This window comes from Anolis sagrei, chromosome 1 (assembly GCF_037176765.1).
Source record: "Anolis sagrei isolate rAnoSag1 chromosome 1, rAnoSag1.mat, whole genome shotgun sequence".
NCBI classification, from domain to species: domain Eukaryota; kingdom Metazoa; phylum Chordata; class Lepidosauria; order Squamata; family Dactyloidae; genus Anolis; species Anolis sagrei.
This window is the reverse complement of record NC_090021.1, coordinates 268,055,651-268,127,739: the sequence shown is the minus strand read 5'-3', so window position 1 is coordinate 268,127,739 and position 72,089 is coordinate 268,055,651. Positions and strand designations below refer to the sequence as shown.

The 72,089-nt window shown below is 41.1% G+C and overlaps 1 protein-coding gene across 1 annotated transcript; it reads left to right on the top strand.

The window, feature by feature from the left end:
• Nucleotides 1-45,007: 45,007 nt before the first annotated feature.
• LMO2 (LIM domain only 2) lies at nt 45,008-62,190 on the top strand. Its single transcript, XM_060765047.2, has 3 exons — nt 45,008-45,608; nt 57,049-57,264; nt 61,124-62,190. The coding sequence occupies exons 1-3, from the start codon at nt 45,568-45,570 to the stop codon at nt 61,341-61,343; spliced, it is 477 nt and encodes a 158-aa protein (XP_060621030.1). The 5' UTR covers nt 45,008-45,567; the 3' UTR covers nt 61,344-62,190.
• Nucleotides 62,191-72,089: the final 9,899 nt, after the last annotated feature.

Sequence of the window (72,089 nt, the reverse complement as noted above, 5' to 3'; positions counted from 1 at the left end):
AGGCTTGTGATGTGGGGGTGTAGTCCTCCAAGGTCATTTCAGGGCCAATGGTACCACCAAACCCCAGATAAATAGGGGGTCCCGTAATTTCAGCAGGGCTCCTCCCATCCTCACAACACACCCAATTCATTTCCCCCCATTTTTACTGTTTTGCACACAAAACAAATTAAGCCAAAGCTTATTGACTGCACCTGGGGTGTAGTAAGTTGACCAGTAGGTAAAATAAAAACTTTTCTAAAGTCCCTCAGTGCCAAGGTGAATCTTGCAGTTCCCCAAGACAAAATTTTGACACGTTCTTGATTATTTTCACTTCATGGGAATGTCTGAAGAATACAAGTCCAACATACTATTATGTGTTACAAGATTTTTGCTCTTTCATCTCTTCTCCCAACCATCTGATGAGTCTGCAAGAGATGTCAAGCTTTGGGGATTTGTAGAACTATACCAAAAAGGCTAAGATGTGTTTTTGACATTTTTGGCTTGATTGTGTGGGGAAAATAATCTTTATCAAGGTGGAGCCAGTTCATGTTCTGTCCATGAAGATGTGGATAAGCTGTGCTCTGAGGGAAAGAGATAATTCCAACTTCTGGTTCTATGTGGCTGATGAGCTGGGTTCCGCCCTTACAAACTTGTTTCTCATAGTCTTTTATTTTTCACTGTGACAGTTTGTGCTGCTTTCACTGTTGTTAGTTAATTATATTAAAATGATCACAAAATACTTCTCCAGAAGGAAATACATCCATCATCTAAAATCTAAAAATGTAGGCCGCACAAAAATGTCACAATGGATCAGACACAGAAAAAAATAACAAAGCCATCATTCTTTTTAAAATTCTTGTTCACCTTTACTAAAATGTGTTGGCAAAGAGGAGCACAATCAAATAGCTCTCTGCTATTTGTTATATGTACTATTTATCCAGTGATGATAAGACTTTGTCAAAGACTTTTTCAGACTGTATTTTGTAAAAACTTTCTTCTCACAGGCATAGGATGGTCAGCCTCTGCTTGTTTACATTTAAGGAAGTATGCCCTATCAACAAAGAGATACACAAAAACACAAACCTCCGGGACATCTTGTCATTGATCTTAAAATAGCCAATGTGGAGGAAAGAAAGTTCAAAGGGAAATGTTGCCAGACTTTTGGAGCTGAGGAGAGCCAGCACCTATGTCTTATCCTATCACCCTTCCCTACTAAAAGGGGCCCAAAGCAACCCAATGACTTCCCACAATTGCTTTTAGCTGATCACATGCAATTATCTTCATATTGCCTCCTTCATTTTGTATAACAGTGAAAGCAATGGAAGGTTACAAATCAAGTCTGACTGATGGTATGGGGCTACCAGACTGCTGACTGGAGGCCTCTGATGGAATCTACATGACATAACAAAATATAGCCATTGCACAAAAACCTCAGTATATTCTGAAGCTTCTTGAATTGCTATTTTTCTTCCTCTTTTTGCTGTATCGCAATTTGTTTTTAACAATCTTGACAGCTGATCTAGAAATATAATGTGTTCAAGAGCAGTAAATGAAATAAAATAGCTAGCAGGGCCAAGGCATGGTAACATGAGGTCTATTGATGAGAATTAAGGGAGGGGGAGAGCGAGACTGAGAGAGAAGAAACCAGATAGGTGGTTACTGAGGAAACTGGAATTAGAGAATAGTCCCAACTGCAAGTGCTCTACTATTCTGGGCAAACAGCTAATCGATTACACCAGCTAATGAAGACAGTTTGGAAAAGTTACTTTTTGGCACATCAGGGAGAAAAGTGTGGATATCATTGAAAGAAAAAAATGCCTTATGGTGCCTTAAAGTGTAACAGGTTTATTGTGACATAAACTTTTAACATCTGATGAAATAAATTCTAGTCCACAAATGTTTATGCCACAATAAAAGTGTTAAGTCTCTAAGGTAAGATCAAACTTGCCCCTGGGTTTGCTGCAATTATCAGAGTCATCTCTGCAGGATATTCTGGCCCTGAAATATTGGTTACAATGTTAAAGGAGAAAACTTTTCCCCAAGACAGAACATTTCCACATATTCTACCCTCAGTCTGAAGTCCAGAATTCAACCACCTCAAATAATAATACTCTATGCTGAGTTAGAGATTGTGGCACCAGACACAATAATCTTGGATAGCAAAAGCAAAGCATCAGTTGCTGTTTCAGATGGAACTACATATTGTGGTTTGTCAAGAACATGAACTTGACCATGCAAGAAGTAATGTGCAAACAAAACAGTGACTCATATACCATTAAATCACGATGAAACAAGATTATATATGCCTGCCCCATACATGTATGTTGTCATAAGTAATCCTAGGTCAATGCTCCATTCAACCTGGTATCTTAAACCACATTGATGAGATATTGTATTGTATATGCAGCATCATTAGATACTTTAAGCGACTATAGGCCCTTATTATACCACTACGATCCTACTTGAACTGCCATAGTTGCATCATATAGATTCAAATTTCCACTTAAACATTAAGAAGAACTTCCTAACTGCAAGAGCTGGTCAGCAATGGAACACTTTGCCCTGGAGTGTGGTGGAGGCTCCTTTCTTTGGAGGCTTTTAAGCAGAGGCTGGATGGCCATCTGTCAGGGTACTTTGAATGCGATTGTCCTGCTTCTTGTCAGGGGGTTGGACTGAATGGTCCACGATGTCTCTTCCAACTCTATGATTCTATTATAAGTTCATTAGCTGTACCCGCCACACGATGCTGTGGCCAACCTTCCCTCTTTCTCTCCTTCTTTCCCTCCTTCCTTCATTCCCTCTTTCCTTCCTTCCCGTCTTTCCTTCTCTTCTTCCTTTCTATCTCTTTCCTTCCTTCCCCCTTTTCCTTTCTCTTCTGCTGTCTCTCTTTTCTTCCCTCTTTCTCTACATCTTCCCCTCCTTCATCTAACCCCGCCCATGCCACCTCCAAGCCCCGCCCCGCCAACTCCAAGCCCCGCAGCACCCCTTCCTACCCTGTCAAAACCATCCCTCCTCCCCCTCCTTTCATCAAGGAGGGGGAGGAGGGATGGTTTTGACAGGGCGGGCTTCGAGGCGGCGTGGGCGGGGTAAGATGAAGGAGGGGGAGGAGGGATGGTTTTGACAGGGCGGGAAGGGGTGCTGTGGGGCTTGGAGTAGGCGGGGCGGGGCTTGGAGGCAGTGTGGGTGGGGTTAGATGAAAGAGGGGGAGGAGGGATGGTTTTGACAGGGCGGGCTTGGAGGTGGGTGGGCGGGGTAAGATGAAGGAGGGGAGGACGGATGGTTTTGACAGGGCAGGAAGGGGCAGGGTGGGGTTTGGACTGGGTGGGGCTTCCTTGGAGGCAGCGTGTTGTGGCGTGATCGTGTGGGGCGGGCAGGGGGAGGGAGGGGCTGGGTGTGGGGTGATCGTACGGGGCGGGGTGACGGAGGATGGGGGCGTGGCTTGTGCAGAGGGAGCGTTGGCCAGCAGGCCATGTGCGCGCGCCAGGGAACTTGCGGCTGGGTGCGATTGCACATGCTCAGTTGTTTTGTCCTTTTGTGAGTGTGTTGTTGTGTTGTTTTTTATTTTGATTCGATTTGTTTGTACCTTGTGGGTTGTGGTAGGTGCATGGGAATTTTGGTTAATTTTCGTTTGGGGGGGTTGAGTTTTGCGGTCCCGTTGGACGCCCCTTACAGATTTATATATATAGATTGCAGTTTGTTTAGAAACTGGAGCTCTCTGGCTGAGAACTCTAAATAGCTCTTTCTAGATTACAGGATTCCATAAGATGGTACCATAGCAATTAAAAATGGAATAATGATGCCATTATTGTGGAGTTGGAAGGGCTTCATCATTCAATCTCAAACCTATTAAGTTCTTCCTGGAAGTATGGTGGAGTCTCGTTCTCTGGAAGTTTTTAAACAGAGGCTAGGTAGCTATCTGTCAGAAGTGTTTTGATTGTGTGTTCCTGCTTGGCAGGGGATTGGACTAGATGGCTTTTATGGTCTCTTCTGTTATTCTAAATGTCATTTTCATATTACAGTATCTTAAGGGTATGAAATGAGAAATATGTATAGAAATGGCCCAAAATGTCTAGTGTTGAGAAAGAAGGGGAGGCAAACACAAAAGAACAATTGGTTTTTGTGAAAATATGTGTTTTTTTCATTTTGTAAAAAAAATGAATGAGAAGAAAATTGACCCAAAGGATGACATGAGTATTTAATTTCCTCTTTTGATGATGAATAGGAAATAACTTGAACAGTAATAAGAAATCCAGATACTAAAAGCCTAGGATATGGGGCTGGATGTTAGCACATTGGAAAATAAATTAGCCCAGAGAATGAAGGATATGGTGACATGGAAATGCAAGAGAGACTATAAAGCAAATAGAAGACTTGAATATATGCTTAAGATTTGTAAGACTGCATTTGAAGAATGTAAATTAGGCCTTAGAAAACTGGGAGCAGTTTGAAACAAAACAGTGACTCTCAGCATTTTTTTCTGTGATCGGAAATCTCAGTGCTAGTTTATGCACCATGCTTAGGTGCCCAGTTTGAAACATATGAGGAATTTGGAATATAGTAGAAATTAGTCACTTCCCACAGCTGTATAGAAGATCAGGACTTTCTGCACAAGGGCCAGTCCACAGCCTGACATTGTTCTTTTAAAAATTATTCATTAGTGTGTAAATAATTCCCATTTCTGTTTCTCACTACAGGGATGAAGGCAAGAGGTTGGTGTTTTGTTGCATACATATTTCCTTTGGCTATTTTATGAAGAGAGAAAATCTTAGAATGTATAAGAGAATGGTAGAAAAGCAGGGAAATCCATATATATATATTCATGTGTAAGTCTAGAATTCTTAGTTTAAAAAACTACCCCACAAAACCTGGATCAACTTATCCATGGGTCAATTTAAGTATTGTGCCTAAGTTCCTTTAAAACAACAACAACAATCCGCTTCTCTGAACAAAGTGGCAAAAGACAAGAGCTTTGTCCTGGTCCAGGAGAACCTAAAAGAAGCACCAGCCCCTCTACTATCTCTGCTGCAGCACTACTTCTGGCCTTTTAAAATGCCCAGATGAGAAAATGGCAGGGACCAAGGCACTTTCCCTTTATTGTGGAACGACTCTTGACTTATCCACAGGTCATATCAAAATCCATAATTTTGGCCCCAAGACCTACCTTTGACTTATATATGAGATCAACATATGCACAAGTATATACTAAGCATGTACATTCAGGCCAAAAGATATGCCATCTTTGTTTGACGCCTCATTTTGTTTACCAGAAAGTTACCCGAAAGGGGTGGGGTGTTTTCCATTTCATTCAGCAAAGATTCGGCTCACTAGCTACAATGGGAAACTTTAAAGGTTGAATCCTCAGCCATTTTAAGGTCTATCTGCATGAAACCTACCCAGTTGTAGACCCCATTTGCAACTGCAGGCCTGCCAAATTTCAAAACAATTAATCAATCTACTGATTTTTAAGAATTATTTTAAGTTTTAACCATAACATTTGGAAATCGTAGTTGCTGGTTGTGTCCATTCTCAGCCAATTAGAGCATGGACACCACCAGTCTTATACTGAAGAAAGAAAACTTCAACTTCCATCATGCTCTGAGAGGAACTTTCAATGGCCACCCTATGCTAGTGCCACTAGGAAAGCGAGTTCTAAGAGCCCTCTCTGGAGGAGGTTATTTTCCAAGAAAAAATGGAGGAGGCTTCTTCTGCTGGGGAGAGAAAAAGACACTCCAGATCCCCCTGCCTCAGGTATTTTGTGGACTTAACTCTTTCATAAAATATCACCTCTCTGAATCTATTTTGCTGGTCTTTTAGTTTCTCTCTTCCCCTTTCAGTTTTTGGAAATTAAATGAAAATGACCCTCCGAAAACTACAAATGTTTTTGTTAACAGTGGTTTGGGCCCAAGTCTAGGATATACAATAGAGAAGGTATTTACTCATTACACCAATTTATTTATTTATTTACTGTATTTGTATACCGCCTTTCTCAGCCAATTGGTGACTCAAGGCGGTTTCCAACAAATCAGTATACATAAAACATAATATAGATAAAAACAACATTAAACAGTATAAATGAACTGCATTGTTTTTGAGATGTAGTTTCCTTACAGCCTTTAGTGTGTAAACCTTTAAATTACTCCCCCAAGAAAATTAGGAGTGAAACAACATATGATTTTAAAAGACCCGTCTCTGTAAGACTCCAAGATACTTGCCTCATCATTTCAGAATAACTGTCAGTTGACATCCAAAATACACAACCTCTATGGATTTTTCCTAATGGGAAATTCCATAGTGTTCCCTAAAGACGAATGAGTATTGATTCCTGGCATTTCTCACCTCACCCTTGTGTCCTTCTGGATTAGGAAAGCATCAATTTCCCATCTCCACAGGTACTACCTGACTACTGTGCTTTTTAACCTTGGACTCTTTTCTGATTTAAGACTTCTGCCTCTCTGTCAATTTTTCACTTTCAGCTCCTGATGCTTCAAAAATATAATTCTGCTTTGCTTTTCCAATTAAATTTATCATATACACCCCATCTTCCACTCCTGACAGCGACCAACAGGGCCAACTCATATTGTTTGCATGTAGGTTTGCAGCCAGCTTTAGAACAGATATGTATATATAATCAATTCTTTTGCTCTCTTCCTAATTTCTTCCCCCTTTCCTTCTCCCTGACCTTCATATATATTAGAAATTTCACTGTCCCTTTTATAAGGAGCATTTATTTCATGCACAGAATATACAATGGCCCCCTAAATGCATGAGCTCGTTGGACACAGTTTCATTTATATGCAAAGTGCTTTGAATACCATCGCAATGCATATAGAAGTGTTCTCTCTAGGCTTCCAGCACAATTCTATGGCCAACTTCCACAAATGTTTCTGCTAGAGGTTTACCATAGAATTGCATTGGAGGCCTGGAGAGAACATTTAAAACAATATCGTCACAATTAATCATCTAAACCTCAAGCGTAATCTGAGCCATTCCAATAAACATTGAACATCATTCCATATCTATCTCTTGCACCAGTTCTCCAAAGGCTTGGTCACAGAGCCACATTTTCACTCGCTTATGGAAGGTCAGGAGGGAGGGGGGCTGATCTAATATCCCTGGGCAGGGAATTCCACGGCCGTGGGGTCACCACTGAGAAGGTTCTGTCTCTCATCCCCACCAATCATGTCTGCGAAGGAGGCGGGAATGAGAGCAGGGCCTCCCGGATGATTTTGGCTTGTTGCCCTTGGAAAACTATATATCCCTAAATATAAATCCATTTTTTATTAGGGGTGGGGGTAGTGAACAAGAAAGCAGGGCCGGAATAGCACTCTCGGCTAACCCTCTCAGCTCAGTAGGAATGAGGCCTCTTGGCTTCTCAAGAGAAAGTTTCAAGTGTTATCAGAGCATTGCAGGCAACAAATTTTCATTGGCACCTGTGAGAGGGAATGGTGTTTATTGCCAAGCAAGAAAGAGTAGAACCCAGAACAAATTAGCTTGTAAATTGTAACTAGGCAGGAAAGGAAGCAAAAAGATGGGTGTGCTGGATTTTGTTCATTTACTGGAAACTGTAACATTCTTATAGACATGACAGTGTGACAAATTTTGACCTTGGTACAAAACTTATTTTTAATAAGGTAGTTGGGTTTTTTTGTTGTTGTTGTTTCTGACACATTCAAAGGTAATGACCAAATAGCTAAGCTTAACTTTCTGCCAATGTGATTGTGTTTCCGCCGGCTATAAATTTAGAGGAAGACTCTACATTCTTTACAGCTACCTTCTGTTTCAGTTTTACAGGCAGAGTGCTGAAAACTAGAAAACATTAAGTAAGTTTAAGATTAAAGCCAGCACAGAGATAAATTCCAACTTTTTCATCATAATGATGTGGCAGTTCTGTCTCAGAGGCTGCAGGCAGGTAATCAAATATTTTAACACATGTCAGCATTTAAGGGGGGGGGGGGCACTAAGAAAGAATAAAACTAAAACGTAAAAAATATTCTGAGCTAAAGGACGCTATACTTAAAATGCCAGCCTAAACCAAAATGATGTAATAATCATAACAACAATCACACACCTGCCGTGGGATAAGAACTTCATGCAGTATATAGTCCTTACTAACCTACAAAATTCACTGTGTGACCTTGTACCAGTCACTTCTCTCTCGGCCTGAACTACTTTAAAGAACTGTTATGAGGATAAAGTAGAGGCAAAAAGAGCATTGTGTACACTGATCTTAATGGAGAAAACGGGGAACAGAAATGTATGTAACTATATAAATATATTAAGGTATATACATATAAATAAATGTACTGTAACTATTTAAAATATCATAGCTAACAAGTCAAATAATAGATCAGTCTTAACACTTACCCCTCATACATGAATTAGGAAAAAGTGTTTATCTGAAAAATAGAAAGAGATGTAAAGAGACGGGCTTTAGCATAACAGCTGCAGTAAATCTTGCCAACTGAAAGTTTGACAGTTTGAAGCCCAGGTCAGGGTGAGCTTCTGGACTTTAGCCCAGCTTCTACTTACCAAGCAATTAGAAAACAAATGTGGGTAGATAAATAGGTATCACTTTTAAAAACAGAGAGGTATTAAGGCACCCATAAAGAAATGCCAGAAAATGCTGGCAGTTCAATCAAGGAAGTTATGAACAAAGCTCTTCATCAGGGAAGATGGAGCAATAGCACCCCCTGTGGCCAGAACCAAGCACAACCTTCAAGATGCTGAAGATGGGAAAGCCTATATACCTAGCTATCTATGTACAGTTTCTGTCTTGTCAGTGTATAACAGCATTCAATGTTTGCTGTATATGTTTGTGATCTGTCCTGAGTCCCCTTTGGGGTGAGAAGGGCGGAATATAAATACTGTAAATAAATAAATGTGTGCATTCATCCTTAATATTATATTTATTAAACACACACACAAACATTTGATTACAGATTACAAACTACACCTGGAATTTCGTGATGGTAGAAGTTGCTTGTGATTTCACAAATCTTGTCAGCATGTGTACTATACAAGTGGATTCAAGTTGTAAGCAAAAATAATGAAAATAAATAAATAATACACATGCTTGTTTAGAAAACTGCAAAAAAAATGCCAGTAAATGAAAAATATTTCTCTATAAAGAATTGGTGCACCTTGAGCTGAACCTAAAGTAGGCCCATTGAATCCACTACTAAATACTTGTTCAATACTGATGTTGAATGTCATGAATTCCATGGATCTCCTCTAGTAGATAGTACCAAACAGATGCAAGCCATCTACTAAACCAAAATGCTACACTTGCTGCTGGTTCTTTAGCAAAGCAGCTGCTTGAGGAATGTCCTCACATCTTACATGCCCCAGTAGGGCCTTATTCTGAACACATGAACTCATCTGAACAAACAAGTAAAGCAAATTCTTCCTTAAACCTATCAGTGTGAGGTTTCCAATCTCTCAAAGCTTATTAAAACTTAGGCAGGCTAAGTAAATATTGGCACTGACGGGATGTATGTTAACATCCCATCTTTCTCATTATCCAAGTGTCATGCCTGGGCAAATTGCCTACTTTTGCTAACTTTAATCAAAAACCTCTTTTCAAAAAAAAAAAGGAAAAGAAAAGGAAGAAAAATAGCAACTTTGCTGTTCATATGTTACCCAATCTGATTGTAATGTTTCTGTAATCTTTTGTGCAAATGTCACTTCCTATCATGGTATCAAATGAAGAAGGGCAGATCTGCTTGATACTGATTGTGTGAACCTGCTTAAAAATAAATGCCTTTCTTTTAGGACCATAGCAAGTTGACTTACATGGAGTCAAACTATTGGTCCTTCTAGGTCAGTATTATCTCTACTGGATTGCAGTATATTGCAAAGTTTTAGGCAAAGGCCTTTCCTAGCCCTTGCTGGAAATGTTAAAGATTGAATCTGGGACCTTCTGTATGCAAAGCAAATGCTACTCCAATGAGATTGCTTTGTTCAGATGAGTTAACAGCACATTGCAATATTAAAACATTCACTTCCCCTTCAACGATGATGGCCACATCCCAATTATTCCTGTGATTTGTAGTTAAGAGATGGGCATACCAAGTGCTCCATTAGTGCATTTTAGAGCCTCACCAAACTACAAATCCTAGAATTCAAGAACAATCCCTGTGAGGATGGCAAGATACTCCACTTAGGCAGGAAAAAAAATGAAATGCAAAGATACAGAATGGGGGAAACCTGGTTCGGTAACTGTACGTGTGAAAAAGATATTGGAGTCCTCATGGACAACAAGTTAAACATAAGCCAACAATGTCATGTGGCAGCAAAAAGAGCCAATGGGATTTTGGCCTGCATAAATAGGAGTATAGTGTCTAGATCCAGGGAAGACATGCTACCTCTCTATTCTGCCTTGGTCAGACCACCCCGGTGGCGCAGTGGGTTAAACCCCTATGCCAGCAGGACTGAAGACCGACAGGTCGCAGGTTCGAATCCGGGGAGAGGCGGATGAGCTCCCTCTATCAGCTCCAGCTCTTGATGTGGGGACATGAGAGAAGCCTCCCACAAGGATGACAAAAACATCAAATCATCCAGGCATCCCCTGGGCAACTTCCTTGCAGACGGCCAATTCTCTCACACCAGAAGCGACTTGCTACTGACACGACAAAAAAAACCCCAAAAAACTTGGAATACTGTGTCCAATTCTGGGCACTGCAATTGAAGGGAGATGTTGATAGGCTGGAATGTGTCCCAAGGAGGGTGACTAAAATGTTCAAGGGTCTGGAGGACAAGCCATTTGAGGAGCGGCTCAAAGAGCTGGGCATGTTTAGCCTGCAGAAGAGAAGGCTGAGAGGAGACATGATGAAGGCCATGTATAAATATGTGAGGGGAAATCATAGGGAGGAGGGAGAAAACTTGTTTTTTGTTGTCCTGGAGACTAGGACGTGGAACAATGGCTTCAAACTACAAGAAAAGAGATTCTACTTGAACATGAGGAAGAACTTCCTGACTATGAGAAATGTTCAGCAGTTGAACTCTCTGCCCCGAGTGTGGTGGAGGCTCCTTCTTTGGAGGCTTTTAAACAGAGGCTGGATGGCCATCTGTAGGGGGTGCTTTGAATGCAATTTTCCTACTTCTTCGCAGGGGGTTGGACTGGATGGCCCACTAGGTCTCTTCCAACTCTGATTCTATGAAGGAGGGCAAAGTGAAGGTCTTGAATGCGTAAATAGATTCATTCCACCAGAATAGATGCATTCCACAAAACCAAGGCTTGCAAGTGCTCCAAGTGTGTGCATTCTTCCCATTAAAAATGTTTGCCACTTATGTGATGTTATTTGGCTATACATGCTCAGGTTTTTATCTGTGAAATGTTGAAGGATGTGTTAGTATCACCCTTACCATAGGTAGAGGAACATAGATGGGTTGCAGGAACATAGATGGGTTGCAGGAACATAGATGGGTTGCAACAATAAAGTTGTTGTTTATTCATTCAGTCGCTTCCGACTCTTTGTGACCTCACGGACCAGCCCACGCCAGAGCTCCCTGTCGGCCGTCACCACACCCAGCTCCTTCAAGGTCAAGCCAGTCACTTCAAGGATACCATCCATCCATCTTGCTCTTGGTGATACAGTAAAGTATCACCTCTGGAATTGTGTCCATGGTTTCATTTATCCATATCAAACAACATATACCCCGTGGGCATTTTCTAGGTCCTCCAGTGTACTCTATGGTGTTATTGGTCCAGCAGTCCTTCATATCAATAGGGTTTGCTATTATTAATGGTTTTGCATATCTGTGCAAAAACCAGGAATGTATTCCACGTTGATGTGAGGGTTGCACTACTTTTTTGTTGTTTCTGAAATGAAGGACAAAACAAGATTTGTTATATCCACCTTTTGGTGAACATAAGGTTTTCTTGGCAAGATTTCTTTGGAGGACCCTCGACTTTGGCTTCCTGTAAGGTGGTTTCCATGGCTGAGTGGGAAATTCAAACCCTAGGCAGGCCAACACGCAAACCACTAGACCACACTGGCTCTAACAGGATACATGGCCATTAATTATTTTTGTATTGCACCAATTACAACAGACTTGGCATTGTTTTTTGGACGATAAACATGCAGGTGGTTATTATGAAGGGGAAAGAGAAGAAAAGAAACACATTCATCTATCCAGCAAACTGTGGTGACCAGGAAGAACTAATCACAGGAAGCCATCTGTAAAGAGCTGGCCTATCAGTGTATGGTTTGCTGATACGGAAGAGGGGGATGGCGCAGGAAGTCAGGCATACAGGAAGTTAAGGAGAGGTGATTGATGCCTGGCCAGTTGCATTTTCAAACAAATCTCTATTCCTGTTTTGCCCTTAGCATTGTTCACAAGTCCATTCAGCAGAAAAAGAAATAAGCTGCCTGTCGAAAAAATATTGCTTACTTTATCATGGAATGTAAAGTATGTTAACAGGCAGTCTGGTGAATTACAGATTTTGGGTTATTTCCTGGAAGTTGTGTTTCTAGGATATTACTTAGAATTTAAACAATTTGTTTTAAGTATAATGATGTCTTCCTTTCTGGGAAGAAAAATTGCAAAGTTAGTAGAAAACAATATGGGAAAAATAAAGATGATGGCGGCTTTACAGAAAAAGACAAGGAAACAGAAGGAAAGTATATATGACCACTAACTGTGTAGTCACTGCCAGAATTAGAGCAGCAATTGAATTAAACTGCTCAGAATAGCAAATGCAGAGTTTTACAATTTGGTTTTTAGGATGATTCCTCCCATAATCTCCAAACAGCATAGCCAGTGGCCACCTTGGTTGGAGGACTTTGTGAATTCTCATGCAAAAGAGTAACTTTTTCATGTTCTGGTATGGAGCAAAAAGTGGAACTCTCCTCAGTTATGGACCAATGATGCAAATCTAGACCAGGCCTGCACAACATATGGCTCACGGGCTAGATGTAGCCCACAAAGTCCTCCCTGCAGCCCACAGGATGGGCTTGGCTTCCCCTTCGCTGATTGTAGCTCTCACCAGCAGCTGCATGGACAGGTGAAGGCTCACTCACTCGCGCACCTGCCAGAGAGATCTGAGGCACCTGCCCACTCACCTCTCACTTCTGTAGCTCAGAGGGGAAAGGTGAGCAGGTGGGTGAGAGGTGAGCGAGTGGGTAAAAGAGAAGCCCAGCTCTTTCTCTTCTTTGTACTATTTCCAAGGTAACAGCATGAGACTGATGAAGAGGCAGAGCTTCCCCTTTGGCAGGCAAGGATGGGGGGTGGAGAAGTGGCACACAGAAGTTTTTTTGATATTACAAAGGCCAAGCTGGGCAAGCCTGATCTAGACTAACATCTGGACCAGGTGTCCAACTATGTTAGGGCATATAAGAAATCAGTTAGTGTGTGTGTGTGTGTGTGTGTGTGTGTGTGTGTGTCAACTGTAAAATAGGATGCACAAAGCTGATTGGTTGGGCTATGCCTGGGGAGATAGCTGAGCTTAGGAGTTTTGGTTACTGTTACATTTTTCAGACTTGAGTTGTGTGGGTGCTCAGAAGCAGAGAGAGACAGAGAGACAGTTTGGAGTGTGTTCTTGCTTCATGAGCTGCTGGAGGAAGATTTTCCACATGGACAGACCATTGTAATCTATCTAAAAGGACATTATGTGAGTCGATTCAGCTAATCATATGATTGTATATATGTTGTTCTGTCTTACGAAGAGTAAACTACTTGTTCTTTATTGTTCATCTGCGTACTTTCTTGCCAAGACAGTGTGTGGACTGATCAAATGTGAACTACGCGTGATTTTACATTATGCCACAAACTAGATTGTGACCTCCCATTGCTTTTCCTCAATGCCTAATATTCACTGGCATACTAGTCTTTTTTGTTTATTAATCCTACAAAGGTATGGTGCAATGGGAACGTCATGAGGGTTTGTCTTTTCTATCAAACTTATCGAACGTCCTTAGGGTTAAATTAAGACATATCAAGACTCCTAAATTATGTGAGGCTTAAGATATCTCATTAGCACTGCCAGAAAAAAAGTGAATTATGTAAAACTTGATATTTAGCACATGTAGTCTTGTTCTGTATTTAGAAACCTCATAATCTGATGGTTTTTACCTAATTTACCTAAGTTGTAAATAAATAAATTTGGCATTGCACTTTCATTTCATTTGCCATTAGCATACAACAAAAAATAGGTGTTTCTGAACAGGGCAATTCTATTTTGTCATCATGTCTAATAGTCATTGATAGACTATTCCCTCAGAAGATGAGCGTCTCTAGTCCACTTCATTTCTCAGTTTAAAACTGGGAGCAGATTTTTGCTTTTAGGATGTATGAAAGAGGATTGAAGTAAAATAGTTTCCCATTGTGCATATACAACACATCTCCCCCGCCCCCCAAAATAGATTTTGCAGATTGTTGAAGTGTTGCAAACTTCAGCAAAATATGTTAATTAGAGGCAAAATAAGACAGGTGCACACAAGGAACAATTCCTATTTCTGACCACATTGTGTAAGATTTCCCATGTCTCTGAAAATTGTACTCATCAGTTACTGCATTGGAAGGTAACAGTTGAAGAAAGGCAACTGGTCAGAATAAAACATGTTTCTTTCCTACTTGGGTCAAACATACTATAGAATCTTCTCAGTTTAGATACATATCTTTATAGTTGAAAGCATATAGATATTTCCTTAATGTCTTTCTTGATTATACTAGAAACAAGATATTCTGTCCTCTATCTCATACTGGTCATAAATCAAAGAGGATTTTGTACTCCAAAAAGGGGAAGTGTTAGAGAGTACACAGCAATTTCCTTTGTATAATCTCTACAAGATAATCAGAAATATATTCTTACCATAGGACATTGGTAAACTGGGGAAAAATACAATTCATGCATCTGGGAAAAGGAGAGGAATATGCATGGAAGAGATAAATAAAATCTCTCTTTTCCTGTCTTAAAATAGAGATTACATTTTCCACCTGAAATACATTTCCAATTAATTAATAATTGAAGAATGAAGAACTTTTCTGCATTGTTTTGCTGATATAAAATATTGTTTGTTCATACTAGAGTGCCAACAGAGAACATGAGTATACTGCCACCATTCTGTACAATCCTCTCTGAACACTTAGGTCCTCTGGGGGGCAGATACTCTAACCAGCCAGAACCCAACTGGCCACCATCACCCAGATGACATTTTCGTTAGCTGCCCCAAGACTGTAGAATGACCTGCTGGAAGAGCTCCGACAACTATCAAAATTCAAAACCCATTTAAAGACTTATTTCTTCTGGTAGGCCTACCCAGACGTACCTGCCTCGAGCCACAAGGAGAGGCCGGTAAAAATTACTATTATATTATTATCATCCTAGGACAGGAGCTCCTGGAAGGAAATGGGGTTTAACACAGTACAGTTCTCATATTCATGCAGGATATGTTGGATACCTGAAATTGTTGATAATATTTTGACCATTCTTAGGCTAGAAGTATACCATATAGAATTACACTGGAGGATTTAGGTCTTAGAGTGTTGTCGAAGGCTTTCATGGCTGGAATCACTAGGTTGCTCAAGTTTTTTGGGCTCTATGGCCATGTTCCAGAAGAATTTCTTTATTTTTAATTAATTTACCGTATTAATTGTTGCAATTGGCCACCTTGATTAGCATTGAATGGCCTTACAGCTTCAAAGCCTGCTTGGTTGCTGCCTGGGGGATCCTTTGTTGGGAGATGTTAGCTGGTCCTGGTTGATCCTTGTCTGGAGTTCCCCTGTTTTTTGAGTGTTGCTTTCTATTTACTGTCCTCATTTTAGAGGACAGTATTGCAACATTCATACTTGCCTCAAAAACACAAGATTTTTTTCTCCCACCCTGGACATTCCACAGATATATAAACCTCACTTGCCTAGTTTCCAACAGACCTCACAGCCTCTGAGAATGCCTGCCATAGATGTGGGTGAAACATCAGGAGATAATGCTTTTGGAACATGGCCATAAAGCCTGGAAAACTCACAACAACCCTAAACTGAGGACTCAATATCAGTAGCAAAGCCCTGGAGCAAAGGTAGAGCCTAAATGACATAGAAGCCCCTTGCTATAATTGCACTAGCAGTTACAACACAAAGTTTCTGCCCCTCTCAGCAGTCTGAAAACCCCAAACCAGCTCTTCCAGAGTCAATGTTAGGGATTTGGGGGTACAGTTGGTTGCAGTGGAATGAGTGGATTAACACCTTCCTGCTTCTGTTGGATTTTGCCCTTCCAGCAGTGGGTGCCTACCACTGGTTCCTGCCCCTATACTCTCATAGTGTTGTCGGTGACTCTTATTCAGTCATATTCCACATAGCAATCAGACATACCATCACTAGGTAAGTTAGCTGAACAAAGTACTATATATTTGCAGGTATGCTGAAGTTTGTATGCTGCGTGTGTGAAGTTCCCATCTTGAGTAAAACGTGACAGCATTTTCTACTCCAGAAATGATTTTGCAAATACAGTTTTGTCCAAAATGCTTTTTTATCCCAAAACAATTTTGCTAAAGAACCCTAATGAACTCTTGAACTGAACATTATAAACATTCGCTAATACCTCTCTGAAGAAATAGGCATCACAAAACATTGTGAAATAAATTAAACCAGTGCAGAAATGAGGAAGGAAGCAACATGTTAAATCATTTTATTTTCTAGGCTTATTCTGTTCTGTGCAGATAGAAGCTTAGAATCAGAGCTGATTACAATGCAAGGATTTGATTAAATCAGTCAGAAAGAAGAGTGGCCCTGACATAACAATGCTGTCCATTCCAAAAAGTACCCAGCTAGTGGAAGTATTTCCCTCTCATACAGGCATCAATAATTTAGAGTGGGATTTATCTTTAAATCTTCTTGAGCCAAATTCCACTCTCAGCCCCACAGCCGCAAGGCCAGGGTAAATTTATTTTCTTTATACATTCCTGGCTTTGGTGGAGCTCACACAATTGTGACAAAATATGAGTCTTGATGTATTAATAACAGATGTCCTTTCCCAATGTAGATTGTTTAGGCTGCTAATATACTTTTTTATTACTGGGGGTTAATCCAAGGTCAATTTTACACTCTTGGTCTTCTGCGGATTGGCTACATGTTATGCAGAAGGTTAACATGACATAATATAGATCTTGCTGGACAGATTAGTTTTGCAAAACCGATCTGTCTGGAACTGATCTACATAACATGTAGGATGTTGGTGCTATGGAACCAGCAGGAACATCTATCATTCCTTGTCAAGAACACAAATCAGTCAGAGATATGACTGCAAATAGCTGAATGATGATGATGATGATGATGGCAATGATGGTGACTTATTGTTACTGTTACTTCTACAGCTACTGCTTCTATATATTCATAGTTTCCTTCTAATAAACTCAAGATGGCACACATGGAGTTTTCCCAGTTATCCTTCCAACAAACTTGCAAAGTAATCTGTCCAAATAAAAGTATTGACTTGCTCACCAAATCCAGCTTTGCTGAGTGAGTGTTTGATGTCTCTCTTGCCAAGTAAAAGGTTTTTACCTATACACTACAGTTATGAGGCAAGTTACCTTGGTGTAAGAAGAAGTCACTATTTGGGAAGGCAAAGCAAAAGGGGAATGACTAAGGGTCAGGAAGATCAAACCAAGGAAATCTTGCATCCAACCAATGAAAAGGTCCAAAACTGTAACTATTCTGAGTAGAAAGGATTTACCAGTATATTCTGTGTGTTTCCAACTTACAGTAAGGGTGGATTTAAAATTGTTTCAACCTTGAGTGATCTTGCAATAACAAGGAAAAATAGGAAATTGTGTCCAGGTCATGAGTCTGAACAGTTAAGATCCTCTGGATCTTCAGGACCATACAACCATTTATCTTGCTCTGGTGGCTGTTTAAAATGGTCTCTCTACTGCATGATCGTTCACATCATGTTGTGGAGCATAACTTACCACTAGGCTATCTCTAGTTGTATGGATTAGGGGTACGTTTTGGGTATGAAAAGACTTGTCTCACTTGGTGTGACTGGAAAGTAGAAGCAATCAGACCTCAAAGTGGTCAAAGAACTGACACGGGTGGATTTTTTAAAATCCTGTAATTTTATGTTGGACTTTACTGTGCTTTACTCTTTAAATTTTAAATAGTGGCAGCACAATAAAATACAACAGAAAATTACAGGAATTTGCCTCCAGATGTGAACCTGCACTTTCCTCCTTGTCAATCACCATCCACAATGACCAGTGGCAGCTGCCAGTTTCCATGTCAGCAATAATGAATCCACTTCAGATTTTAGCCCAGAAATTAAAAGAGCTGTCTAAGGTGTTGAACCTATTTTGACAGTCCAGTTCTACACTGCTCTATGTTCTAGGACAGTGGTTCTCAACTTGGGGTCCCCAGATGTTTTTGGCCTTCAACTCCCAGAAGTCCTAACAGCTGGTAAACTGGCTGGGATTTCTGGGAGTTGTAGGCCAAAACACCTGGGGACCCACAGGTTGACAACCACTGTTCTAGGATCTGATCCCAGATTATCTGCTTTAAACTGGATTATATGAGTCTATACTGCCATATAATCCAGTTCAAAGCAGATAATCTGGATTTTATATGGAAGTGTAGAAGTGGCCTTAAAGTGTGAACTAAAACCCAGAGCAAATTTATCACTCAACTGGGCTGAAAGTCACCAACTATCATTGTGCTGGAACGACATCCATCTACAAAAGCACTGTAAATGTTGAGATTATTAAACCAAACACAACCTCTGAGCCCCTAGGGTAGCCATGTGTCTTTTTTTTCTTTTTCCTTTGGAAGAGAACATACCTCTGTTTGGAACGATAGAAAATCCTCCCCACAAAAATATGACTCGTGCCAATACTACAATTGTTTTGGCATCAGTTCAAAACCTTCTTGTTTGCCTGGGGAGTTTTTTTTTAAGTGACACTAATTTGAAGTGATTCTGACCAATGTTGTGTCTGTTCTGTTGTTGTTGTTGCTGCTGCTTTTGCATGGTTATGATTATGTTGGTTTAATTTTTCAAAATTATATTTGATGTGCTTTTATTTGATCTGCAAGAATTAAAGGAAGTTTTAAAAGGTTTTAATAAATATATTTGATATTTGAAGCATTCACTTTATGAAGAATTGTTGGATGTTGACAGATGGACTTTTCCAAGAGGCATTTTGGACACTTGGTTCCAGTCCTTCCCAACAGGCTGAGAAAAACTGTTGTTGTTTTTTTGTTTGTTTTTTTGTTCACTTTAAAATACGGGCAGATCTCAGTTCATGTCAGGGCTGCATTTCTGAACTTGGACTTTCAATTTAAAAATTGAGAATGACATAAATGTTAGGGAGGAGTGGGGATGGTTCCAGGGAAACATTAGGGAAATGCATTCTGATGAGTGAGTGGATTTACTCAATTTTAAAGAGGTTTGAAACAATGCACTTTACTTTAGCTGATATTTGTAATGATTCCACTGATTGCACCTTCCACTTGTTATCTGTTACATAGTTTGTTGCAAATATGTTACTTTTTATTATTTTCAAGGGTTTTTTGTTTCATCAAAACTACAGTGCTGCAAAATAAAATAAAAAAATCTGAAAACAGTAATTTAGGATAAAAAGTAGCGACGCTACCACCCATTATGCTATTTTGCTTTTTAAAAATGCCATTACCCCTATTGCTGCTCAAAAACATAATGTAGGTGACTTCCAATTTCTCACTGAGTGGGCAATCCTAGAAATAAAACAGAAATTGAAAGTTGCATGCTGCAACTAGGAATACAAGGGTGAAAAGTGGAGACCGCTCCCTTATCTTTCGTGGGTTGGTAGCAAAGGCATTTTCAGCAGAAGTTGCACCCCAGTGGTGCAATGTGTTAAACCCTTGTGCCAGCAGGACTGCTGACCAATAGGTAAGCAGTTCAAATCTGGGGAGAGTGGATTGAGCTCCCTCTGTCAGCTCCAACTCCCCATACAGAGACATTAGAGAAACCTCCCACAAGGATGGTAAAACATCAAACATCCAGGCGTCCCCTGGACAACGCTCTTGCAGATGACACCTGGAGTGACTTGCAGTATCTCAAGTTGCTCCTGACACACACACACAAAAGATGTTGCTTTTACCTGGTTGCATAACAAGCAATACCTGCTGAAATTCCCCCTTCTGCACAACCATGAAAAGCATAGTAGCTGCCTCCAGTTTCAAGAGAAGGGCAGAAAACAAATGAGGGTGACAGGCACCATGAATGTGGGAAATCATGTCCCTCTGTCAGGCCTAAACTGACAAACTCACTAGACTCGTACGATTCCCAACTGACCTCCTTTATGAGGCCTTCAAAACTGAGGGGGAGATTTTGAAGGCCATATGAATGAGGCCAAGTTGAGAACCGCATGGGACTGAGCCTAGGTGGGGAAGGTGGGTGGTAGGTGAGAGACCACAAGGCTAAGCTTCAGAAACAACTGGTCACCAGCTGGTACTCCTCTTCTCTGGGCACCACAGAGCCCTGAAGCTGCTTCCACTGCCTCTTCACACACACACCCTGCCTCCCTGCCCAGCCTTTGGGGTTTTTGTCTGCAATTCTAATATACCATGGAATCTAACGCATACCTGAATTTTGGCAATGTAATTTAGCCCCAAACAGCAAGCATTACACTTCAATAAATATGGTAACCTTTGTTACCACCTATCCCAGCAACTCATTTGTGAGTGGTATGTGGCTTGGCGGTTGTGTGAAGTTTAAGATCGTTGTCCTATATATCAGGTTTTACCATTTCACTAGATAAACTGTTATTAAGTACAGGCCAAATGGAGTTCCCCTAGCATTCGGTTCCATGGAGTGCTTCTGGGCAACTCATCACTCCTTCTACCTACACCTGACAAAAGAGAATGCTTCTCTCCCGCTGGAGGAGATTGGTGCTGCATTTCTTTTCCACTACCTGGCAATGTTTATGCTTTGTGATAAAGTTAACATACGGGGCTGTCATTTTGACTGAAATGCCCAACCATTTATCTCCCATAGATGTCGAACTTCTGATAATCTTATAATTAGCTTAGACTGCTCTTAGGTCTTTTTTCCTGCAAGCAGCAAGCCAAATCAAAGTGAATGCTTTTATTAAAATCAAGTGAATGCTTCTATTTTTGAGACTATAAAACTCCAAGGGAGGAACACAACCAACAAAAATTTCTGTGGCATTTGTAAACATTTTGTTTATTGCATGCATATTTGTTTGTTTGTTTGTTTAAAGTATTTACATCCTATATTTCAGCCAGAAAGCCTCCCTGAACAGCTTAAAATAGTTAATTTAACAGTTTCATGTTATTCCAATTTTTTACCAACTTGAAACCCAAGGCAGTTTTAAAGCCATGACTAAAAACATCCAAGACATAATCATGTTAGTTTGTGACAGCATACAAAGATATAAAAGAATCCCATAGCATTTTGAGACTAACAAGGAGGATATGTCTAGGATGAGCTTTCACAGACTTAGTCCCAAAAGCACTACAGTTTTCCTATATGTATTCTGAAATCTCCTATTCTGTTTGGGTGTTTATGACTTCAAGTCATCTATCGACTAATAGTGACCACCTAAATTTAATAGGGTTTTCTTAGGCTAGGTATACTCAGAGGTGATTTTGCGTGTTCTTTCCTTTGCAATATAGTCTATAAGACCTGGTATTCATTGGTAGTCTCCCAAAAACTACTAACCAGGACTGATCCTGTTCAGTTTGCAGGTTCAGATGGAATCTGGTACCTTTACGGTATTTTGGTCTTCTTCCATAGAACTATTAGTGGGACAGGAGCTCTGTCCCTTGTTTCACCTGGTGACCCTACAAAGCCCTGAAGTTTTGCCTGTCAAGAGATATTGTATGATTGTTGGGCTACTCACTGAGTGATGGTTTATTATTCTATTTGGAAATGAGCAGGAAAGGGGAAAGAACAGCACTAAAATACATGTTTGTCCCAGAAACTGCTGCCAAAATCAAGAAAGAGAATTCAATCCTGAAAAGCTCCTAGAATTTGTTCCAAAATGCAATTCTGGTTCTATAGTTTCCAGATGTTTAGGTTATAGTACATCCATGGAGCTATGAAGCTCCACTGTTTCAGGCTATCAGGTCTTCCCAGTATCCAAGTCACAATATATTGTTAATGGAAAAACAAAGCATATGTATCCCAATCAGTTGCTACTGGAGCTGGATCTACACTGCCTAATATCTCAGGATCTGATCCCAGACTATCTGCTTTGAACTGGATTATATGAGTCTACACTGCCAGATAACCTGGGATAAGAAGATAATCTGGGATTAGATCCTGGGCTATAGGGTAGTGAGGATCCACCCTGAAATTGTCTTTCAGAAAGTGGCCAAGTGGTAGAACTGTCTATTGAATAGGTCACTCTGTATAATTAAAGAGCAAATGCAGTCCTATGCCATTTTGTGAACTTTTACAAAATGTTAGAGCTTTAAAAATATCTCTAGTTGCTGTAAAGTTATATACATTGCACCACTCAAAGGCATGAACTAGATATCATTTTAAATGTAAAGCACTTGTAAAGACCTGCTCTATGAAGAGTTAGCAACCAGAGTTTAGAAAGTTACCTTTTCAAAAAAATAATTAGTTGCAATTACAGTTCCAAAGTTCATCAGTACAGATTGAATATTCCTTATCCAAAATGCTTGGATCAGAAATGTTTTGATTTTTTTTCAGATTTAGGAATATTGATATATGCATATATGTGCATAATAAGATGTTTTGGAAATGGGACCCAAGTCCAAACAGGACTTGATGTTTCATGTATACTTTACACACATAGCTTGAAGATAATTTAATAACATTTAAAAAAATTCTGCATGAATTAAAATGTGTGCACTATGAAACACCAGAAAGCAGAAGTGTCACTATTTCAGCACACATGTGGACAACTTTGATTTCAGAGTATTTGGGAATTTTAGATAAGAGATGCCCAACATAAGATGTTTTGGAGATGGGACCCAATACACTACAGACTCTTTAATTTTGTTTTTCCCTCCAAAAGTAATTAATTAAAATTTAAAAGTATGTAATTTATTAACCTTTTATTAATTTTAAGAGTTAATTTAGAAAGTGTCACTGCTATAAGTCACTGACATATGATACAAAATATACTCTCTTCTTGACCACTTCATTGTTGCACGAGAGACACATTATGAGCCAACACTTGGGCCATTTCATTCACGTATACAAGGAGCAAAGTAGGTCTCTCCAGACAAGGAACAGTATCTTCCATCTACACCAATAAGGAATGCTGGGAGTTATAGTCCAACAAGAAATAAAAGTTATTGTGACACTGCAAAGGGGTGAAATTAATGCAATGTTAAATCACAATTGTAATATAGTATAAATATGGCAACTGAGGAAATTAATTAATTGCAAGTGAGATGTTATTGAACCTTTGAATGAATAACAGTGCATTAATGCAAAAGTGTATTGCTGAGTCCTGATGACAGATGTTTGGAAATTTCATTTGGTCTCTGATTTTTGAATCCAGCTCTCTCTGATGCTGTACTTTCCCAAATCCCATGAGATAAATTCTTGGTTCATAAATTGTACACGAAAATGTGCATTTTGGAATAGCTGCATACAGTTATTTACATATTATTATTTTTTTAAATGAACTAAGATATGTAATATAGGCATAAATGTTTGAAAACATACATGAGTGAATGCTGATATGAAAATAAATGCACATTTTATGGAAGAATGTAGAAATTAGATGGAAAAGAGCCCTTAGAGAGCATCTGCTAATCAAAATAGATAACACTGGACAGAGGAACCAACGTTCAGCTTCAATACAAGCAAGTTTCATGTGCAGTTAAGAATATAATGGGAAACCTGATGGGTAACAACAAAAAATAGGGGCATATCTACCTTGCATAACCAATTCAATTGCTAATTCTTTGTCTTGAGGTACCTTGGAAACTGAACCCCCGGTGGTGCAGTAGGTTAAAGCGCTGAGCTGCTAAACTTGTTGACCGAAAGGTCACAGGTTTGAATCTGGAGAGCGGTGTGAGCTTCCACTCTCAGCTCCAGCTTCTGTCAACCTAGCTGTTCGAAAACATGGAAATGTGAGTAGATCAATAGGTACTGCTCCAGCAGAAAGATAACGGCGCTCCTTGCAGTCATGCTGGTCACATGACCTTGGAGGTGTCTGCGGACAATGCTGGTTCTTCGCCTTAGAAATGGCGATGAGCACCAACACCCAGAGTTGGACATGACTGGACTTAATGTCAGGGGGAAACCTTTACCTTTACCATACCTTGAAAACCATAGTTTGGGAGAGTGGGATGATATGAATTTCACTAAACTACACATTCTAGGATTCCATAGAATGGAGCCATACTAGGTAATGTGGCATGTAATCACGGTTGGATAAACATGCTCCACAGAGTTGCCAACCAGCAGTATGTCAGAACTCCACAAGCAGGACAAGGGAAAAACTTCTGGTCAATGTTCCCAGAATCTTGTACAACTGTCTTTCAGTTTAAATCAGGACTGTAGTGGTAATGACAAGACTGGAATTGTTTTCCCTATCTCTCCATTCCTTCAGCCAAAGCAGACATTAATTCCTCTCATCTTTTCTAATACCAAATACACAAAGGTACCTGACTCTTCTCTGCATCCTTCACCCTCTCTTGCCTTCTCCATCTTACTCAACTGTATTTGACTTGATTAATGACTTAATCACACGGACTTTCTTACCCGTCAAAGGACGCTTCCAGCACAGTTTGGGGATGGAGTCTGCCAGATCCCATCAAATGACACACAGCTACTTCAGCAAGGCTCCATTCCTGAACTGTACTAGGAGCGTCCTACGACGGAGCAAGGAAAACATGGGGGGCTTCTCGTGTTCTTGTTGCCAACAACTGGGACAGGGAAGGGTGAAGTTGGGCAGCAACACTTTCCCCCATGTGATGGGAAAGGCGGTGATGCGGGTGATGTTGGGTGTGGGCTAACGGATTCCCCCACTGCTCTACAGATTTGCTGTGCTGCCCAGCAAATCCTCTTGCTATCACCCACACTGGGGCACTTAATGATGAGATCCTAAATATTTCTTATTTTATTAAATTGTATCCCTCTACAGTTGTGAGGGTTAGGGGTTCCCAGCCATGCACAGGGGAGCAGGAAGGAGTTGGGCAGCTCGTCCTTCGGAGGCAGCTTTCTGCTTGTCTCCTTCCCATCTTGCTACCTCCATCTGGCCAATCAAACTTTGCCTTCTCACTCCTTTGTCCCATCCTCTCCCCCCCCCCCCCCCCCAATGCCACAGTGAGTAGGGAAACTTTAAATTTTGTGGCCTAGACTGAATGAGAAGGCATTTAATTCTCCCAAGAAAGAAAAGAGGAGAGTGGAGTGAGTAAACTCATCCAATGGAGTACAAGCGGTTGGTCAAGAAAACAACATATTGGTTGATATGGCTATGCAAATATATCAAAATATACTTCTATCTGCATGCATGCTGGGAATGGAAACCCCCACAATCACTGTGGTCCTCTTGCTTAAAATCAGATACACTACTTGCCCTTTTGAATTGAGGTGACCTCAGGGTTGGAGAACTGTATGGCTTTCAAAATCAATTGGAGTTTGGATTAAAATAGGGGAATGTGAGATTAATGAGATCAAACCCGGGAGCAGAGGTAGCCCTAGGTAATTGTCAACTGTAAGCAAACAGTATTTTGGCAACCCCCCCAACCAATCACTGATATATATTTTCTGTTCATCGTGGGAGTTCTGTGTACCATATTTGGTTCAATTCCATCATTGGTGAAGTTCAGAATGCTCTTTGATGTAGGTGAATTATAAATCCCAGTAACTACAACTCGCATATGTCACGGTATATTTTCCCCCAAGAGCGCCCCTGGGCAAAATCAACTATACTGCAAATGCTTACTTTGCATAATGGGTTGAGCCGCCCCTGCCTGGGAGGGTACTGCACAGGCCCATAGCCAGGATTTTGATTCGGGGGGTGCTGAGTTTGATTCAAAGGGGGGGCTGAGGACCTACCCTAGCAAACCTTTTGTATCGTTATCCCAATAGCCCTGTGCATATGGGATATATTGAGCATGGCGATCAGATCATGATATGAATAAACATAACAGTTTAAATAATGTACCAGTAAGGCCTTCTCGCAGACCACCCTGAGAATTTGGGGGGGGGGAGGGACTGAAGCCCCTCAAGCCCCCTCCCCCGGCTACATGCCTGGTACTGCACACTGTAGTTGAGATAAGGCCCCAAGCATGGATTCATCCTCTGAGAACCTGAGACATTCAAGCGCTGCTAGGAAAGTTCCCAATTCTCCTTCACACAGAGAGATCTTACACAGGTCCTTACAACCATCTTTGGTATGCACGCAGCATTCCTTTTTCTTTGCTAGCGGAGCAGAGTGGTGGCACCAACAACAGCTGGAGAGGGTCTCTCGAGATGAAACAGGTGTTGTGCGGCAGCAATTAGGGAGAAAGCAAGAAGGCAAAATAACCAGGAATTGCCAAGAGCTCAATTCTTCCCTCTGGGGCAGCGTCTGACCTCCAAGCACGAAACATCCAGTCAGACTGAAATGAAAACGCTAGCCCCTATAATCATGCATGTTAACCATCCCAGTCACATCTCTCTTTATATTCTGGGCGGTAATGAAATCTCCATTGAATGATGCCCTAGATGTTGTTGCCACTGTAAATAACAGCATGAGAGACAAAGCGCATACGGCAAGCGGCTTTTCAGGTTGCTTAAATTGAAAGGCTGTCCATTTGAAAATTTGGCTGTCATTAAAAAGGAAGCCAGGCAATTTCATGCCACAGTAGTTGAAGGCAGGCAGTGTTCTGGTCACTGGTAAGTACCACGTTGTTGCTAATGTCTCCAGTAACTGCTAATTTACTCTTCCATTTTGCTCCTTTCCACCAGCCACAAAGGGAGCAGACTCCAATTATTTTTCAGACAGAACCAAGGCTGGTGTTTACCATTATCTCCCTGACAACCCCCTTCGTGTGACAACATTATGCAATGTAATTGCAAAGCTGCTTCATCTCACTGGGGTTGTTATTTTCGGTTATTTTTTTCCCAAGGTCAAGGATAATAATTAAGGGATTGGAATGCCAGCAACACAACCTTGTTATGTTCAAAAAACAACTCCAATAACGCATCCACTGTTCCCATGCGAGGAGATTTTTGTCCTGTTAAGAAGTGCAGAAAGATTGTTTGAAAGCAGTTGGGGGAAGGAAGGGAACACCAGGGGATAATTTGTACAGATCAGCATCTAGAAGCCCAAACCATGCCAGGTGTTAAGTGCAGAAATAAAATTGCTGATTTGCATGCCAGTTTCTTGATTTCTCTAGCGTGACCAAGAAAAGGAACGCAGGAAGGGTCTTGTCAAGGCCATGTCAGTAAACACAGCCCCAGTTCTGAACAATGTTAACTACATTTTGGGGAAATGACTGGTCCCAAAAACTAACTTTGTATCCAATAATCATTTCCCTTGATTCTATAATTTGGCGATAGATCTCTACATTGTATATTTTTATCCTGTTTCCCCTTCCACTCCTTCTACCCCTATTGTGCTACAGTATCTATCTTTACCTTTTAAATGTACTAAACATACCAAGTTCATATGAAACTATGACCTTTATTTCCTGTGCTGGTCTATGACTGAAATAAATGATTTGACTACATTTTGCAGAGCATGGTGTTCAAGGAAGTTAAATTTTATGAATTCTGGTGCACACTGACCCTATTTGTGCCTCTATGCACTCAAAGTAATGTGTGGATTGGAACATAAGTACACCTCGAATTTCACACTTCTTCGATTTTTGCACAAGATTTCTTACCCCATGGTGTACCAAAATGCACTGTCCAAATGTTTTAGAACAAAATGCGTTGAGAAATGCCTACCTTTGGATAATAACATTCAAAAATTTGCATTATGTGAGAAAATACATTCAAAATTGATGTGGTGTTTGTTAAGCTACCCATTAAATGTGGAGGAAGGGTAGGTAAAGGTAAAGGTTTTCCCCTGACATTAAGTCTAATCGTGTCCAACTCTGGAGATTGGTGCTCATCTCCATTTTTAAGCCAAAGAGTCGGTGTTGTTGGTAGACACCTCCAATGTCATGTGGCCAGCATGACTGCAAGGAGTACCGTTACCTTTCTGCCTGAGCTGTACCTATTGATCTACTCACATTTCCATGTTTTCGAATTACTAGGTTGACAGAAGCTGGAGCTGAGAGTGGAAGCTCACACCACTCCCCGGATTTGAACCACCAACCTTTTGGTCAGCAAGTTCAGCAGCTCAGTGATTTAACCTGCTGCACCACCAGTGGCTCTAAGGAGGCAGGGTAGAACACACATATTAATCCAAAATTGCCCTGCATCAGAAGTGCAGGAATTTGTGCATTTCCCATATGGAAAAAGTTGGACAGGAGACAATTTGGAACAATTCAGGGAGCAGTGTCTGGGTGCATCTATACATCGCAATTACGAAAGTCTGGCGTGCTCCATTCTAGTGACCCCGGATATACAGTAAGACTGTATCTACAGCAAGTAGGTTTCAAGATATCCTGTGGATACCCAAAACTGTGGGTAATACCTAATCCTATATGTTGGCTGTATTTGGACTGAAAACATACCATGGAATAAAACTGAAGGACTTAAAGAGGCCCATAAACAATTTTGGGAATTGGATAAGTGAAACTATGGAAAAGGGGTCCATATATAGATTGCTGAGACACTTACAATTCTCTGTTAGACTGATGTAATGCTACAGTTTAGGAGTGGATAGGAACCATCTAGCAGAGAATTCCAAGAACATTTCCAAATCACAGTCCCCAGATTCCCCTAGGACAGAGCCATGAGAGTGGTATCAATCTGCTTAGTGTAGTATTGATATATTCCCGATCTGCAAATGAAATTCATTCTTATATTTTCCCCTTGGAGACTCAGGCTATGTTCCAACTATGATTTAGTATGCATTCGTTCCCCTTCATACGCCTTCACTCTCCTTCCCTGCAATCAAGGCAATTAAGTAGCAATAAATTTTGGTGCTTCTTCGTTTTTCAGTATAGTTCTTCAGTTTTTCAGTTCTTCTAATCCACCCTACACAATTTATGACCAACAGTGCAGAGCACTGGCCATTAATGTGTTGTGGCCTGAATTATCCATTCCAATGTGGGGCATATATGTCTGACTATATTATGTATGTTAGGGAGTAGAATGGAGGTGTTTAGCTAACCTACTGCAGTAAGAGCTCTCTATCTCCATGGATGGCTTCTTCAAGTATCCACCTAGCCAATGGAGATTTATACTATTTGCAAATAGAAAAATAATAATTGACTACTTACTATGACAGTGACATAATAGCTGCCCATTTGTTTATGTTTTAGTTTATGCTCCAAATTTCTATAAAAGAATGACACTCATAGTAGCTATCAATGATTTTGTTGTTGTTCAGTCGTTTCCAACTCTTTGTGACCTCATGGACCAGCCCACGCCAGAGCTCCCTGTCGGCCGTCATCACCCTCAGCTCCTTCAGAATCAAGCCAGTCACTTCAAGGATACCATCCATCCATCCATATTGCCCTTGGTCGGTCCCTCTTTCTTTTTCCTTCCATTTCCCTCAGCATAATTGTCTTCTCTAAGCTTTCCTTTCTTCTCACGATGTGGACAAAGTACTTCATCAATAGAATTTTTAAAACCCAAATAAAAGTAGAGCAGTTTAAGTGCATCGTACTTTACTTACTTAGACAATCCCTTGTTGCCTAAGGATGATGGTCCTCCAAGTGTAGTGTCTTGACAGTGAGTCCGTAGGCAGCTGTGGAGCCCTATTCTTTATCTGCATGTTCTCCACAGTGAGGACATCAGCTTCCAGGTGAAGATAGTCCAAGTCAGGGTTGGCCTGATGCACCTTCCTCTTGGCAAGTTTCTCCCTTTCACCCTCCATTCGTGCGTCTTTGAATTTTTCAGCACTGCTGGTCATAGCTGACCTCCAGTTAGAGCGCTCAAGGGCCAGGGCTTCCCAATTCTTGGTGTCTATGCCACAGTTTTTAAGGTTGGCTTTAAGCCATCTTTAAACCTCTTTTCCTGCCCACCAACATTACATTTCCCATTCTTGAGTTGGGAGTATAGTAACTGCTTTGGAAAATGGTGATTAAGCATTCAGACGTGGCCAGTCCAGTGGAGTTGATGGAGTAGGAGCATCAGTTCAATGCTGGTGGTCTTTGCTTCTTCCAGCATGCTGACGTAGTACTACTAGTAGTTGTAATATTGTATTCAACCACTCCACCTGTCATGCAGTGAACTCTCACCAGTAAGTTATGCAAGCTAATTATTAGAAAAAGTGGGGACTATATTAGATGGTGATGGTGATGAAGAAGATAATGATGGTGATAGAATGTTTCTCCATGGTACCAAAGAAAAATGTTCCACTAACTTTTGCTTGGCAATTCCTGTCTGCAGCTTCCCTACTGTAAAGACCACTGTCCATAGTGAGTGGCCCTTTTGAACTAAATGCTTCCTCCAGCTTGGACACTGTAGTCCCACCCCTGCAGTATAATAACAGCAACTTCCAGGCCGACCCATATGCATTGACAGAGATGGTGATAGAAAGAGCAAGTAAACGTATTGGCACAAAGAAAGTGCAAATCATGTTAGAAGGCTGACACTGATGAGCAATGGCCTTCTGCAAGGAAGTAGTCTGCTGTAATTGGATCCCACTTGTGTGCAAGGCAGAAAGGTCCTGATGGGAACAAGGGAAATCAATGGAACAAGATAAAGACAGGATGGGGGAACCTGTGCACTTGGCACCAGTAAAGCACCTCTCCGTTTTGTGAAGTCTTACACTTTTCTTTTCATTCCTTTCAGTGTCAGCAGAAGTGAGTCTTCTTCCTTGGTTGTAAAAACAGGCTCGTTTTATCTCACAAAGCACAAACTGTCCTCCAGATTTTCTGCCAAACAACTTCCCAACTTCCAATCCTTTCAATCAGGCTCGTGCAAGAGCACCAGCTCTTCTGCATTTTTGTGCATTCCACTCACCTTAAAACACTTCCAGACATTTTACTATTTTGAACACACATAAGAAGAGAATTGTACAATTTAGAACAACAAAAACCAACAGGTTACTTGCAAATATTCGTTCTAGATCTTGACTTTAAGTACATCAATATGCTCACACACATGTATACAGATTGCATAACACGTATCCAAAATACTTGAGACCAGAAGTGTTGGGGATTTGGGGGTTTTTTTTAGACTTTGGAATTACTGTACTTGTACGTATGTACGATAGGTACATATGTACAAGTACAGTCATTCCACGTACGTATCCACTGCCAAGATACTACATGTGGAAGGCCATCATACTTGGACAACGAGGGATCGTCTTAGGAAAGGAATATGTACATAATGTGGCATCTTGGAAATGGGATGTAAGTTTAAAAACAACATTCATTTATATTCATATACACTTTATAAATAGCAATTCATAATTTAAAGGGTTTGAAAATAATTTTGCTAATCTTTATGGGATTGGGATGTTGCTTTTACAGAAATTCTTAATAAAAAAAATTATAGAACAGCAAAATTGTGGAAGGGTATTGCTGATGAGAAGTGTGGCCATGGGACCATGGATCAAAACATTGTCACACTTCAGAGATGTGTGATAGCAGAGTTTATCACCCTGATATCCATGATCATGCAAATGCCCCAGTACTGCAATTTTGTGTGATAAATTCCTGGTATAGTCCAGGGTGGTATGAAGCTTTAAAATCAGCACTAACTTAAGGCAAAATCCTTAACCACTAGTGTAATAACAAATCCCAAAACAAATCCCAAAACAAAGGCCTCACAGGGTTGCTGTGAGTTTTCCAGGCTGTATGGCCATGTTCAGAAGTATTCTCTCCTGACGTTTCACTCACATCTATGGCAGGCATGATCAGAGGTTGTGAGGTTTGTTGGAAACAAGGCAAGTGGGGTTTATATATCTGTGAAATGTCCAGTGTGGGAGAAAGAACTGTTGTCTGCTTGTGGCAAGTGTGAATGATGCAATTGATCACTTTGATTAGCATTGAAAAGCTTGCAGCTTCAAGGATTGGCTGCTTCCTTCCTGGGGGAATCCTTTATTGAGAGATGATTAGCTGGCCCTGATTATTTCTTGTCTGGAATTCCCCTGTTTTTGGGTGTTGTTCTTTCTTTGCTGTTCTGATCTTAGAGGGTTTTTTTAATACTGGTAGCCAGATTTTGTTCATTTTCATGGTTTCCTCCTTTCTGTTGAAATTGTCCACATGCTTGTGGATTTCAATGGCTTCTCTTTGTAGTCTGACTTGGTAGTTGTTAGAGTGGTCCAGCATTTCTGAGTTCTCAAATAATATGCTGTGTCCAGGTTGGTTCATCAAGTGCTCCGCTTGAGCATTCAAGAAAGAATGCTTCTGGAACCTGACCATACAGCCCAGAAAACCCACAGCAACCCAGTGATTTGGCCATGAAAGCCTTCAACAGCACAAAAGCCTGACACTTAGAACAATATGAAAAAGTTGCCAATAGTTGGCTATATATCTAAAATAACAGAGAAGTTTCTAAAGTTTCTATATCGGGACTCATTTTTTAAAAATCCCAAAGCAATAACCGTTACCTCCTGGTTGCTTTACTCTGACAAGATTCCATTACAGGTTGTCCTTTTCTACTAAGCTTATAAAGAATGATGCATAGCAGCTATTTGCTTGTAAAGCTGCAGGCACCAACAGATAGGTTCCCATCGCTGAAAGAAAGAGCACTTGGAATGATGTAGTGCAGCAAGTTACCAGATAAAAGAGCTTTGAGGAGCCTTGAAAAGAGAGGAGATTTAAAAGAAAGGAATTGTTTTTATATGTTGCCTTTCACACTCCAAAAACCCCGAAGCAGCATTGTTCAGAGTCATGTAATAGATATTGGTGCAGTAATAGACATTGGTGGGGTAATAGCTTGCCACAGCCAGTATATGGCCAACAATAGAATTATAGTGTTTGAAGGAGCTTAAAGTGTCATGAAGTCCTCTCCCCTGTGCTGGTTCAGGATTAATGGCTAAGACTGCAAATCTCTGCAGACTTACCTGGGAGAAAGTTTTATCAAGCTGACTGAAGGAAAGAGGGCTTGTTTCCAGTTGAGATACTTCCCTGTGTATCAACATTTCCCCCTTGGAATCAAGAGGATGCTGCCTCCTAATTCTTTTCTCTAATAACCATAACTTCTGACATGCAAATTTAAATCTAGAATTTCCCTCGCTAAGAATGCAATAAATCAATATGCATAGGTCCCAGAAGTAAAACCAGTTGGAGCAAGGAAATCATTTGGAGGAGGATCAGGAAAGGTGGTGGTGGAGGAGATGGCAGCCCCAGTAACTGCTCTGTAAAACCTATATTTTTGTTTGTTTAATTACACGGTTTATATTACATTAAACTGACAGGGTTTCCTTCTGCATTGTGGACATAACCATGTCTCTCAGTGTGATTCCCCAAAGCCTATCTTCTCAACAATGCATGACTAGCTCACAATTTTGTTGGCATAATTAAAATCATGCGTAGTTCATGTTTTACCAGTCCACACATTGTTTTGCCAGAGAAAGAAAATATGCCACACAGAATATCAGTAAAAAACAAGTCGTTTACTCTTTGTAATGCAGAGCAACATGTAATGCAGAACAACCATGTGAACAATTCCATTGACTCATACAATGTCCTTTGAGAGAGATCTAAATGGTCTTTTGGTGTCCATGTGTTAAATCTCCTTCCAGGAGCTCATGAAGCAAGAACTGTCTGAGTTCCTGCACAACTTAGGCCTAAAATGTAACAGTTGCCAAAACTCCCAGGCTCAGCTAGCTCCCTGGGCATGGCTCAACCAATCAGCTTTGTGCCTTTCATTTACAGTTAACACACTCACCAACTGATTTCTTACATGCCCTAACAAATTTCCATGCTGCCAGTGAGAAGGGGGGGGGGGGTGAGCAGTGACATATCCAGCTGATTTCCTGTAGCTGGATGCAATTGCACTACTTAAAAGATAGGCTTGAGGGTGAGGCTTTTACTTCCTTTGTAGTTAGAAGAGATATAAAATGAATTTCAATGTCCAGACTTACACCCTTGCAATTCATGTATGGGATACCATGCATAATTCTTGTGGGAAACAATAATTGATTAAATATAAAGATGTAAAGATGCCTGATTTTCATTCCATCTATGACAATGGACTTCATTGTATGGATGTGGCAAATTGCCACAGTAGCAGGTTTGTGCAGTATACATTTTTAGTCCACTACCTCACCGTAATGAAATTCCATGAATAATAATAATAATAATAAATGTATTATAACTCGGAAAACTCACAGCAACCCAATGTATTACCCGCCTCTCCCTGTGGTTCTAGGTGGGATACAACATTATTAAAAGAGATAAAACACTATTAAAATACATACAAAATGATGCACAGAATTAAAATGCAAGTTAAAATACACTGATAAAATGCAGATTAAAATTCACAACTGAAAATTGACCAGGTAGGCCAGATGGATCTTCAAATGTGCCTTAAATTCTGACAGCCGATCTAGCAGTCAAATCTCCTCCAGCAGGTCATTCCATAGTCTTGGGCAGCTGATAAAGCTCTAAAGCAAAGCCTACCAATAGGACCTGATTGCGCCACAGTCCCAGGTCAGTCCCAGGACTTTCCTTGTACAGTCAACCCAGATAGATTTGTTGTTAACCTGGCACTTTGCAGTTATTTCATAAGTGAACTGCCTGTGAAGGAGGAGGACGAAGAGAAGGTGACAAGGAAAAAGAGGAAAAGTTGTTATTGTTCCAGAATTGGAATACCACACTATCATAGATAGTGGATACATACTGGGATGAGTACGTTCAATATCACACCTCTCTTCATTTGTGCAATTGCGTAGATTCAACTATTCATAGTCCTGCTTTCATACTTTCACATATCCTCATATCCAGCCTTCCTGCACTTCTGCGGCTCTATAATAGTTTTATTTTTAATAACAATTTTGCAATTTCAGCAATTTAAAAAGCACATACAGTGTTCCCTCACTTATCGCAAGGGTTCCGTTCCAGGACCACCTGCGATAAGTGAAAATCCGTGAAGTAGGGACACCATATTAATTTCAATATTTATACATTATTTTATATATGCTATATATTATTTTCATACCCGAGCTTCCTTACCCGTCTCCTTGCCCATCCCAAGGGCGCCTGCCTGCCTCCCTGGCCTCCGCAGACCCCGGCAGAGCCTCTGGAGCCACGCAGACAGCAACAGGCCAGGGAGGTAGGCCTTCCCTGCCGCACCTCTGGCCGCCGCACTTCCGGGGTCCCTGGCCTCAACTGGGCGTAAATATTTTTTATTAATATTTTCAAAAACCCACTAAAGAGCGAGTCCGCTAAAAGTGATGGGACTCACAAAGGATTTTATCACAGAAGAGAAGCAAGCTGGCATTGAAGCTGGCTGCTATCAAATGGTACTATACACATCTTACTGATGGTCTGCCTACCCCATGTGATTAACCCATCCCTTGTTATTGACCCATCAATAGGTCACAGTCCCTCAGTGTTAACTGAGCGAGGGAACACTGTAACTGTAAAATATTTTTTTAAAATCAGAAAACACAGTTCAGGAATAGTGAAAGAGAGTGGAGAGGAGGAGAATCCAGCTCCCAGCCTCACTTTACTGCCTGCATGCCAGCACAAAAGCGAAAGGAACCAAACACATCAAGGTAGGTGAAGTTAACACTGAGGGACTGTGACCTATTGGTGGGTCAATAACAAGGGATGGGTTAATCACATGGCAGACCATCAGTAAGATGTGTATAGTACCATTTGATAGCAGCCAGCTTCAATGCCAGCTTGCTTCCCTTCTGTGATATAATCCTTTGTGAGTCCCATCTGACTGTGGATTTTCTTTTCCTGACTAGTGATATCATTTCTGGTCAACCATCTTGATTAAGAAGGAGAGAAGACAGCACCAGTGCTGAATTCAGATTTTTTCCCCCCTTTTCCTCTCAAATTCACTATGTGATCAAGCCTAACCTCTCAATATTGTCTCTTAAATGCAAAATTTTATCGAGGGGCAGGTTTCTTCATCCTCATTACTTTGTTGCAGTTGGGGTGATCCTGTTTCTGCTTAAACACTGCACCTCCCGTGCCATGGCACACACACATATGCAAAATATAATTAGTAACACTGGACTGATATAGGGTTTCATTCAGAAGGGAATGGACAGTATCACTCATCTTAATGAATATTCACAGAGTATTACTGAATTCTCAGTCTAGAAGGATCAACAACTTAACAACAAGCTTACAGAGTATGAGGTCTCAAAATAAACAAAGAGAAGTCAACAGGAAGAAATAATGTTTTATTTGCCAGTGTAAGGTAAAAAAACAAGTGTGTTCTTGTTGAAAGATGCTTCATAAAACTATTGATATCCTTATAACCCTCTGCTATGGGTAGGGGCCCGTGGTGGCGCAGTGGATTAAACCGCTGAGCTGTTGAACTTGCTGACTGAAAGTTTGCTGGTTCAAATCCAGAGAGCAGGGTGAGCTCCCACTGTTAACCCCAGCTTCTGCCAACCTAGCAGTTCAAAAACATGCAAATATGAGTAGATCAATAGGTGCCGGTCCATTGGGAAGATAACAGTGCTCCACGCAGTCATGCCATCCCGGATAGATTACTGCAACGCAGCCTTTGAAGACTGTTCGGAAACTTCAATTAGTCCAGCGGGAGGCAGCCAGACTGCTCACCAGAGCTTCATACAGGGAGCATACCACCCCCCTGTTATGTCAGTTCCACTGGCTGCCGATCCAGTTCCGAGCACAATTCAAAGTGCTGGTTTTGACCTACAAAACCCTACACGGTTCCGGCCCAGCGTATCTGTCCGAACGCATCTCCCTTTACGTCCCACCTCGGAGTTTGAGATCCTCTGGGGAGGCCCTGCTCTCGGCCCCGCCTCTGTCACAAGTGGGATTGGTGGGGACAAGGAGCAGGGCCTTCTCAGTGGTGGCTCCTCACCTATGGAATTCACTCCCCGGGGAAATTATATCAGCAACATCCCTCCTTTCCTTCAGAAAGAAATTAAAAACATGGATGTGGGACCAGGCGTTTGGGCAATCTGGCAGATGAATAAAGGACTGTGACGACGGATAGGAATGGACAATGTGGAACAAAATATGGACTCTGAGTTGGCGAACGCTGTGTCTGAGATTGGCTATCGATTGTGAGATATATTGTTGTTTTAATTGTTTTAATTGTTGACCATTTAATTGCTGTTTTTATATGTTATTGTATTTGTGTGGGCACCAAGATGTGCCTTTTTGTAAGCTGCCCTGAGTCCCCCCTCGGGGGTTGAGAAGGGCGGGGTAGAAGTACACGAAATAAATTATAAATAAATAAATGACCTTGGAGGTGTCTATGGACAATGCCGACTCTTCTGCTTAGAAATGGAGATGAGCACCAACCCCCGGAGTCGGACACGACTGGACTTAATGTCAGGGGGAAACCTTTACCTTTACTACAGATCTCATTGTAATTATGCACCCTCTTCCTGCAGGACAAAAGGAACTATAGATGTTGTAAAGAAAAGAGGGAGCAAGTAGTTAATTACTCATGGTGAGAAAGTAGAATTCAGTGTCATATTCATGAACAAAAAGAGAGATCTTATGAAAAGAGAAAAGTACACATGGAAAGTTATTACTTACACATTCAAAGCAAGAAGCGAAAGTTTATTTCTGGAAACCAAGCTTACACGGTAGTCTCTTTTTTTTCTCCACTTGAAAAGAGTAATCAGTTAATCCATGTCAGTAAAATGTTTATTTTGCTTCCTGTTCTTTTATCCTTTAGGAGCTGACATTGTGTGCAACTACTGAAAGCTTCAGGAAAGAGCTTATTTTAGATATGAATGGAAATTCCACTTAGAAAACTGTTGTTTGATTGTGGCTTGAAATACATACACCCTTGAATAAAGGATACACCCTTCTGGCTTCAGAACCCTTTATATACATCTTCAGAGGGTTCCTACTAATGCAATGTATTTTAATACTCCACCCGCCACATGAAACTAAGCTGTGTTTTTGTGTCACAGAGCTTCCATGACATTTGTCTTTATGCAATACCTCCTACATTACTATTGGTTTAACTAGCTAACATAAGTACATTCTCCAAATTTTTGAATATTTGATACTTCACCGTTCTGCAGTATTTTCCTCTCTCGTTTGCAGCATAGCATCACATGTATGAAATGAAAAGCATAAACATTGAGAGAGCTCTTTATAAATCAAAAGGGAGAAAGTACAATGTGGATATTTTCATGTGACAAAAAATATAGCGGAAGGTAAGAACCTCCATATTGAATTTTGTAGTACTGAAAGACTTATGAAAATTAATCAAGAGTATTCTAAAGCTTACAAAATGTCTGCATAGATAATCTCTGCTTCTGTTTTGGATACCAGTTATATGATTTCTAGATTTATTAGACAATTTTCCTGGGTTTGATATCTGAGGCCACATGATGTTTATCACTCAGGGATTACAGCAGCAACCATCTTTCTTGCAACATATTGCATTTGTATGTAAATGCAGTTATCTGAAATGTTTGCACATTTAGCTGCATATCATGGAAATCCATATCAGTGGTTCAGAATGGTTGTAGGTGTGTTTACAGGGAAAACACAAAGATTGCCCCACTTACTCATCAGTACAAGTTATGATAATGTACATCAGTGGTTCTCAACCTTCCTAATGCCGCGACCTCTTAATACAATTCCTCATGTTGTGGTGACCTCCAAACATAAAATTATTTTTGTTGGTACTTCACAATAGTAATTTTGCTACTATTGTGAATTGTAATGTACATATCTGATATGCAGGATGTATATTCATTCACTGGATGAAGGCACAAATACCCGATATGCCCAAATTTGAAAACTGGTGGGGTTGCGGGGGGTTGATTTTGTCATTTGGAAGTTGTATTTTTTGGGATTTATAGCTAACCTACAATGAAGGAGCATTCTGAACTCCACCAACAATGGAATTGAACCAAACTTGGCACACAGAAATCCTATGACCAACAGAAAATACTGAAAGGGTTTAGTGGGCATTGACCTTGAATTTGGAGTTGTACTTCACCTACATCCAGAGAGCACTGTGGACTCAAACAATGATGGATCTGGACCAAACTTGGCATGAATACTCAATATACCCAAATGTGAACACTGATGGAGTTTGAGGAAAATAGACCTTGACATTTGGGAGTTGTCGTTGCTGGGATTTATAGTTCACCTACCATCAAAGAGCATTCTGAACCCCACCAATGATAGAATTGGGCCAAACTTCCCACACAACCCCCATGACCAAAGGAAAATACTGTGTTTTCTGATGGTCTTTGTCAACCCCTCTGACACCCCCCTTGTGACCCCACTAGGGGTCCTGTATCCCAGGTTGAGAAACTCTGACATACATGTGTATTGTAAACAGTGGGGGGTTGTGGCCAAAAAAGTAACTTTCAGACAGTAAATTGTCTCTCTTAGCACTCTAATCTATTATATAGTGACAAGTCCTATACTCCATGCTCAGTGTTGTATAAAGCTTTTCAAGCTCTCTCCACTGCTCAAAACAACCAGCCTTATTAATCATTGGTACAGGAGCAGGCCCAGCATTACTGTTACTTCTCAGGTGTGATGCAGTGATTGGCATGGCAAGAGAGGTAAAAGTGTGGCTTTGGGCCGCTATTAGAAATGCCTGAGATGCTAGAGGCCTTTCACTGGCATTGTACACTCCAAACAGCATCGACTACTCACAGTCTCACCTAGGCAGTGCCTCCTTTGCAGTTTTAGGATGCATGGTTACTCCACAAGAGTAGTAACCAAAGCAGGTAGTGGGATAAGGCTCTCATTTATATATTAACAATATGAATGTGCTCTTCTGTTTTTGTCTGTCAGTTAGCTTATTTGACTTGTTTGAATTCTTTTATTAGTGGTACATGCATTAGTCAATAACAAGAAGCCATGCTGTAAATGATAACGTTCTTCTTTTCTATATATAGCCACTTGAATTTTATAATAAAAGCAATTTTAAAAACCCAAATAGATATGCTCTATCAAATAACACCTTTTTGTACATACAGAGATTTATTTATTTACGACATTTATATGCCGCCCTTCTCACCCCGAAGGGGCTCAGATAAAATAAGATGGGAAATAGAATGTATATTTGCATATTCTGAATCTGAAGGTATAATTTGTTTGACTTTGACTTCCTACCTTTGGCTTTTGGGACACAAAGGCTGTAAGCCACATTCCAACTATGTCTTATGAAAAGTAGTCCTTGGTGGGAATGGCATGGCAGCATCCATCTTCTCCTTAAGAAAAACTTGAGGATTGAATCATAAAATCATAAAAAATATATTAAAAAAAACATTGGAAGGCGCCCTGTGGGCCATCAGGTTTGACCCCTTACTCAGTGTGAGAAAGAAAGGACATAAAAGAGTCAAAAATAAAACCAAGACCATGGTTTCGATATGTGCTTTCTTCAAAGGTTAAAGAGGGACATTGAATATACATTCCAAGGATGGTTTTGGAGGACAATAAGTTGTTTCGTCTTGAGATGTTAAATTTTAGACATTGTTGAAACATCCATTGCCGAGAGACATGATGTTCAATGTCTAGCTGTGGCACCCTCAGCAGGTAGCTGTCCTCTTCTTGAAGACATCAAGAGAAGGAAAGCTCATTGCATCTCTAGGCGATTGGTTCTCTTTCTGAACTGCTGTCACTGCTGAGATGTTCTTTCTAATGTTAAATTGAAATCTTCCCTCTTGTAACTTCATACCATGAGACTTGGTCCTAAAGTCTTGGGCAGCAAAGAACAGACCTGCTTCTTCTTTGTGTCAGCCATAGAGGTATTTCAGAAATGCAAGCACATTATCCCTCAGTCTTCACTCCACCAAGATGAATATGCCCAATTCTTTCAACCCAGCTAAACACACCCAGTTTATATATATATATATATATATATATATATATATATATATATCTTTCTTTCTTTCTTTCTTTCTTTCTTTCTTTCTTTCTTTCTTTCTTGGATATATTTGTCCAGAAGGAGTTTGGTTTATAAATGGTTCGGGGCTAGGCTATTTGTCTAACCACATCTCCCTATATAGACCACCTCACACACTGCGGTCAGCGGAGGAGGCTTTGTTTTGGGTAATATCCCCCCCCCCCTCCAATAACTATGAATTCTCTGTTTACGTGAGACAACGTGTGTATGTTTTGGGGGGGAAGACTCCAAAACACACACACTATATTATTGTAAGAGTGCTATGTAGTTAGATCTTAGCAATTGGTCAAATTGTAACCCATGCATAGAGCAATCAGTCAGACATCCAGAAACCAGATATCGATATTTGTGTAATATTGGTGACAGCAAATCTGAATGCATTTGAATGGTCCCTTCCTTCTCCAAAGATTATCCATTGGAGATATAATCAAAGTTGAATAGGAAGAGCTTCCGGGTCAGAAGGAAGCAGGGCCGTAGCCAGAAAAATATTTTGGGGAGGGTTGAAAATTTCAGGGAGGGTTGAAAATTTCATGGGGGGGGGGGGTTAGGGTCACGCTGAAGCAAAGAGCACAGCAGGGGGCAGAGCAGCCTTCCATAGCCTGCAGCTCTGCCCCTGTCAACCACCTCCACCAAGTCTGGCATTCAGCCCCCCCCCCCCAACTTGGTTGCTTCGCTACATCGGCTATTGCTGCAAGTAATGACAGTGTGAATAAATTGTCAATATTTGCTTGAGATAGTGCTTGCAGTTCTGGAGGGACTCTTAATTTTTTGCATCTCATAGACTTAGCATTAGGATTTGGTTAACCAGTTAAAATTCATGAGTAAACCAGGTGTTTTTTTTAACTTGAAAAATTTCAGGGGGGGGGGGTTGAACCCCTACACCCCCCTCCACCCCGGCTACAAGCCTGGAAGGAAGTTACTGTTCTGAAAGTGTGACTAGTGACCTGCATTTTGAAAAGGGCACCAGGAAGGCAGGCTAAACCTAATTCCCTTTATAGCCCATGCCATGAAGGGTCTTTGTCCACTTGGCACCAATGCCTTTTGGAGGAGGCCCTGACACTTTGCCCTGAGATTCCCCTAGAGTTTGGACAGAAGCTGAAAGACAGATACAGTTTTAAAATTAGGCAATTAGAAATGATTCCACAGATATATAAACCCATTTTCCTAGCTCCAACAGACCTCACTACCTCCGAGGATGCTTGCCATAGATGCAGGCGAAATGTCAGGAGAGAATGCCTCTAGAACATGGCCATATAGCCCGAAAAAACCTACAACAACCCAATTAGAAATGCGCTAAATTTTCATCACCACCTGCTGCATTACATATTGGGGAGGACATATCTGCAAGGGGAATGGTACATGTCACCAACATTCGAGTGGGTTTTGATCTCCTGCTTCCCTTTGCTTAAGTAGCTGTAACTTATCCAGGAGCCACTGGAGCAGTTAATTCCCTGTCCCCGCCTGTACTTGAGAGACAGGCGCACCTCCAGCCTGGCACTGCTGTCACTGCACTTCTAAGGGGATTTCCACCACGAAGCAGATCTCGCTCCACGGTGTGAATTATCCTCCTGCCTCGCTGGAGGGGAGAGGTGAAGAAGGGAGCGAGGGAGAGGCTGGAAAAGATGATGAGATAGCGGTTTCTTTCCATTACTGGCTTTTATGTGCCTGCTCAAGCCTTCATCTGTATCCACATGAATGTCATTCTCAGATATTAGCTATCAGTCATATACGTCTACACTCATATCAGACTCTATTAGTCATTATTAGACATTAGTGTATATATTAGATACTATTAATCATATATATGCATATACATATATGCATATGTATACATGGGTGCATATGTGTATATATACACATACTCACACAGATATATGCATACATATACATATAATAAATATATATGTGTATATAATAATATCTAATAGTGACTAATATAATCTAATTCTTGTTTGCTTGAGACAGGTGTGAATGTTGCAATTGACCACCTTGATTAGCACTTAATGGCCCTGCAGGCTCAAAACCTGGCTGCTTCAAAATCTGGCTGCCAGTATTAAAAAATAATGTCCTACTAATAATGACTAATATGATTAATACTAGCTTGGGGACCCAGCGCTGCCCAGGGTTATTTGAGAAAGGAATTGTGTATCAAGGTTGGTCTTTCTCAGTTATTTATATGGCTCGCAATGGTCTCAGGAAGTTGGTGAAGGTACTGTAAGTCCCATCATCTCTGGTCCATCCTCCTCCAAACTGCTTCAGGATGGAGAGTGGGTCATAGGGGCTCTGTGTGCCAAGTTTGGTCTTGATTGGTCATTAGATGACTGTTGCAGAAGTCTTGGGAAGTGAGTGGAGGTACTTGAAGTCCCATCACCCATAGTCTGTTCTCCCCCAAACCTCACCAGAATATTGAGTTGGCCATGGGGGATCTCTGTTCCAAGTTTGGTCTTTATTGGTATTTGGATGAGTGTCGCTGTGGTTTCAGGAAGTGAGTGAAGGTACTACAAGTCCTATCATCCATCGTCCATTCTCCTTCAAACAGCACTGGTATGTAGGGTAGGTCAAGGGGGCTCTGTGTGCCAAGTTTGGTCTTGATTGGTCATTAGATGAGGGTTGCAGCAGTCTTGGGAAGGGAGTGGAGGTACTTGAAGTCCCATCATCCATGGACTGTCCTCCTTGAAAGTGCACCAGGATGTAGAGTGGGTCATGGGGGCTCTGTGTGCCAAGTTTGGTCTTGATCAGTCATTGGCGAGGGTCTCAGTGGTCTCAAGAAGTAAGTGAAGTTACTGCAAGTCCCATCATCCATTTCCAAATTTTTCCAAACTGCACCAGGATGTAGAGTGGGTCATGCGGGCTCTCTGTGTAAATTGTCATCCTGATCTATCATTGTTGGCAGTTGTAATGGTCTCAGGAAGGAAGTGCATGTATTGCAAGTCCCATCGTCCATGGTGCATCCTCCTCCAAACCACAGCAGGATGTAGAGTGCGTCATGGAGACTCAGTTTGCCAAGTTTGGTCTTTGTCGGTAATTGGATGATGGTTGCAGTGGTCTCAGGAATTGAGCAAAGGTACTGCAAGTCCCATAATCCATTGTCCATCCCCGGCCAATACCATAGAGAAATATAAATTGAAATTTTATACCAAAACTCCAACGTGGCTGTCACCCCTAGAAGCCTTTCAAAGATGAGAATTAGGCTGGCAAAAGTGGCCCACCTACAAAGATCTATTAAAAGTAGACAAAGGGAAGATGGTATTAAAGGAAGAAATTGCGATTAAAAAAAACTTTACTAACTATTCCTGGTTCCACAGCCAAGTTTTAAGTGTCTTGTGAAAAGTCAGGGAGGGGGCAGATCTAACTTCTTTAGGAAGGGAGTTCCACAACCGAGGGGCCACCATGGAGAAGGCCCTGTCTCTTGTCCCCACCAAATGCGACTGCGATGGTGGCGGGACCGAGAGCAGGGCCTCCCCAGATGATCTTAAAGTCCTTGATGGTTCATAGGGAGAGACACCTTTGGACAGGTAAAGTGTTTGTCACTGCTTAACAAGTAGAAAGGACAATGTGCAAATGGCTTAATGACTAGCCAAGGAGGAAGACAATAATTATTTGGGCAGAGAGAAGAGACATTACAATCCTATTTTGATGAAAGTCCTATCTGATAATAAACGCAACCCGGCCCCTAAAACCGATTCTACCTGTGTAGAGATGTGTATGCTGTCCCTGGGCAGAAGACAACTTTCCCTGTGCCCCGCTTGCCTCTTGGAGAGCCCGGCCTCGCTTCCCTCCCCAGAAAGCCCGCTTTCTTTCCTCCTTAGCAAAGGTCTGCGGCCCTTGAGTCCAGCGGTTACCCATACTATCAAGTAAAATATGAGTCCTAAATAACGAGATGCAACCACCCTGCGCGGCCAGGGCAGGGAAAGGCGAGCTCTGGCCCTTTAAGGCGCCCGCCTCGGTCGTCGTGAGAGATGCGTCGGCTGCAATTATTCCCGGGGGAAGGGAGGGGTGGGGGGCCAGGGAAGAAGAAATAGACAGCTGTCTCTTTAAAATGTCATTTCCTTCTATTGTATTGGAGTCGTGATCAGGAAAGAGGATGTGAAAGCAGAGCGGCTCGGAGGGAGGGAGGGAGAGAGAGAGACAGAGAGAGAGAGAGAAGGAAAGACACAGACACAGAGAGAAGAGCTTCAGAAGTGGGACCAGCAAGAAGAAGAAGAGGAAGAAATAGATGAAGGAGGAGCCGCTGTCCTGCTGCTGATGGTGGTGGCGGCGGAGAAGGAGGAGCAGCAAGGGATGCTGAGCGCTGCCTAAAGCAGCAAGGGAAAGAGAGAGAAAGAGAGGAGGATTCATCCCGGGATCGAAGCGCGGCAAGGACCAAGCGCCTGGCCAGGATGGGAAGCTGAAAGCCCGCCGGGCTCCCGGGAAGAAGGGTCTCTCCCCGAAAGGCCGCCTCCCCACGCCCCGGGCTCCTTTGGTCTGCCTGCCTGTATCCTTCCTCTTCTTTCTCCCTTTCCCGAAGGGAGCCCCGTGGATGTGGTCGCGGGTGGGGTGACCCCGAGCCAGAGCTGCCAATGTCCTCGGCCATCGAAAGGAAAAGCCTCGAGCCCTCCGAGTAAGTGGCCTTTCCCTCCTGCCTTCCTTCTTTCCTTCCTTCCCCCTCGCCTTTCCCTTTTTCTCGGGGATCTGGGCATACTTTGGGGAGTCCTACTTTGGGAGAGAAATCCCATCTTCTCCAGGGGGAGGTCCGCCCTTGTCCTGCCTAGATCCCCGGTTTTGGGGTCCTCCTTTGGCGACTGGGCTTGCCAAGTGCAGCTAGGGAAGGGAGCAAAGAGAAGGACGCATTCGGACCCCCTTTCCCCTCTTTCCTTCAGTCCCCAAATGCCTACGATTGCGGTAAGTTACAACTTTAGAGTTCAGGGAAAAGGGAAATGGAGTGGTTAAGGGAAAGCGAGGACCGCAAAGAGGACTTCCAGTGTGGATATATATGTGTGTCCCGTCAAGTTACCTGTCACCTTAGGGCGACCCTATAGGGTTTTATGCATTTTCGAAGGCTTTCCTGGCTGGAATTGCTGGGTTGTTGTAAGTTTTTTGGGCTCTATGGGTTAAAGCGCTGAGCTGCTGAACTTGCTGACAGGTCGCAGGTTCGAATCCGAGGACCGGAGTGAGCTCCCGCTGTTAGTCCCAGCTTCTGCCAACTTAGCAGTTCGAAAACATGCAAATATGAGTAGATCAATAGGTACCGCTCCAGCTCCATGGGTGCTCCATGCAGTCATGCCGGCCACATGACCTTGGAGGTGTCTATGAACAATGCCAGCTCTTCAGCTTAGAAATGGAGATGGGCACCAACCCCCAGAATCAGACAGGATTAGACTTAATGTCAGGGGAAAACCTTTACCATTACTATAGCCATGTTCCAGAAGCATTCTCTTCTGAATGCTATCTATGGCAGGCATCCTCAGAGAATGTGAAGTCTCACAACCTCTGAGGATGCCTGCCATAGATGCAGGCGAAACGTCAGGAGAGAATGCTTCTGGAACAGGGCGACACAGCCTAAAAACTTACAACAACCTTATAGGGTTTTCTTAGGCAAGGCATATTCTTCCTCCCTCTGGAATATAGCCTGCAGCACCTGGAATTCCTTAGTTTCCCCTCCAAGTTTCCCCTCCAAGTTTCCCTTAGTTTCCCCTCCAAGTCCTAACTGGGCCTGACCCTTTTGAGCCGAAGATCAGTGTGAATGTGGTGACTTTGTATGGCATTTAGGCCCTTTTGATGCAAAAAAGGCATACTGGCAAAAGCAAAGAGAGATTTGCAGCTATAGTTATTCTGGTGCTGGTTCAATAGGAAGCAAAAGTCTTTTGATGTCTTATGGGTTCCCCGATGAGAGAAAAAGTGGGGACAAGGAAGAAGAAGACATTTGGGTCAATGGCTCTCCTTTCCCTTCACTGTCATCCGCTGCCTTGGTTGAGAGATTCAGGATGTACCTAGAGTGTAGAATCCATGCACTTTGCCACTATTTTAACTGCCATGGCTCAGTGTGATGGGATCTTGGGAGTTGTTGTTTTACAAGGTCTTTTGCCTTTTCAGCCCAAAGAGTGTTGGTGCCTCACCTGACTACAAATCTCAGGAGTGCATAGCCTTGAGCCATGGCAGTTCAGGTACTGTCAAATGGCATTAGTACTATAGTAAAGATGTGCCCACACTGATCATTATGGAAGTGCTGGGTTGCTGTGGTATGATCATGTTCCAGAAGAGTTCTCTCCCGACGTTTCGCCTGCATCTGTGGCAGGCATTCTCAGAGGTTGAGAGGTCTTACAACCTCTGAGGATGCCTGCCATAAATGCAGTTGAAATGTCAGGAGAGAATGCTTCTGGAACATGGCCATACAGCCTCAAAAACTTACAGCAACCCAGTGATTCTGGTCATGAAAGCCTTCAACAAAATTATGGAAGTGATTTATGTGGATGGAGGTGAGGAAGCAGATCATAGTACTTTCCAAACACTAGAATTTGTTTTCAGGCTCTTTTTCCTCCTTCCCAGCCCAATTTAATAGGCTGACTTGACTAAAAGGATGCTATCAGATGATCAGATGTAGGGTCAACATCCACTTTTTCATAATTTATTTATTTATTGTGTCAGAAGCGAGTTGAGGGTACAGTTACAATGTATTTAAAAACACAAAGTTTTAAAACTTGGCATTATGCTAACTGTCCTTTGACCAGAAGCTGGCCTCTGGTGTCGCTGGGAGAAGGTCCTCCATTGTGCATGTGGCAGGGCTCAGGTTGTACTGTAGTAGGTGGTCTGTGGTTTGCTCTTCTCCGCACTCGGATGTTGTGGACTCCTTTGTAGTCCCATTTCTTAAGGTTAGCTTAATAAAATTCATAATGCGAGCATCGGGTCACAACAAAACCTTGATCACAAGTGCCTCTGTGCATCAGCCACAACAAGAGCTATACACTGTGGAATTAATGCAGTTGAAAACTACTTTGACTGCCATGGTCCATTGCTATGGGATCCTAGGAGTTGTATTTTGATGAGGTGCTAGGACTTTTTGGCAGAAAATATTAAAGACTTTTAAGTTTAATTTTACTTTGGGAAGAAATGACTTGGGGCCATGGTGGCGCAGTTGGTTAAACCACTAAGCTACAGAAATTGCTGATCAGAAGGTCGGCGGTTTGAATCCACGGATGGGGTGAGCAGTAGCCACAGATTCTGCCAACCTAGCAGTTAGGAAACATGTAAATATGAGTAGATCAATAGGTGTCACTTCTGTAGGAAGGTAACGGCACTCCAGCCGTCATGCCAACCATTGGGTGAGCTCCTGCTGTTAGCTCCAGCTTCTGCCAGCGTAGCAGTTTGGCAACATGCAAATGTGAACAGATCAATAAGTACTGCTCCAGTGGGAAGGTAACAGTGCTCTATGGAGTCATTGCCCTTAGAGGTGTCTACAGACAATGCCAGCTCTGCGGCTTAGAAATGAAGATGAGCACCACCCCCCAGAGTTGGACATGACTAGACTTAATGTCAAGAGGAAACCTTTACCTTTACTATCCATATTTTACTTAGAGATAATTGATATAATGTTTAGTGAGGCTTGCAATTAAATGTAACCTTTAACATGCCTTGGGTGCATCTACTCTGTAGAATTAATGCAGTTAAACACTACTTTGAATGCCATGGCTCATTGCTACAGTCCTACCAAAGTAATATAGGCACATACCATTTTATATCTGTAGAGATATTATACTTAAGGCATTACTTATGATATAACTGAATTTGGGTTTTATGGAAACAAACCTTCTATATATTGTACATAGGGATTAAATCCTGTTGAGCTAGTGACTAAGATTCACACGACTCTGTTTATGATGGTAGCATTTTATTAATTTTACTAGTTCCTTCTCAATATTATAAGCAGTGGAAATTGTCTATACACTATCAGCCCTTGTATCAGAAGAAATACAAGATATAAACAAATAAATGGTATATATGTCCTAACTTTAAACTTTGCATTTATATATTTGTTCTATGTCCTGCTTCTATAATAATAATAATACTTTATTTGTAACCTGCCCTATCTCCCCTGGGGGACACAGGGCGGTTCTCCTCCCATGAATGGAATTTGGGGACTGCCATTGTATTTAATGTGCTTTGTTTTTAATCTGACAATGATTCCCACATGGCCTGAGGAAAAAGTAGGCTGTGTATTGAAACAAAAGAAACCTACATGTTGGGACAGACGTATCTTAGAAAGCCTTCGATCCTTGTCCCAATCTTTTTGAGACACAGATTCTATACTGAAAGTATGCTAGAGTGCACGTGATTGGGATCAGTTGTTGGAACAAGTTTTCAAATATAGATAATATAGGGACAAAATATTATGGACTTGTGACAATTGTTCCTGTTTTCCGTAATACATCAGTTTTCATATCCCATAACACTTTGTAACATGATTTTTGTTCCTGGGTTATAAATGTCACTTCCTAATTGGTTATATCTTAAAAACATGGAAAAAGTTTATTAAATTGTCAACACTTTGCTTTTGCAGGACATCCTGCAGCCTATGTTGCTATAGTTTTTCAATGAATATCTCCTTGAGTTTCAATCAATTCAACATAGCTAGTGGCAGCCACAAAAACAAAGTTTCCAGAGTATAACAACTACTTCCAAAGTAATTACTGCACAATTAAACAGGAATAACACTGTTTTTTTTCCCTTTCAAATTTTGTTACTTTTCACTCTTTGGGGAATGAGTCTTTATACCCCAGTTCCTGAGTAGAGTGGTCCATACATTGGATTGCCATTAAGTGTGATACTTCTGTTGCACTACATACATCTAATGACTAACGGTGCAGATGTCATTCCTGAAAGCAAACACAATATTATGGGAATTTAATTTTTTTTAATATCCTGATTATTATGGTGTAAAACTGCTGCACAAACCCAGACCGTTCGAGTCTGAAGAAACTGGGAGTGTACTTCAAACTTGATAAAGATAGATTTGCTCTCAGAGAATTCTACACCTTTTTCTGTTCCTTAGCTATTTATATATGCCTGGGGGATGTCTGCATTTTGGTTTCATTACCTGAGAAAATGCTTTTCTCATTCCTACAGATTTTAAAGTATAATGAATATTTCATGTCAAGAGGTGGCAGGTGGGGGAAATAAATGTTCTGTTTGACTTAACTGTCAGCTGGAGAAGTGATAGCAATGCTTTAAAACTGTGGGATGGATTCCTGTGTTTGGTGGATTTTGGTTTGGTCCTGCTCAGGAGGAAATGGCGATAGATTTTACTTTTATTGTTCATATATATTTATTGTTTTGTCTTTGGTGATAGACAAAACTAGACTATACAGCAACTCTAAAGGGCAGAACTTTTCACCTGCTCATTTCCATTATTATATAGTTATGAGTTTAGGTTGGAGATTTTTCTTCTATGGGATTGAATCTGATCCGTCTGCTAAACATAATTATCTTGCATGTGTTGAAAGACAGAAGCGCTGTGGTTTTTCCTAAAAAAATCAGTTAATCTTGGCAAACTTTATATAATATGATTTGGAGTAGTTTAATCCTTTTTCTTTATCTTGGAATTCTGTCATGTATTTTTGAGGTGATACACACTGGAGAGCTATAATGCTTAAGTATTTCTCCAGATTAATGCAACCTTACCTCAGCTGTTATTATTGTATTAACTTGAATCTAATGCTCATCTTTTTCTTTTTTCTTTTTTGGCTAAATTACCTTGCCAAAACTGGGGTGCATATTAGATTTGTGTAATACGGTAATCCGAGTGCTGAGCCACGGAAAAGGGGGAAGCTGATTCAGGAGGTGCACCTGGACCTCCTCTTTGAGGGCTGTCATCTCTAATGAAAGGCCAGGGCTCAATGTTATGTGATCCTGGGATTTGTAGTCTGGTGAGGCATCAACATTCTTTGGCAGAGAAGGCTCAAGACCTTGTAAAACTACAGCCCACAAGGTCCCACAGAATTTGAACCAAGGCAATTAAAGTGGATTCATTCTACAGCATAGATGCACCGCAAGGTTTTCATTTCCATTGCTGGAAACTTTGGTGTTCTAACACAATTGTTTATAATAAAGGAATTCTAAGCAGGCAACAACAATAGTAATGAACACATTTTTTTGGCCAAATTACAAAGAGCACATTTTTTGCCACATGTATACACACACACACACACACACATACATATATTATTTATTTATTTGCAGTATTTATATACCGCCTTTTTCACCCCTGGGGGGACTCAAAACGGTTTACACATAAATAATGGCAAGATTCAATGCCTTATATTGGGCACCTATATGATGCCAATACAAACAATTACAATAGTAAAACCACAATTAAACATAAATCACTATTTAAACAATACATCAACAAGCATTAAAACAATAAAACAGTCTCATCAGTCAAATCACCGTTCCAGTCAATGTTCCTCTAAAATGCTACATACATCTACTGTCCTATATATATATATATATATATATATATATATATAGGTTTCAGGGTTTTGAAAATTGTGGTGTGCATTACATCCAATGGCACATTAATAATAATAATAATAATAATAATAATAATAATCTTTATTCCCACCACCACCTCCCTGAAGGGACTTGGGGAGGCTCACAAAAGCACTCAGAAGTGCAACACACATAAATACATAAGCATTTAAAACAATGACAATATAAGTTTCACAATAATTTTACATAAAACATCATATAAACCCTTATTGATTTAAAATTCCATAAAACGCTGTGGATATAAAATAGGCTGTATTCAAGTATCAATCCCATAAAGTGCCAAAGTGAAACAAATCACCAGGTCCTCGAGTTTAACAATTAACATACTAATCATGGTTGAGGGCCTGTTTAAAGAGTCATGCTTTCAGATTAGCCCCCACTCTCTCTAGGAAGGGCATTCCAGAGCTGGGGGGCCACCACTGAAAAGGCGCTCTCTCTCTCTCTCTCTCATCCCCACCAACCACACTTGAGATGGAGGTGGGACCAAGAGGAGGACCTCCCTAACAGATCTTAGAGACTGTGCCAGTTCATAGAAGGATATGCGTTCTCGAAGATGCATTGGGCCCGAAGCACATACGGTTTTATAGGTGATAACATGCACTTTGAATTGGACCTGGAAACTTGCCGACAGGTGGAGCCGCTTTAATAGGGGCTTAGTATGCTCCCTATAACTAGCCTCAGTTAGTAATCTCCCTATAACTAAGCCTCAATTAGACTTGAGTAAATATGGGTATTACAAGCAATTGCATAAATAGCAGCTGTTGTGACCTACTAGTGATCAGAGATATAAAAATAAAGAATGGACGTGTGAGTGGAGAGGGCAACTTTTTCAAAGTTAATGACAGGTAATGTTCAGCTGGTAACTATCATGTTATCCTGGCCATTGATGGTATGCATCAGAGAGAGGGATCGCTTCACAACCTCTTAGTGGAAACCAGAACTACCACTGTCTGCTGTTTGCCTGCGGAAAATGTTCTTCCTTAATATTTTATATCCTTCTCAAATATTAACATCAAAGATTAGCTCAATTGTAGTTATATATAATGCCAAATGTAAAGGACACTGAGTTAACATTTAAGGAAATGTAGTGAGGGATACATAGAGCAGAAGGTGGGTGGAGATAGCTATTTTTCGGCCCACATTTTATCACATCATATTAACTGTTAGCCCCACTTTCTGCCAACCTAGCAGTTCAAAAACATGCAAAATGTGAGTAGATCAATAGGTACTGCTTCTGTGGGAAGGTAACTTCACTCCATGCAGTCATGCCGGCCACATGACCTTGGAGGCATTTATGGACAATGTTGGCTTTTCAACATAGAAAAGGAGATGAGCCCCAATCCCCAGAGTCAGACACGACTAGACTTTCACCTTTACTAGCATTTAACTGGGCACTTTCCCTGTATTTGCTTGTGGGTTAAACAAATCTACAAGGTTAATAACCAAATTTAGATAAATGATGACTAACATAGTTCATTTTTGTAAGTCTGGTCTTGCTGAGATTAAAATTGGATTTAGTCCAATGTAACATCCACATTGACTGTAAAGTGCTTTGGTCGTTCTTTTTAATTCCATCTTGCAGCGGTGCAAAGGTTGGGAGAAAGTGAGAGTCCAAATGAGCTTATTAAACCAATATTGAACAATCAGTCAAAAAAGATGGATTGAACACTGTTAATAGTTTGAGCTAGGAGCATAAAATAATCACTAAATCACATGATTAACTTTGAAAATGTAAGTTTTTTTTTTTCATTTTCAGTGGCAATGTTTATGAGCTTAAGGTTAAACATGTGCTAAAATGCCTTACTGTTGGTTGCTGACTATGCAGACTGTCAGTGTTTCACTAGTATATTTTTCAACTACTGTTACTAAATGGAAGGTTGAGGGAACAAGGAATCTTCCAGGGAAATAATACAATTAGGCCTGTTTGATCAAGAAAAAATTTGTTTCTAAAATCGATTTGTAATTGGGGTGTTTTTTTGTTTCGATATTTAAAATATTTACAAAACTTTCCAAAAAAATGTTTTGTTATTTACGAAATTTCGTAAATATTTACAAAACATTTTAGAAACAAATTTTTTCTTGATCAAACAGGCCTAATAGATAAACTGAAACTCCATTTGCCTAGTTTCCAACAGACCTCTGAGGATGCCTGCCATAGATGTGGGCAAAATGTCAGGAGAGAATGCTTCTGGAACATGGCTAGCCGGCTGCTCCGAGCGCTGCTTGCCCCTCAGCAGCGCCGCCGACCGCTGCGACGCCCCCGACTCCCAACACAGCCCCTCAGACCGGCCGCCATCTTAGCCATTCCCTCCCCCGTCCCCCGCCCCTCCCTCCAGAGAATTGTTGGAGCGGTGCCTTGTGGGAAACGTAGTTCCAAGGGGCACGGGGAGGCTAAAAAGGCAGCTCCGAGGCACCAGAGACAACCCAGCCTCTTTTCCACTGAGCTACTCAAGCGGTGCCCTAAAGCATCATGGGAAACGTAGTTCTAAGGCGCTGTTTGGGTTGCTAGGGAGGAAAGGGAGTGAGAGGAATTATTGGGAAGTGGAAGCTAATGGTGCAGTAGCAGATAAACTGAAACTCCATTTGCCTAGTTTCCAACAGACCTCTGAGGATGCCTGCCATAGATGTGGGCAAAATGTCAGGAGAGAATGCTTCTGGAACATGGTCATACATACAGCCCTGAAAACTCACAGCAAAAGAAGAGCCTGAAAACTCACAGCAAGAGCGCCATCCGATCGGCTCCGGCTGCTGCGCCCTCCTCCTCCTCCTCCTCCTCCTCCTGGCACTTCCTGCAACACAGCTGGGAGGAGGAGGAGGAGGAGGGCGCAGCAGCCGGAGCCGATCGGATGGCGCGCGCGCTCCTGCGCTCTCCTCCTCCTCCTCCTCCTCCTCCTGGCACTTACTGCAACACAGCTGGGAGGAGGAGGAGGAGGAGGAGAGCGCAGGAGCGCGCGCGCCATCCGATCGGCTCCGGCTGCTGCGCCCTCCTCCTCCTCCTCCCAGCTGTGTTGCAGGAAGTGTCAGGAGGAGGAGGAGGAGGGCGCAGCAGCCGGAGCCGATCGGATGGCGCGCGTGCTCCTGCGCTCTCCTCCTCCTCCTCCTCCTCCCAGCTGTGTTGCAGGAAGTGTCAGGAGGAGGAGGAGGAGGAGGAGGGCGCAGCAGCCGGAGCCGATCGGATGGCGCGCGCGCTCCTGCGCCCTCCTCCTCCTCCTCCTGACACTTCCTGCAACACAGCTGGGAGGAGGAGGAGGAGGAGGAGGGCGCAGGAGCGCGCGCGCCATCCGATCCGCTCCGGCTGCTGCGCCCTCCTCCTCCTCCTCCTCCTCCCAGCTGTGTTGCTCGCGCCGCCCCTTCGCGCCGCCCGCCCCATTTACTGCTGGGGTGCTTGGGAGCGCCGGATTGGCTCCCAGGCACCAGCAGCACAGCAGCCTCCATCCCATTAACGAGACGAGCTGAAGCTCGTAAAAAATATGGGGCTGCTGTTTCGATATTTTTAAACCCTTCCGGGTTTGAAAATATGTTTTGAAATCGCGTCGGATATGCTAAAAATAACGAATAAATTACGAAAAAACGAATTAACGAACTAAAACCGACAGGCCTAAATACAATTACATTAAGAAACGGCATTCTTCTTGCTTTGTTTTATTTCGTTACTAGTTCAGGATTGCATGATTTTCTGAACACCAATAATGATATGAATAATTAGATTGAATTTCCCATAATTCATAAAACTGAATCATACTGACCTCTGAAAGAAAATGAAGCTCATTACCAACAAGAACATCTTGCAACAAAATGTTGCAATACAGACCTCAAAGCTCCATTCCATTTGCCATCTCTAATTCATTCATCACAATTCCTGAGACCATATAGAATCCACATTGGTATGCTTTTGGCATCTCTCTTTTGCAGACCCTCCAGTACTTTTTGAGCTTCTACAAATTTTGGGGTTCTTGCTGGTAATCCATGCCTCTCCTGAATGGATGGTGATGATGCCTTTTGACTACAAAAGTATCCACACTCAAAAAATGAGTGTGCGAATAGTATCTATAGGAAGAATGGGGGAAAGGGGCAGCCCTACAGATGATGTAGGCGTATAGCATCCATCATCCCCATTTTTATTTATCATGTCAGAAGCAAACCGAGGGTACAGTTTTAATGTATTTAAAAACACAAACAAAGTTTAAAAACTTGGCATTATACTGAATATCCTTTGACCAGTAGCTGGCTACTTGGAGAGCCTTTGGTGTTGCTATAAGAAGGTTCTCCATTGTGCATGTGGCAGGGCTCAGGCTGCATTGTAATAGGTGGTCTGTGGTTTGCTTTTCTCCATGCTCACATGTTATGGACTCCACTTCATGACCCCATTTCTTAAGGTTGGCTCTACATCTCATGGTGTCAGAGCGCAGTCTGTTCAACGCCTTCCAAGTCGCCCAGTCTTCTGTGCACCCAGGAGGGGGTCTCCCCAGGACCAAACCAAAATCCACCAAACACAGGGATCTATCCCCGGATTCGAATCACTGACCTGTTGGTCAACAGTCCTGCTGACACAAGAGTTTAACCCACTGCGCCACTGAGGGCTCAAAGTTGATTTGATGAGAAACAACAAGAATTTCATCCCTCTCTCTTTTATCCTGTTCTATCTCCTTTAGCCTCACCATGCTTCTGACTGTGGAAAATAAGATTACTTTCCCCTGCATATCTTGTATACTGATATATATGTCATGAAAAGCATGGTTTGTGCTTTTCCCACATGGCAGAGTGTTGGTCTGGATGGCCCATGTGGTATCTTCCAACTCTATGTATCTATGACTTATCCATGGATCTAGGTGACTGTAGTGCCTGAAGTCTTATAAAAAAAAGGAACTACCACATTGTCTGAACAAAGTGATGAAAGTCAAGAGCTTAATCAGTTTCAGGATAACGTAAAACTTGCACCAGCCCCCTCCATTCTCCCTGCCTTGGGGCCACTTCTAGCCTTTTTGAATGCCAAAGTGAGGAAGTGGTTACAGTGGGCATGAAATGACACTCAACTTATCCATGGGGCATATCATAATCTATCATTTTTAATTCCAAGCCTGTCCTCAACTAATGCATGAAGTCAACTTACACATGAGTAAATATAGTAGATTCTTCTTGTTCCTGCATTTTGTGTAGGGTGTGCGCCTCAGGAAGTACAGTAGAAACACAATGAGGCTAAAACTCCAGCCAGAATGAATGGCTTTGGAATGCTTTTGTTTTTCATTTGTTCAGTCGTTTCTGACTCTTCGTGACCTCATGGACCAGCCCACACCAGAGCTCCCTGTCAGCCGTTACCACCCCTGGCTCCTTCAAGGTCAATCCAGTCACTTCAAGGATGTCTGCCATCCATCTTGCTCTTGGTTGGCCCCTCTTCCTTTTTCCTTCCATTTCCCCCAGCATCACTGCCTTCTCCAAACTTTCCTGTCTTCCCATTATGTGGCCAAAGTACTTTGAATGCTTGCTTTGGTATATTTCTAAAAACTATTTCTTTCAAACAGGGAACCGGTAGACGAGGTGCTCCAAATTCCCCCTTCGCTCTTAACATGTGGAGGCTGCCAACAGAACATTGGGGACCGTTACTTCCTCAAAGCCATTGATCAGTACTGGCACGAAGACTGTCTCAGCTGTGATTTGTGCGGATGCAGGCTTGGAGAAGTGGGAAGGCGACTGTATTATAAACTGGGCAGAAAGCTCTGTCGAAGAGACTATCTCAGGTATGGAACGGCCTTTTTAATCTCCATCTTTTGTGTTGCTCCCCATTATTTAGAACAAAGCTGGGATAAATCATGCCTCAAAACTCAACCACAAGAATGAGAAGAGCCGAGTGTATCCTGAGCTGAAGGAATTGGAAACAAGCTGGTCTCTAAACCAAGTCTGGAGCATCAGGAATTTCAGAGCAAAATGTGATGAATGTTTTTACTTACTAGAGGCACAACACAAAGACTTGGGCCCTGTCTACACTGCTATATAGTACCGTTTGAAACTGCATTATTTAGCAGTGTAGATGGGCCCATTGTCCACTCAAGTAAGCATTCCAGTGAATTTTTCATTCAGTCTGCACATTTCTAGGACTGCACAGATATTAAAAATCACCCGCACTTAGAACTCTTAAATTTTTTGTGCTCACATTTATTTGATAACTTTACTTGTATCTTTTATTTGTATGCTGATCTGAAATGTTAACCCATTCTAATGCTAAAATTTGTGGAGTTATGGAACATTTCTTAATGGCAGGATTTCTTTTTGGAGAGGGTAGACAACACTCTTATTTTGCCCACTTTGCCATGTGCTGCTGATGTGTGATATCAAGCTGAGTCACAATATGGCATGGGCCATGGGCATAAAAAGAGGAGAGAAAAGGAAGAAGAATTATGCTAATTTTAAAGGCAGACATAATAAGACAAATCTTTCAAATCAAGTTGTTGCAATGTGCCTTTTTACAATCACAATGCTCCTAACACATCCCATTCAGATTTTAGACTTTTTCCTATAGTTTCTGTTTCAAAATCATTTCAGTAGTAGAAAAATTAAATAGGGTTAAGAGAATCATATGAGGCCACGGTGGTGCAGCGGGTTAAACCATTAAGCTGCAGAATTCGAATCCACTGGACGGGATGAGCTCCCATTTTTAGCCCCAGCTTCTGGCAACCTAGCAGTTCGAAAACATGCCAATGTGAGTAGATCAATAGGTACTGCTTTGGTGGGAAGGCAATGGTGTTCTATGTGGTCATGACCTAGGAGGCGTCTATGGACAACGCCGACTCTTCGGCTTAGAAATGGAGATGAGTACCACCCCCCAGTCAGACTCAACTAGACTTAACGTCAAGGGGAAACCTTTATCTTACCCTAAGAGTATCATTGGCTGTTCAGTATGTGCTATTATTTACCATGTATCTTATACTTCACTTGGGTGATACTATAAAATCACATAAAATGGTTTTCACTTTATATATATGCAACTTGACTTAGCTGTATTAATATATGCCACATTCACCTGGGAAAAGAGGCAGGAATAGAGTACTAATAACATGCCTAATTATCTGACTTCAAAGATTTTCCATTTGCAGCATTGTCTGAGTAGGACCAGCTTCATGAAATGTAATATGAAGGAAGTCTCCAGTGTATGAATAGCATTGTGTTTCAGTTCTATTTCTACTAGCTGCATATTTTCTCACCGTAATTTCAGAAAATATGGGCTGTTAAATTAATGCATTTCTGTGCCTTGTAATTGGATGTGTTCCATCTTTTCACAGTATAATGTGTTAATTATCTGTGTCTGCTAATGAAGAGATTCATAGACATGGACTATTAATTTTTTTATTTCATGAGTCTGTAATTCATATATAAAAATCTACACTGTCTAGCGTGTGTTTGTGTGTGCATGTGTTTGATATAATTTGACAGTTTTTGCATTTTTAACCCTATATGTTTTGCAAGTGACGTATTTAAAAGGAAATGGTGTTCTTGGTGTCACTTATAAAAAAAATCTCTATATGACAATTATATTACTGTCATGTTAAAGAAACAAACAGTGACCCCTCCTGTCAGTCCAGGGAAACAATATGTTATTGGACTAAGTAGGATGATTTTAGTAGTGCTGGAAAAAACGAATTCATGCAATTAAACACATGCAGCAAATATATTTTTCTCTCTACTACCCAGTAGAAGCTTGGAAAATTAAACAGGCAGTAATATTTCTAATAAGCAATATGTATTATGAAACCTTCTTGAAATATATATATATTTCAAGATCTATATATCTTGAAATATATATAGATAGGAGATATATATATATATATATATATATATCTTGATATATATATAGATAGGAGATAGCATATATTTCTATATGCTATCTCCTATCTATAGGAGATAGCATATAGAAATATATGCTATCTCCTCCACATTACAATGAGCAACTTTTGAAAACTTGAGAAATGTATGATAAATGTAGTTTTTGTAGGTATGTCTTACCACAGAAATGTTATGCCAAAATAGAGCAAATTTAGAAAACCTTTGGATTTGGGATAAAATTTCTTGCTGATTCCAAAATCATTCTATGCAGTATGTATGGTTCCGTGATTATGGAAGTCTTTTGGTCAAAAGGAAGTCCAAAATCTCACATATGCACTCCTATAATGTAGACAAGCTGGAATGTGTCCAGAGAAGGGCAACTGAAATTATCAAAGGTCTGGAGAACAAGCCGTATGAGGAGCTGCTTAAAGTGCTGGGCATGTTTAGCCAGTAGAAGAGAAGGCTGAGAGGAGACATGATGGTCATGTACTCGCAGACCTGTAGCGAGGGGGTGGTTTTAGGGGTTCAACCCCCTCCCCCCCCCGAAATGTTTCAGATTTTTTTAAAAAACCTGGTTTACTCATGAATTTTAACTGGTTAACCAAATCCCCATGCTAAGTCTATGAGATGCAAAAAATTAAGAGTCCCTCCAGAACTGTAAGCACTATCTCAAGCAAATATTGACAATTTATTCACAGTCATTACTTGCAGCAATAGCCGATGTAGTGAAGCAACCAAGTTGGGGGTGTGTGTGTTGAATGCTCTCATTAAGGAGGTCAGACTTGATGGACGTGGTTGACAGGGGTGGAGCTGCAGGCTATTGAAGGCTGTTCTGCCCCCTGATGTGCTCTTTGCTTCAGCGTGAGCTAGGAGGCAGGTTTCAACCCCCCCCCCCAAATTTTCAACCCTCCCCGAAATTTTCAACCCCCCCTCCGAAATTTTCAACCCCCCCCCCCCCCGCTGAAATTGTCAACCCTCCCCGCATTTTTTTTCTGGCTACGGCCCTGTGTACTCGTATGTGAGGGGAAGCCATAAGGAGGAGAGAGCAAGCTTGTTTTCTGCTGCCCTGGAGACTAGGACACAGAACAAACGGCTTCAAACTACAGTAAAGGAGATTCCACCTGAACAAGAGGAAGAACTTCTTTGGAGGCTTTTAAACAGAGGCTGGATGGCCATCTGTTGGGGGTGCTTTGAATACGATTTTCCTGCTGGGTTGTTGTAGGTTTTTTGGGCTGTATAGCCATGTTCTCTCCTGATGTTTTGCCTGCATCTGTGGTAGGCATCCACAGAGGTTGTGAGGATGCCTACCACAGATGCAGGCAAAACGTCAGGAGAGAATGCTTCTAAAACATGGCCATACAGCCCAAAAAACCTACAACAACCCAGTGATTCTGGCCAAGAAAGGCTTCGACAACACAGTTGTCCTGCTTCTTGGCAGGGGGTTGAACTGGATGGCCCATGAGGACTCTTCCAACTCTACGATTCTATAATAATCTTTATTGTTTCATAATCCAAATTAGAACACAGCAAGCCTATCTCATAACAACCAACTTTGACAGATCAGTTTGGGAAGAAATAAGACATAAAAGAATAATGAGGCCTGCCACTGAATCCCCTGTATTGCCTCTTCTCACCTCTTCCAGGTGCCCAACCTCCATTCTTTTAAATTTCTATGCAGTTTGGAAGACAAACTAGATGAGTAATTATTCTTGCATTTTACTTCGTTAGAAATATCATTTGTAAACCTAACTGTTTGGATTTTCCTCCCTCTTACTCAAGGCTTTTTGGCCAAGATGGCTTGTGTGCCTCCTGTGACAAACGCATCCGGGCCTACGAGATGACCATGAGAGTGAAAGACAAAGTATACCACCTGGAATGCTTCAAGTGTGCTGCCTGCCAAAAACACTTTTGTGTTGGTGACAGATACCTTCTTATCAACTCAGACATAGTGTGTGAGCAGGACATCTATGAATGGACTAAGATCAATGGGATGATATAGCCGACCAGTGCCTCATAAGCTCTATAATCCATTTCACGGGGAACACAAATACCTAGGTGTGATGGTAAGAGCATCAATCACAACATCTTTGTGCTTTGTGCTGGGGAAAGGGAAAATACAACAGAAAACGCATACACTGCATTGTGTACAGACGACGCCTGGGTTTTGAAACATTAGCAAATAGATGGAGTTCTGTTTACAGACTGATGATAAACTGACACTCTTGGAGATGATTATGAAAGCAGGGGAATCTACAAATGAAGACAATTGATTCCCTTGACTAGAAATACAGTAGTAATGTGTAAAAAAAATATTATGACTTTGACACATGCAGACTAGGTTGTGAAACTGAATTTTTAAACGTCCTTTCTATTTACTCTATATAGACCATAATCCCAACATTAATTCAAAATGAGATGGTGTCACAAAGATGTGTGTGGTGAGAAGGGGGTTGGAACTCCAATTCTGTAAGTTCTAGATATGGAAGGAGAGGGACTTTACCCCAGCATGGAAATAATTCCCATCCCCATCCCACATATGGAATTAAAAATATAAGCTCTGGCTGCAGCATTGCATAACCATGCACCCAGTAATATACATTTAAGGGTTTGGCAGACTTAATGGCATGTGACTGGGCAAGAGGACTGCAACCTTAAATTCTAAGCAATTATTTAAGGAAACTGAGATGCACAGCTATGTTCAGCTGTCATTCCTGGAAAATGAGAAATTCTACCACTCGTTTGTATACAGATAAAGAGTTGCTCAGCTATTTTATTAACATAGGCAACACAAATAATTGTTTGTGTGTAGTAAGATCCTGCAGGTTTAATAAAAAGTAACTCATCTCGGAGTTGTGTTTTTCTTTATTATTTGCCTTTTTAGTATAATAAACACAAAGTAATTACTGTCCTTCATTCCTGTGTACCCAGTTTCTTCTCTTGAGTTACCATTTTGTTGTGGAAATATTACACTTCTCCATCACTGAATATCCTTTATTAGATTTTATTGATGTTGTTGGTAACCAGCTTGGAGCAATATAAAAAGCACTGGAAAGGTGAAATAGAAATCCTCTCCTTATTAAGATGTATTCTGCTCAGTCAGCACTTCCACTGTTTTTGTGACTTCCATACAGTTTGCAGTAGCATGAATGTCATAGGTGCCTATTATATTACAGTCTCACCTCCGTTTCCACAGATTCTGCATACAAGGATTCAAACACACACACACACACACATATCCAAAAGCAAACTTCAGTTTTGTGAGTTAATATAAGGGCCACCATTTACTACACCAATGTATATAATGGGACCTGAACATCCATGTATTTTAATAATAATAATAATAAGTATGGATTGTTGATGTTGCAATCCCAGGCGACAGCAGGATTGAAGAGGAACAACTGGAAAAGTTGACACAACACGTGGAGTTAAAACGTGGAGTGTGACCAGGTCTTGTCAGGCCTTGTTGTTCTGTTTCTTATTGTGATATGGCCTAAGGGCTAATCAATAAAATTACTACTACGTGGAGTTAAAGATCGAACTGCAAAGACTCTGGCACAAGACAGTCAAGGTAGTCCCAGGGGTAATCGGCACACTGGGTGCAGTGCCTAAAGACCTTGACCTGCACTTAAACACAATCAACGCTGAAAAAATTACCATCTGTCAGCTGCAAAAGGCCACCCTACTGGGATTTGTACGCATTATTCGCCGATACATCACATAGTCCTAGACACTTGGGAAGTGTTCGACGTGTGATCCAATACAACAACCAGCAAAGTGATCTTGTTTGCTGTCTACTAATCTTGTTGTTTCAAATAATAATAATAATCTTTATTCTTATACCCTGCCACCATCTCCTGAAAGGGACTCGAGTGGCTTACAAGGGAACCAAACCCAGCATAGAACACAATTTACAAACTAAGACACAATTAAAAACATAATAACATATAATATGGCATAAACAATCTAATTAAAACAATTAAAACAATCAAAACAAGCAAATTATAAAACATTAGAAAAATGTGTCAGATCAACCTCGACAACCAGGAATATGGTAGCATGATCAGATTTTAGTATCCATGAGGGATACAAACTCCAAGGGATACCAAGGACCCACTGTATTTATGATGTGATAAGTTCTCTATTCATGCTGTTTAGAAAGAATATCTCATGTGGTATTGTGATAGGAAGCATATGAAGCAACTGAAAGATAATCCTTCGTCCATAAACAGCAATGCACTGGTTCAATCTACCTCAAAGTACATTTCACTGTCTTCCATGGGACTTATTTCCTAGAATATGTGTTTGAACTTCAGCTTAAGTTTCTATTAATATTGAGTTCTTCAAAAATTGAGAGCTATTGACTTTAAAGCTATAGGTTTTTTAATGGACAGACAACACTGTGGCTTCCCTTTCTGATTAGCTTCATGCCCACTGGATACTGTTTTATTTATATAAGGATTTAAACACCTGTTGTGCTAAGATTATGTGCTGTTCAGTCCATTTGCTGATGATTTTGTGGATGGATTCTCAGAATGCTTCATAAGGCAGAAACCATAAAATCATCTTCTGGATGATTAACAAGGCACAAAAATGAAATGTGTATTGAAGAAGAGGTGTGGGCCAGTTGTAGTATGGTAGAAGTTTATTATCCACCCATAGTTCTAAAGAAATGTACAAATCCCCTATATTTGAAAAGATTTGGGATACATTCATACTTCTCCACATTGATTCTAAAGGCTACTGTCAACATTTGTGCAGGTTCAGATGCATTGCCTGTCACCTCTTTTGACATATTTTGACTGGCATTTGGGTTTTTTAAATTGTTCATATTTGAATGATTTAGATCCTATATCTTTATTGCCAATCTATTTAGGCAAGTGGTTTTCAACCTGTGGTCCTCAAGAGCTAAAATATGGTCTGCGCCCTCACCGTTACTATACCATTGCAACGAGAGTGGCTGGGCTCATGAAACCCTCTTATAGTACCGAGGTAACTGGGATGTCGGGAGGGGAGAAGCTGACTACTCACGAAAGGCGCAACAGCAAGCCTCCTGACTGCTACTTCTCCTCCTCCTCCTTCCCCCTGAGCGGAACCATTCCATGTGGTACCTGAAATGGGGGTGACTTGGTGTCTTCAATTTTAGGCCTGTTCCTGGGGTTATTTGGTGTGCTGATTCAGAAAATTGCATTGGATAGACCACATCAGCTCTAGATTATTAAATATAGTTTTCTGTGGGTGAGCACATGGTGACTACTGGATGGCACATGTTCTGTATCAGAGACTAGAGCTGATGTGGTCTATCTGATGCAATTGTCTGAATCAGCACCCTAAATAACCAAACCGAAGCTAAAGTTGACTAAAAACTGATTCGTAACCCCTTTGGTACTAATGTTGGAGAGTGGTCCCTGGTTAAGATGGTCCCTGGTTTTTTTTAAAAAAGGTTAGAAACCACTATTTTAGGCATTTTTTAAAAAAAAGAACTGCTCACACAGAAAATGCAAAGACTGCTGCTATGATAAGATCTCTGAAAATCTAAGAGGATTTAGAGGAATGATTCCCATAACATTTTAAAGAAAGCCCAATTATCCCAACAAATGACCACAGGAAATAATAATAATAATAATAATAATAATAATAATAATACAATACAAAATCATCAACACTGTAGTGCAGCTGTTTCATATTCATAGAAATATGACATGCTGTAACTACTCTCTAAACAGGATTAATTAATAATATTCAGATTATAACCTGATGAAATATAATGTCATAATGGAGACATAATTTTGCTGGAAAAAACTGGCCTCTCAAAAGACAAGACTACTGTAAAAAAAAGTAGGGAATGACAGGATTAGTTACAATCACCCTGCAAATTCAGAATCAGCACAAACTGCACTCTACTGTTTAATGCATATTTTTATTGCAAAGCTCTTTGGGAATTCAGGAATTATGGATTAATATACCAATGGATTCTAAATCTTCTTTTCAGTAATGAAGAAATTACATTGAGATCCTATACATATATATAGCAAAATGCCCCACTATGGTCTACCAAAATAAAATCAGAAAGTAGTAAGACATTGGCAATGGATTACATTTTCTTTTCTTCTGAATGTGTTCAGCATGAGCATGATCTTTAAAAACACATCATTATTCATCATTCTCACCCATTGTCCCCATTATTCAATGTCATGGTTTGAAGATGAGTATTACTGGCAGTATCTCTTTTTAATTCTGTGCCCTTCAGGGGAAAGCCGTAATATCACCCCAGCACATAATGGGGTTTTTAGTGAAAGGAGCAAATGGGAATTGGCTGCGAATGCAATATCGTTAGCAAAAGCTGGGTATAGCAGCTGCCTCTCCTGTCTCCTTTTTCAAGGTAATACTGTGCTCCAATCATAGCTGTACCCAAGAATCAAATTATTTTGAATTCTGGAGACATCAGCACAAAACTGAAGACACTGCCAAATCCCTAGCATGCTTGGAAAAGAAATCTCTGCAATATCACTCATTTATACAACTGACAGTCTCCTGCTGTAAATTCCGAAAATGAGGTGGCCTTGGGTGCTCTACTTTTTGTCTTTCTGCGTCTGAGTCACCTTTCCTTCCAATATCTCTACTTGATGCAAGCTAAAATTTCATCTGAGCCCTCTCTGGCTTTCAAACATCTGCCAGGATATACAGAGATAATCCTTGGTATAAAATTGAGTGGGAAACAGTGCATTAACTTCATTAGCTAGTAATAGTGAATTGAAACTCAAAAAATCTTGTGTCACCTCAGAAAAATTCAGTTTGAAAATAATTTACAAAAGTGATGATAGATGACATGTATGATCTGCTTTCTCACAGATGTTGCTCTGTAAGCAATGTTGGATTTAGATTTAGGCATATGAGCAATAGCTGCTGGAAATTGAATTCCTTACCCTACACTGTACTGCAAAAATGCCATTTGAACACACAATCAAAGCACCTCTGACAGATGGCTACCCAGAGAGGGAGACATATTTCACTGCCAAACAGCTCTTACAACCAGGAATTTCATCCTAATGTTTAGGTGAAATCTTTTTTCCTGCCATTTGAACCCACTGCTCTATGTTCTATTCTCCAGAGCACCAGAAAAGGAGATCTCTGAAAATCAGGTGGAGGTGCCTTGTGTGAGTTGGATCTTTCTGCTAGGAGATGGCAGGTCAGTTTCAATCCAATGAAAGCACCTCATATCTTTTGAAAAGATACAGAGTAATACCTAACACAAAAATTCAGATGTAGCAACCAACCACTCAAATTTCATCTACAAAAGCTTATGCTACACACTTCTTTCTCATTCCCTTCGTATACTGATACAGACTAACATGGCTATTTCTTTGAACATTGCTTAAATTAAGGTTTACTATCTTTTTTCATTAACTATCTTTTTTTCATAAATACCTCTGGAAGTACTGAAGAAAGAAGTATCTTTAGGTAAAAACTGGAAAGGCTGAAGAACTTTGCAAAATGAATATAAGTTGAGTATCCATTATTTTGTTGGATCTTGGTGTTTGATTAGCATACAATGGGCTGACTGTGCCTGGAGCAAACTCTCCAGGCACAGTCAGCCCATTGTATGCTAATCAAGGTGGTCAGTTGAAATATTCACACCTAGCCCAACTGACAAAAGTCCTTTGTCTCACCCTGGTCATTCCACAGATATATAAACCCCTTCCCAGTTCCAACAGACCTCACCTCTGAGGATGCTTGCCATAGATGCAGGCGAAACATCAGGAGGAATGCCTCTAGAACATGGCCATATAGCCTGAAAAAACCCACAAGAACCTAGCTATTTTTATTATTTATATTTGTCATAAATGTGCATATTTATTTGATTAAGTTCCAGTGGTATAGGATTTCATATGAAGAGCAAAAGTAGCTCTCCGCTTCTTTTCACAACACAATTAGGGAAGTCAGACCCATTGTACGAATCTCCTTGGATAAAATCATTGTTTGGGAGATCCATGAGTTCAGACCACCTTTAATACGTCTCATTGCAATGCTAACCATTGACCTCCCAACCCCAGGACAAACAATACTATTGTTTGGTATCCCATGCAATGAAAAGTGAAAAACTATGCGTTATTTTGCAAATTATCTTTTATTTTTCTGTTATAGGTTTTTGTGAAACATGTAAGATGTACAGATGAGAAAGTGATTGTCTGCAGTGCTTCCTTCTTTAACTAACCACACAAAACTGCCCCACAATAGTTTCACTCCATTTTCTTATATTGCTGATACTCACTATTCCTAGTTGCTCTGATAGTAGTGAAACAAAAAAAATACAAGCAGCCCTCTTGGAGGTATATTCTTGAAATACATTTTGCTATTCATAACTAGCAGAAATTTCAGTTTCAGCAACTTGAGTTTCCAGAACAAAGCACCCCACACAGATAAGAAAGGATAAGTCCACCTGAACAGGGAGACAAAGCTGACTCTTACATAGCTCTCCAAGAAATGGGGATGGCACATGGAAAATCATAAATACCAATAATCAAGAATGATCTCTTGTGCCTTTGTAAAATGATTTCCAAGTATATACATTTGTCCCTCCACATTTATGGTTTTGACATTTCTGGATTTGATTAAAATGTTCTAAGAATCTCGAGGTACTCTAGTGTCACCCTGTGGTCAATTTCCTCTGGTAATGCTGAAGTACCTAAAGATTTCTAGAGAAACCTCCTCTCTAGGAATCTCTAGGGCCTCCATTGGATTCTGTGGCCAGCTTCCAATGAAAGTCAACCACAGAGCTGTGCTGGAAGTCCCAGAGAGGGAATTCTCTTTCACTTTCTATAGGTGTCTTGTGCCCCTAACCTCAGTGTATGCAAGGGGCTGAATATAAATAACAACCTTGTTAATAGGTTGGAACAACTTCTCCACTGACTCCATACATCCTAAAAGTGCCACTTACAGTAGTGATGTTCTCGTTCTCCATGGACCCCATAAATAGGCAAATTGCTACCACATCTCAATGATGTCATTGGGGAGCATGATCCTCCTCTTGACAGTGATTGAAGACTCCAACAAGCACCTCAAATGACCCGTTCTTCATCGCAGATTGAGAGCCAAGACACATAGAACAGAGGACCATTTTACAATAGGTTTTTATCCTGAAAATAATAATAAAAATTCCTAAGGCCTGATAGCCCCACTTCAAAAAAAGACCCACTGAATCAATATACCGTAATTTATATGAGTTGGCTCACCATTCAGTAGGTGACTAAGTATTCTGAATTTTAACTAGGACTACCCAAAGAATTCAGGGCTAAACAAACCAATGTGCTTGGGACTGTTACAGAAAGCCTAAACTCAATGGTTAGCTACAAATATACAAACTGGAAATCACATTAGTGTTAATTAACCAAACCTCTATTTTATTCAATAGGTCTAATTTAGTTGGACCAAATTATACAGAGAATCTACTGAAAACCATGTCATGCTGGCAGGAAAGTGGCCGACCCATTACCTCTGTCAAAAACAGGCAGCTGATGTGTGAGAAGCAAAATTATCAGCATGTAGTTCATACCATAATTTACTTTCTGATAACAGGGGTGGGGTGGGGAAGCAATGCATGTGTTATATAGATAAGGGCACACAAGACTTCAAAAAGAGAATTTCTAGCTGCAAATTATGGCTATACACCTAACTTAGATGTCAGCCTCACAAAACTCAGGAAAGTTACTTTTGGAGTTAATATGTTTGAGGAGAAATTAATGGCACTATGGAGTTACAAATCTATATGAAACAATTAGTATCCAGACTGATAGTAGGAATCAAATCTCCTGAGAAATGCTTCATCTTGGAAATCCACACCTATGGGACTTCATATGGGAGTCTTGTAATCAGAAAGTTGTATGGGAAAGAAACATTTATTACAATATCGTTACTGACACTTTCTTCATTATACTATCATGCATTCCATGGTGAAAGACAGTTATGTTACAACTGAGCAGTAATGGTGAGATGACTTCAAATCAAGTTCAATTTAACAGAAGTGATAGTTGCCTTTACCTTTTGATAGCTACTATGTTGTTACTATAGCCTCCTCTTTATAACAACACTGAGGTAATTGCTATGTTTATTACAAGGGTCAAAAGAGGAATTCAATGCCATTTTGTTTATTCTACACTGAAGCTCCCTTCAGAGGCAAAGTCACTTGGTAAGAAAAAGATCATCTATGCTTTGTTATTCAAGCTTCTACAAAATAGAGTACACAGAATGTGTGCTCCTAGATTACAAATATCAGTCATCTTCTTATGCCAGAACTTTCCAAACTATGTGCCACAACACATCATAGGTGTGTTGGCTGCAATGTTAATGTTAGATTTGTCACACAAATGTAATGAGAAACCTGAGTCTACATGAAATACTCAATAAATCAAATATTTTTAAAATATAAATGAAAAGATTTAATGCAATATGTTGTGTCCCCATACATTTCTTTATTCAAATTTATGTATGCTTAACCCCTGATTTGTTAGTGAAACTGAATCAGTGTCACAAAATAGTGTATGCCTGAAAAGGTGTGCCACCAACATGTAATGTTTGGAAAGCTCTGTCTTGTGTTATTTACAGACACCCCCACACCAGCCCCCCCCCCCCCCCCGAAATTCTCATGGTGGCCTGCGAAAAGGCCTTACTGGTACATTATTTAAACTGTTATGTTTATTCATATCATGATCTGATCACCATGCTCAATATATCCCATATGCATGGGGGTATTGGGGTAACGGTACAAAAGGTTTGCTAGGGTAGACCCTCTTTCACTCAGACTCAGCCCTCCCCCAACCAAACTCAGCCCCCCCCCCCCCCCCCGAAACAAAATCCTGGCTACGGGCCTGCCCCACACCCACAAAATCTGACACATGCTCAAAAATGTGGGTCCCAATGAAACCCAAGAAAAGCCAGGCCTAATTTTCTGCCTGTTGTAATGCAACTAGTTGAAGGAATGGGATCCCGTCAGGATAGAAACATAATCAACCCACAAGGGCTGTAAATCAGGGGAACAGAGCATCTCATATCTTGGGGACCCTCAAGGAAGTATCGAACTTATTTAATCCACAAAAGAATAGCACTGCAATTCCACATTTACTGCCATGGCAGTATCCTAGAGAATCGTTTGAGTACATTTGTCCCTCCACATCTGTGGTTTTGACTTTTGCGAATTTGATTACTCGCAGATTTGATTAAAATGTTATCCTAGGAATCTCTACAAATAATACCTCTCTAGAAACCTCTCAAGCGTGATTCTATGTACAGATTCCTTCCAGCAGAAGTCGACCATAAGTCACGCTGGAGCATGATAATCCTAATATGGGTCTCAGGATTCCGGAGCATTCTGCCATGTCAGTTAATGTGGAAGCACAGCACTACAAATTGTGTAGCATGAGCAGGACACATGCAGTCTTTTATAAAAAAACGTTTGGTTTATGTCATCACCACCTGGGGTTCAAACTGGTTCCAGGATTTCCTATGTAATCTCATGGACTATCCCTAGTGGTGGAGTATGATTGTCTTTCCAATTGTTGAGTCTTGGCAGTGGGTCCATAAGTAACTGTAGAGACCTATTGTAGATCCACATGTTCTTTCACAGTGAAGACATTAATTTCCAGATGGAAGGCAGTCATGACAAGTGTTTGCTTGATACGCCTTCCTCTTACCACATTTCTCCCTTTCACCCTCCATTTGTGCCTTTTCAAAATCCATAACAATGTTAGTAACAGTTGACATCCAGTCAGGATGCTTGAGGGTGCAAAGATGCAGAATGAGGGATGCCTGGCTTGATAGCAGTATGTGTGAAAAAGATACTGGAGTCCTCATGGGCAAAAAGTTGAACATGAGCCTACAATGTCATATGGCCACTTAAAAAGCCAATGGGATTTTGGCCTGCATAAACAGGAGTATAGTGTCTTGATCCAGGGAAGTCATGCTACCCTCTATTCTGCCTGGTCAGAACACACCTGGAATCACACTGTGTCCAGTTCTGGGCATCGCAACTGGAGGGAGATGCTGACATGGTGGAATGTATCCAGAGGAGGGAGACTAAATGATCAAGGGTCTGGAGAACAAGCCATATGAGGAGTGTCTTAAAGAGCTGGGCATGTTTAGCCTGAAGAGAAGGCTGAGAGGAGAGATGATAGCCATGTAAGAGGAAGTCATAGGGAGGAGGGAGCGAACTTGTTTTCTGTTGCCCTGAAAACTAGGACGCAGAACAGTGGCTTCAAACTACAGGAAAGATTCCAACTGAACATTAGAAAGAACTTCCTAAATGTGAGAGCTGTTCAGAAGTTGAATTCTCTACCACAGAGTGTGGTGGAGTCTTTTAAACAGAGTCTGGATGGCCATTTGTCAGGGGTACTTTGAATGTGATTTTCCTGGTATTTGGCAGGGTGTTGGAATGGATGGCTCACAAGGTCTCTTCCAATTCTATGATTCTATGTGTGATTCTATGTTCAGCAGAAGTTGACCATAGAGACCTATTCTGGATCTGCATGTTCTTTCACAGTGAAGACATTGATTTCCAGATGGAAGGCAGTCATGAAAAGTATTTGCTTGATGTGCCTTCTTCTTGACACGTTTCTGCCTTTCGCCATCTATTCGTGCCTTTTCAAAATCGATAACGTTAGTAACAGCTGACATCCAGTCAGGACGCTGGAGGGTCAGAGCTTCTCAGTTCTTAGTGTTTAGAATCATAGAATTGGAAGAGACCTCATGGGTCATC

Coding starts and splice junctions, on each gene's coding strand:
- LMO2 (XM_060765047.2), top strand. CDS start 45,568: ATGTCCTCGGCCATCGAAAGGAAAAGCCTCGAGCCCTCCGA. Junction 45,609..57,048: donor AAAAGCCTCGAGCCCTCCGA/GTAAGTGGCCTT, acceptor TCTTTCAAACAG/GGAACCGGTAGACGAGGTGC. Junction 57,265..61,123: donor TGTCGAAGAGACTATCTCAG/GTATGGAACGGC, acceptor CTCTTACTCAAG/GCTTTTTGGCCAAGATGGCT.